Source organism: Uloborus diversus, unplaced genomic scaffold (assembly GCF_026930045.1).
Source record: "Uloborus diversus isolate 005 unplaced genomic scaffold, Udiv.v.3.1 scaffold_14, whole genome shotgun sequence".
Classification (NCBI taxonomy): Eukaryota; Metazoa; Arthropoda; class Arachnida; order Araneae; family Uloboridae; genus Uloborus; species Uloborus diversus.
The window spans coordinates 7919356-7991444 of NW_026558098.1; the positions used below are offsets into that span (position 1 = coordinate 7919356).

General features: G+C 34.2%; 3 protein-coding genes across 3 annotated transcripts; 2 read left to right on the forward strand and 1 right to left on the reverse strand.

Moving 5' to 3' along the window:
* Positions 1–20043: 20043 nt before the first annotated feature.
* LOC129232901 (zinc finger protein 468-like) lies at positions 20044–20818 on the forward strand. The gene is made up of 2 exons (XM_054867003.1): positions 20044–20700; positions 20756–20818. Exons 1-2 carry the CDS (start codon positions 20044–20046, stop codon positions 20816–20818), a joined length of 720 nt encoding a protein of 239 aa, XP_054722978.1.
* Positions 20819–20827: 9 nt separating this feature from the next.
* Positions 20828–37459, forward strand: LOC129232902 (zinc finger protein 729-like). The gene is made up of 2 exons (XM_054867005.1): positions 20828–21205; positions 35736–37459. The coding sequence occupies exons 1-2, from the start codon at positions 20854–20856 to the stop codon at positions 37457–37459; spliced, it is 2076 nt and encodes a 691-aa protein (XP_054722980.1). The 5' UTR covers positions 20828–20853.
* Positions 37460–52263: 14804 nt separating this feature from the next.
* Positions 52264–67778, reverse strand: LOC129232903 (zinc finger protein 726-like). Its single transcript, XM_054867006.1, has 2 exons — positions 67316–67778; positions 52264–52640 (listed from the first exon to the last, which is right to left on the reverse strand). Exons 1-2 carry the CDS (start codon positions 67683–67685, stop codon positions 52264–52266), a joined length of 747 nt encoding a protein of 248 aa, XP_054722981.1. The 5' UTR covers positions 67686–67778.
* Positions 67779–72089: the final 4311 nt, after the last annotated feature.

The window sequence follows — 72089 nt, forward strand, 5'->3', positions numbered from 1 at the left end:
TTAATCACCAGGGCAGCCAGAAATACCTTTTGGAGGGGTATTTTTTGATCAAAAATTCCTTCTGGAGGGGGTTTTTGATGAAAAATACGTTCTGAAGGGTTTTTTGATCAAAACAGTCCTTTCAAATGCATAAACTACTGTAATAGAATTTGCATTTATGTTAAAACCAATGGCTGTGGGGGCTGTTTTCATCCTCAATCCCACTGCCTTGTATATACCAACTCATAGCGTGCGCAGGGCTTCAGAAATGGGGGTACCACTGTACCAGGGGTTTGAAATCACGCTTAGAAACTTGAAATGCCAAATTTGCTTGCTTAAGGAAAATTTTCAAATATTGTAAGTAAAAAAGCATTTTCAAAACGTATGAAATATGAACATGAATAGATATAGAAAATAATGAACATGAAAATGTAAAATTTTAGCCACTTTCGTATTAACGTGCACATGCCTATGTACCAACTGGCTCATAAAATTCATGCTGATAACACTAGATGGTTGCTCCGTATGTGGTCACTGTTCATGTAATAGCTACCCTCCATGCTACATGTTGAATGCGAAGTTAGCAATGATTACTTTGTTTATTTAAAATACCTTCTTGTTACGCATTTGGTTGTACCAACGCATACCGAAAAACCGAATGCAGGAGTAAAACTTTGTTTTTCATTATCCATTGAAAATCCAGCATTGGTGAGACAATGGTTAATCCAAATAAAATGCCAGGGATTTAAGCCTACACCCTCGTCTGTGGTTTGTTCCGATCATTTCGATGAACACTGTTTTACATATGAGCCTGTCACTCGTCGGCGACAGCTAGAATCAAATTCTTCGCTTAACAAATTCATATTTTCAAAGGAAAAGAAGGCCGAAAGGAAATAAATAAACACTGGTCACCATCAACATTGACTCAAGAAGATGAACCAGATGTCAGTATTGACATGGAAATTATTACCCCAAAGGTAAGTACCCAAATTTGATTATTTTGCTGCACCTTGTTAATTATTTAAAATTACAATCTTATAATATATGTAAAAATTATGGATTGTTTTTATTAATCAACTTTTACTATGAACTTAAAAAAAAATAAATAAATAAACATGTAGTCACCGATCATTTTTGTCATTATTTTCTTTTAACTTTTTAAATGTTCATGAAATCTCAATAAATTATTTAATCCCAATATTTAACAAAAATACATCATTATGAAAAGCTTTAATCAATTGAATAGGCAATTAAAAAGTGAAAAGAAAAAGTAATAATAAATAAATAAATAGAATAATAATAATAAATATAAAACAAAGGATGATTAGGTTTTAATTTCCTTTAACAAACTGAGTTTGAAAGGGAAAAATATCTTTTAACTTTTTATTGGCATTATTAGTAAAAATTTTGGCAAATTATTTAAAAATGTATGACTCAAAGTTTTTTGTTATTAATTGCATCCTATTTTTTTAAAAAGCTTTTTTTCTCGGTAGGACTAGATTTTTATGTCTTTAGGTGAGCACAAGAATGTTTTTAGGCAAGCACAATCAAATAGAAATTTAACAATGTATTTATACAAGTTTTTTTTAAAAAAATTTTAATATATTTTTTTTAATTTTGATTTTTTTTTACACATTATCCTCTATCAAAGGAGATTAATTTTTCTAAAATATATTGAATGCTAGGTTTGTTATTGGTTATTATTTACTGTAATAGTCAAATGAGTTTAACAGTCATAAAAAATTTCTATTTTCATTTTATAAAAAATCATTTTAAGCAACTAAAAATATAGCTTAAAATATAAAGTATGTACAGTCGAACCTTGATATCTCAAAACTCCTTATCTCGAAATCCTTGATGTCTCGAAAAAACATTTTTCCGCTGCGTTTTCTATAAAAACTCCTATGTATTTTCCATAGTTATCTCGAAATTTATTTTTCGAAACCCTTGATATGTCGAAATTTTTGCACAGAAGCAAATTTCAGCTGCCGTTTTTCTTTGGCAATTTTTGTAGTAAAACCAGTTCTAGGGACCAGTTTTCATCTCTCTTCTTGGAAACTTTGTGATTAGGGGATTGAAGCAAGATAATAGGGAAGTGTTGGTATGAAAGGGGTGCTGTGTTTTCCCCTGAGTTTAGAATCTTTCAGCATTTCTCTCAAACATGTTGTCCACTTTGAGGAAAGGGGGTTGATTTTTCGCCAGTCAGTTTTCAAGTGAAAGCGGAAAAGGCGTTCCTTATTTTCATCATTCTGCTTTTTTTAACTCCTACAAAATGGCTGATGAAAACTTTTTGAATGTGGGGAGCTACTAGTTGAAGATAAGAATTTTTAAATTTTTAGGTGAAGTTGAAATTGTTGTTCATTTCAAAATCTCTTCTTGTGCACTTTCGACAATTATAAAATTTCAAATCTAGTAAAATATTGAAGACTACTTTATTGATCGTAATTCAAAGTGGTCTCATAGTACATATATAAATGCAGTACGTGTGTGTAATTGTAAGAGTTTCTAGTGTAATTTTTTTAAAACCTTGATAACTCAAAAACTCGATATCTCGAACTTTTTTCTTGTCCCGAGAGATTTGACATATCGAGGTTGTACTGTATACCTCAAACTGAGTGGAACCTTGAACTTGCCTGATTCGGATTCTCAAGACTTGACTGTACTTAATTAAGTATTACTTGAGATCATACAACTAATAACTTGTAAATCTGTATTTTCAACTGATCAAGCAAGATTTATGACATTTGTTTTATATTGTATTTTTGAATTTAAATGTGATGTGGCAACCTTTATGTTGTACCTACAAATTTGTTGTACATCATCCAATTCTTCCTCTGTTCAACACTTTTTGCATAATAGCTGTACAGCATAAATCATTAGAGATGTCTCATTAACGAGGTGTAATCAAGTTAAACCTGACTGGATTTCTCCCTTTAATGCAGGTCCAGATCTATAAATTTGCTATTTCTAGTGAATGACAGAAAACTGAGCATCAAACCAGGTATTGATAGATTCGTAATTTTCCTGGCTACATGGTTAGCTTTGTGGGATAGCTAAGTTTTAATTAGCAGTGATATTATTTAAAACCCTAACATTCTCTCCTATCGGTTCTACTTTTGGGAGATTTTTCCCTTCTTTTGGAACAATTTCCCCCCTTTATGTTTCTTTCATTCTGCAAGGAGCTAAGCAGAAGTGACTCACAGGGAGAAGGTTTTTCTCAGGGCCATGTTATTCTGCATTTGTAATTTCTCCCGTTTTTTTTCTGCTTGAGGCGGAACTTATTAATACAGTGAAGCACCGTTTATACGTTTCTGAAGGGACTGTATGAAAAAGCATACAAATGAAAAAAACGTATAATAGGTATACCTTAATATGTATTAAATTCTGCAGGGACAAAATTAAAAAACATATAATTGATAAAAACATATAAAAGAGAAACATATAAACGGTGCTTCACTTTAGTTCAAAATTAAATGATTCTAGAGCTGTTCCGTGAAAAAATTAAACACTATTATTAATAAATGTACCGACATAGGCAAGGTGTTTTTGATGCATTTTTTTGTTTTTATCTTTTCCTTTGAAGGAATGTAATTTACATATTGAAAAGGGCATTTAAATTTCTTTTGCTAATGCAAGCCAAAAGCAGTACAGCCCTACTGAGGTTAGGGCCGCAGGTGGTTAGTATTCCATATTTATTGTGAAACCCACCATTTTTTCCATGTGTAAATGTAATTCTAAGGACCAAAATCTTTACTTACTTTCTAAACTTACTTAGTACATGTATATGCTTTTAAACTATCTTAAATTTTAATTTGCTTCTTTTTCTCAAGGCCATGTTATTCTGCATTTGTAATTTCTCCCGTTTTTTTCTGCTTGAGGCGGAACTTTTTAATACAGTGAAGCACCGTTTATACGTTTCTGAAAGGACTGTATGAAAAAGCATACAAATGAAAAAAACATATAATAGGTATACCTTAATATGAATTCAATTCTGCAGGGACGAAATTAAAAAACGTATAATTGATAAAGACATATAAAAGAGAAACGTATAAACGGTGCTTCACCTTAGTTCAAAATTGAATGATTCTAGAGCTGTTCCGTGAAAAAATTAAACACTATTATTAATAAATGTACGGATGTAAGCAAGGTGTTTTTGATGCAATTTTTTGTTTTTATCTTTTCCTTTGAAGGAATGTAATTTACATATTGAAAAGGGCATTTAAATTTATTTTGCTAATGCATGCCAAAAGCAGTACAGCCCTACTGAGGCTAGGGCCGCAGGTGGCTAGTATTCCATATTTATTGTGAAACCCACCATTTTTTCCATGTGTAAATGTAATTTTAAGGACCAAAAGCTTTACTTACTTTCTAAACTTACTTAGTATATGTATATGTTATTGAAATTCGCTTTCAAACTATCTTAAATTTTAATTTGCTTCTTTTTCTCAAGGCCATGTTATTCTGCATTTGTAATTTCTCCCGTTTTTTTTCTGCTTGAGGCGGAACTTATTAATACAGTGAAGCACCGTTTATAAGTTTCTGAAGGGACTGTATGAAAAAGCATACAAATGAAAAGAACATATAATAGGTATACCTTAATATGTATTAAATTCTGCAGGGACAAAATTAAGAAACATATAATTGATAAAAACATATAAAAGAGAAACATATAAACGGTGCTTCACTTTAGTTCAAAATTGAATGATTCTAGAGCTGTTCCGTGAAAAAATTAAACACTATTATTAATAAATGTACCGACATAGGCAAGGTATTTTTGATGCAATTTCTTGTTTTTATCTTTTTCTTTGAAGGAATGTAATTTACATATTGAAAAGGGCATTTAAATTTATTTTACTAATGCAAGCCAAAAGCAGTACAGCCCTACTGAGGCTAGAGCCGCAGGTGGCTAGTATTCCATATTTATTGTGAAACCCACCATTTTTTCCATGCGTAAACGTAATTTTAAGGACCAAAAGCTTTACTTACTTTCTAACTTAGTGTATGTATATGGTTTTGAAATTGGCTTTTAAACTATCTTAAATTTTATTTTGTGCCTCTTTTAGGACCAACACCATGGTTGATGCTGCTGTGCAAACAGAATCCTTCAGTGAAATCACAAACAAAATTCTTGAACAGCAGAGAGAGATTGAATCATTGAAGCAACAACTACAGGGAACTAAATTTGTTCCTGAAGACATACCCCAAGATGTGAAGATGAGGGCTGTGACGCAAGAGAAAGCTTTTTCAAGCTTTTTTTTTTTAATATTGAAAAAGACTTGACAAAACATAGTTCTTTAAGTTTTGTTCATCTCTTCTTTTAATTTTTAGTTAAGTTGTGAACTGGTATACCAAATGAATCTCTGTTGATTCTATTCAATATCTTAGATTCCACTGTATCGACAGTATATTGCAGTTCTGTGTAAAAAACTAAGAACTCTTAATATATTTCCAGATAAAGCCATGGTGCAATTTATATACAGTCGAACCTCCTTATATCGAACTTCCACATATCACAATTTTCTATATATCGAAATCCCTACAAATTTCTATGTTCATTACATAGAAAAATTGTTTCTATGTATGGAAAAAATCTGTATATATCTATTTTTTTCCGAGACATTCATAGATTTTTTTTTCCACTTTAGACTGTTTGTCTCTTAAAAACTGAAGGTTAGGGGAGAAAATAATGTTCACTAAAGGATGCTACGAAACTCATAAAGAATCTGGGGTTGAGGGGTGTGTAGATAGGTCGTTGTTTCGTTCTGGAGTTCTTAAATTCCCTCAAGTTTATTTCAAATCTTAGTTGTAACCAGTAAAGTTGATGTAAAATCAGTTTCAAGTTATCCCTTTTGTCTGTTGATTATCATGCCTAGTCTTTTTAGCTGCAGTAAAAATCATTCAATTTAAGTAGATTGATTTTTACTTTCTTCTATATCTAATATATAGAAGAAAGTATTGGATTCGTGCAAATTTTCGAATTTCGAATTTTGACGGATTCGAACGTTTTGAGGTGTGCTGAGTCCATTTCGACTATTTTTGGAAAATGTCTGTCTGTCCGTGTGTGTGTATGTATGTATGTGTGTGTGTGTGTGTGTATGTATGTGTGTGTGTGTGTCACGTCTGTGTGTGACCAGTTTTTTGTGGCCGCTCTACAGCAAAAACTATCGCATGAAATTGAACGAAATTTGGTACACATATGTGACCCTATGTGAACTTGTGCCCATTGGTTTTTGGCGCGAATTCCTCCAAGGGGGGTGGAGCAATGGGACGTTTTTTGAGTTATGCGTGATTGCTATTCCTCAGGAAGTAACTGGCGGAATCAAACAAAATTTGGTCCATATGTTGCCCCTAACTGGAGCAGGTGCTGATTCAATTTTGGTGTCAATAGCTCAAACGGGGGTTGAGTTATAGAACGTTTTTTGCCGTGAATTGTGACTGCTGTATCTCAAGAAATAACGTACGGAATCAAACAAAAATTTTTTGACAAGTAACCCTTAGTGGGTATAAGAGCTGATTTTATTTTGGGGTAAACAGCTAAAAAGGGGGTAGCGCAATCGCCCGTTCTTTATTTCCATTGTGAGTGCCCTATCTCAAGAAGTAATGCTACGTTCTGTTTGAAATTTGGAATATGTGTGAATCCATGCGTAAACAGGCTTTGGTTCAATTTTGACTCCAATCGCTCCAAGAGGTGTTGATTTTTTTTTTTTTTTTTTTGCGAATAAAAATAGTTTTATTAATGCAACAATAAGAAAGATAAATCGTAATAGATTGTCGTCTGCGCATTTCTCGTGATTTTAATTGTATGGAAATGATCGGAAATATTATCTCAATGAATTAAAATTTTTAACTGTTGCCATCTTATGTTTTTTAATAAATAAAATATTTGTAATTAATTCAAGTAAGGCTTTTAAAGTAACTTTCAATTTTCGCTCTTTGCTTTGCTTTTACAATAATTCAGACATTGGGATGGTCGTCAAGTTTTTGCATGTGTCATTTTGTTTTTGTTAGGAATATTGCTTCCTCGTCAAGCATGGGGAGGGATCAGAAAAAGGAAAAATATAGAAGAAAGTTTCGTGATGGCCACAACATACTAGTTTACTTTTCTCTTGATTACATTGTTAAAACGAAAATCCCCTAAGGTTACGGATCAAGTTGAATTGTTAAAAGAATGAAGATGTATGAAGGCGCAAAAATGTAACTTCTGTTATTTTTTTAATTATTAACTGTCATTTAATCTGATGCTCATGTAAATTAGAAATTGGGTTTCATACACGAAAATTAGCTTTAATTTTAATTTTTAGGAGATTTTTAGGATAAAATAAGAGCGTTTCTATATATCGAAATTTCTATTTATCGAATTTGTTTCCAGCAATTTGCTACTTCCATATATGGAGGTCTGACTGTACTTCAATTTTGCAAAGTAGTACATTAATATGCAAAAATTATAAAAATGAAGCAAATGCATGCATTTTTAGATTTGTGCAGAAAAGTGGCTTGAGCTAGGTTTTCATTATTTATAACCACTAATTACGAGAAGTTCAACTTTATAAATGTATTTACATCGCATCTTTTAGTTTTATGTATTTCAGAGTTTTGTAAATAAATGTTGTTCCTTAATTATAAACTAATTAATGTTCAAGACATGATCGGCAAAATGGGTTCACCAATAATAAAAGCCAGGTTATGTGAAATATAACCTGCATATGCATTCACTTAAGATTTTTATGGTGATTTTTTAATTCTTTGATCTTGTAAAGTACTGAATAATTAATTCGTATGTATTAGTTTAAAGAAATTAAGCAAATATATGCATGCTGAAATATAAACTCAAGTGCTTGCCTTCAATTTAGGGAAGAGAAACTGATTTGAATCTGGTATTCATTAACTATGTTAAGATTATTCAGTAAGTTACCGCCCTATAGGCTAAGGCAGAAATACATGAAATACACCGCCAGCTCAGTCAATTCCAGCTGAGGACTGCAGCGTCGTTCTTATTAACACTCATCAGATCATCCAGCTCAGTCACTTCTATGCCGGACTGATTGTTTGGCACTCTTGACTTCCTTAAGAGGTTTTCCACCTCCAGCTCAGTCGCTCCTATGCCGGGCTGATTGTTTGGCACTCTTGACTTCCTTAAGAGGTTTTCCACCTCCAGCTCAGTCACTCCTATGCCGGGCTGATTGTTTGGCACTCTTGACTTCCTTAAGAGGTTTTCCACCTCCAGCTCAGTCACTCCTATGCCGGGCTGATTGTTTGGCACTCTTGACTTCCTTAAGAGGTTTTCCACCTCCAGCTCAGTCGCTCCTATGCCGGGCTGATTGTTTGGCACTCTTGACTTCCTTAAGAGGTTTTCCACCTCCAGCTCAATCACTCCTATGCCGGGCTGATTGTTTGGCACTCTTGACTTCCTTAAGAGGTTTTCCACCTCCAGCTCAGTCGCTCCTATGCCGGGCTGATTGTTTGGCACTCTTGACTTCCTTAAGAGGTTTTCCACCTCCAGCTCAGTCGCTCCTATGCCGGGCTGATTGTTTGGCACTCTTGACTTCCTTAAGAGGTTTTCCACCTCCAGCTCAGTCACTCCTATGCCGGGCTGATTGTTTGGCACTCTTGACTTCCTTAAGAGGTTTTCCACCTCCAGCTCAGTCGCTCCTATGCCGGGCTGATTGTTTGGCACTCTTGACTTCCTTAAGAGGTTTTCCACCTCCAGCTCAGTCGCTCCTATGCCGGGCTGATTGTTTGGCACTCTTGACTTCCTTAAGAGGTTTTCCACCTCCAGCTCAGTCGCTCCTATGCCGGGCTGATTGTTTGGCACTCTTGACTTCCTTAAGAGGTTTTCCACCTCCAGCTCAATCCCTCCTATGCCGGGCTGATTGTTTGGCACTCTTGACTTCCTTAAGAGGTTTTCCACCTCCAGCTCAATCACTCCTATGCCGGGCTGATTGTTTGGCACTCTTGACTTCCTTAAGAGGTTTTCCACCTCCAGCTCAGTCGCTCCTATGCCGGGCTGATTGTTTGGCACTCTTGACTTCCTTAAGAGGTTTTCCACCTCCAGCTCAGTCGCTCCTATGCGGGGCTGATTGTTTGGCACTCTTGACTTCCTTAAGAGGTTTTCCACCTCCAGCTCAGTCGCTCCTATGCCGGGCTGATTGTTTGGCACTCTTGACTTCCTTAAGAGGTTTTCCACCTCCAGCTCAGTCGCTCCTATGCCGGGCTGATTGTTTGGCACTCTTGACTTCCTTAAGAGGTTTTCCACCTCCAGCTCAGTCACTCCTATGCCGGGCTGATTGTTTGGCACTCTTGACTTCCTTAAGAGGTTTTCCACCTCCAGCTCAGTCGCTCCTATGCCGGGCTGATTGTTTGGCACTCTTGACTTCCTTAAGAGGTTTTCCACCTCCAGCTCAGTCGCTCCTATGCCGGGCTGATTGTTTGGCACTCTTGCCTTTCTTAAGAGGTTTTCCACCTCCAGCTCAGTCGCTCCTATGCCGGGCTGATTGTTTGGCACTCTTGACTTCCTTAAGAGGTTTTCCACCTCCAGCTCAGTCACTCCTATGCCGGGCTGATTGTTTGGCACTCTTGACTTCCTTAAGAGGTTTTCCACCTCCAGCTCAGTCACTCCTATGCCGGGCTGATTGTTTGGCACTCTTGACTTCCTTAAGAGGTTTTCCACCTCCAGCTCAGTCACTCCTATGCGAGGCTGATGCATGCTAATACGCACAAAACTGCCGTCCTTGGCTGGAATTGACTGAGCTGGCGGTATATTTCATGTATGTTAAGATTGTTATTTATAAATCTTTACAAACATTCAACTGTTCTGTAATTTATGTTATATCAAAGTGAAGTAAATAACTTCTACTGATGCAGAACACTATTTCTGAAAATGAATAGAATTCAATGTTTGTAATTGGCGAGCTATCCCCTGGATTTTTTTTTCTCAACCATGTAATCACACACACAATGCATATTTAGTCAAGAAATGTTTGATAGCTATTTGTTCATTGCATGCAAAGTGTTATTTAATGTTAATTTTCAATAGTTCTGTTTGTCAAATATGCTTCATTGAAAACTGTAACATGACGAGATGCATAAGCCAGGAGAATTAAACAAAATAAGTAAACATAAACTGTAGTGAAGATTTTAACAAATTGTTGAATCATTAAGGAAGATATTTTTTGAAATTAAATGCAAATAAGGCTGGATTATAGTCATAAATGAATTTAGAGATTTAATGATAAAACAAATATTATATAGCTTTCACACACAGAAAAAGGGTGAGTCAGACCTTAAAAAACTTACAACCGATTTCAAATTATGAGCTGTTTTTAAGCATTTAAAATTTATGAACTCAAATTAAGGTTTAGTATCTGTAAGAAGCCTCAGCATATAATTTCTAAATGAATAGAGAAAAACAATTGAAAAAATATAAAAATTCCTTATGTCCACAATTGCAGTTAACATACTTGATATATTTTTGAGTTATTTTAACATGCATAATACTTTCCAAAACATTAGAACATAGAAACTTCAGTTGCCAATTTATTTACATTTGTGAGTACAAGTTAACATAAAATGGATATCTTAAAGATTTACAAAAATATTACATTTCAAGTATTACATCACTAAAAAAGTAAAAATGTGATATAAAACTAATTTTAGTTCAAATTCATATGATTCAAACCAAACTCCTAATGCATATTACATGTTAGTACATGATAAAGTATAGAAAAATGAACAAATTGAGTAGTTAAATGAATAATGATAAATAAGCTTTGTAGAGATAAGAATGTGGTGGCTGATAGTCATAAAATATATTTAGCTAAAAACTACATATGCACTGAACTTAATATTTTGCCGAATGCCAATTATACTTGTTTTTTTTTGCTTGTTAAATGAATAATGATAAATAAGCTTTGTAGAGATAAGAATGGTAGGTTGGTAGTCATAAAAAATATTTAGCTAAAAACTAGAGATGCACTGAACATAATATTTTGTCAAATGCCAATTATACTTATATTTTTACTTGTTAAATGAATAATGATAAATAAGCTTTGTAGAGATAAGAATGTGGTGGCTAGTAGTCATAAAAAATATTTAGCTAAACACTAGAGACGCACCGAACATAATATTTTGTCAAATGCCAATTATACTTGTTTTTGAGCAATCACGATTGCTTATTGCTTTCATTTGACTGTTTTGATGTGCTATCATTTTATTTTCCCGCCAGCACCCTCTGCAGCATCACCGTCGACCGACTCCTCACGATACTGCTCCTATAGAGAAAGCCATCTCCAGGTTGCATCAATATCCTACACTTACACGCATACATACATACAAACACGTACATAAACACATACAGAATCACAAACACATACACACGTATACTACATACACCTGCACATACAAACACATATGCACACGCATACATACAGACACCTACACATACACACACCACACAGACGCATACACATAACTACCCACATATTAATGCATGCACACAGACACGAACACATATGCCTACACACACATATACCCCGCCCCCACGCACACAAACACTCATACACACAATTACCCACACACTCATGCCTGCACACAGACACAAACACATATGCCTACATACACATACCCCCTACACACAAACACACATATCCCCCCCACACAAGCACACACACCTACATTCACACACACACACTTGTGATTGCGAAAAACATAATTTGAATTCAAGATGTCAAAATTCAAATTATTTATTTTTTTTTTTTAGGTCTAATATTTGAACTTTGCACCAATTTAAAATAGAAAATATTAATCTGTAAGAAATATCAATGCATTTTCCACTTTACATCATAATTTTATCTACATTATATATATTTATTTATTAATTAAAAGTAAATCCTTCCAAAAGCAAAAATAAATTACTATAGTAAATATATTAATTTGTTTGAAATTCTGCATATATAGATAAATAATTTCTTTCCTAAGATATGATTTGATAACTGATAAGACTGGTAAAACATGCTATATCATAAATAACCTTGCATTTACCTTTCATACTAATGCAAACCAAGTTGCTCAAAATAACAGTACAGATGATTCAAGTGGTTTTTTGATACGTTAATCTCTTCAATAACTGATAAATAATCCTATCATTTAAAGAAATGAGGAATGAAGTTGCAAGCATTGCAAAGGATGGTCTTAAACTTTGATTGAATTTTAATTAGGTTGTTTTTAAACAGAATTTAATATTTCCTATGGTGTAAAATTTTAGAAATTAAATAAGTGCAAAATTTAATATCCAAGTGTTTTACTTTTTTCTTAGCTGTGAATTTTTATTAAAAAAATAAACAGTTAATGTTAAGTAGTAATAAATTGACTTTATATATTTATTACTACTGAGGTTGTTTTTCTGATTAATGTGTCATAAAATCTAAGATTCAAAGGCAACAAAATTTAAGCATCTCAGTGTCATCTTTTACATTAAAATTACTTTTAATGTGATAAAATTAATGAGTAACAATTTGAACTCAATTTGTACTGTGGTAGTAGAGTTATTGCACCAGTAACAGATATGCTTAAGACATAGCTCTTAGGTTAACTCAATGTTTTGAGTGTTTTAATGTATTAGGACTTAAAACTAATTTTTCTGTCATGTAACTACATCTCATCTATCAACTGGCTGCTTCTGGATCCTCTGAATGAGTTAATTCTATTTTTATTTGCTCGATTTTGAAACAAGGTCCAAGCCCTAAAAACAGACAACAGAACATCTGATGATACCCAGTAACAGATAAGATGAGGAAGGGATGAGTAATGGACAAAATTCACTTTTTCTCCTCAAAATGTGCAAAAGTTCTTTATTTTTAGAACTAAAGCCTTATTAAATTCAAATGTATATGGAACACCAGCTGACCATGTGGTAGCTGTTCATAACCTTCCACCACTGCCTTGTAAATACCAACTGGGTCATAAAATTCACTCTGATAACACTAGACTTTACACTGCATTCATGAGCCACAGCAACATCAGTTTTATCCACCTAAAGTTCTTATTATTTAAATCCAAACTTATAACTGTCTGTTACTGGTGCTGTTACCCTATGCCTATTTGTAACATTCACGCAATGTATAAAAAAAATGTTCATTCACCAATTAATGAACAATTAAATTTGTTTACTATTCGGTTTCCGAATACTGATGTATTTGGCTAAACCAAATTTTTGGTTTGCCTGCAAAATATGCAATATATACCGAATACCAAGCAAATGTTCTCTGCATCTCTATTAAAAACCATTAATGCCTTGAATTTTGTGTCAACAAATGTTGGGGGGAAAATGCTTTACCTTTGCAAAGCACTCCTCACAACGATTACTACAGTCAAAATTTGTGTTTTCCACAAAGAATCCTCATCCTTTTTACGGTCATCATCATCATAAGAAAGGACAAAAATGCAAGCAGTTAGATTCATAACTGCCAGCTGGCACTGAATTTTTACAGAAGAATTTATGATATCTGTGTAACGACATTTCACCATCTGAGTTTATTCTCAAGCAAAACTCTGTCTTTCAGCGAATAATTCTGTGAGTATTAAGTGCTTTGGCACTTAACACTCACACATTTCAAGTCTAGGAGCATGTACTGATATCCCCTTTGATGAGTCCATCTGGAGAAGCTGCCAGATATTGGGGGGGGACAAAGGGTGGAGGGGGGACCAGTCCCTCTGCTTGTTTCACTCGTCAACCCCTTCCGCTACCTTCGGTGGTTCAATGCCACCTACAGTGAGTGATAATCAATGATTTTAATGTTTTGCAAGGTTCTAGGAAATCCTCAAGACTGGATGAAAGTCTAGAGGGGTGAGAAAGGGCAGAAATGCTTCCCCTGGATGTCCTGTATAAAAGATACCGCAAATGACCTGATTGACATTGGCAGTCCCGAGGAAACAGGGTTACAGACCCAGACAGACCCGCACAGTTTGTAATATTGCATACAAGGATCTCTGCCCCCTGCTCGGGCCCCTTGCCAACCACCACTCGCAACCTGCGTTGGATTAGTGTCATTTGCGGCAGGTAATAATTGAGGAATTCAATGTTTTTTACTCCTGGAAGTTCAACTTCTTATCTCGGCCTCTTATGGTTTAGAGGAGTGAGAAAAGGGGGAATGGCTTCCTCTGGATGTCCCGAATCCAGCTGTACTAGTATTGTCCTAGCAGGCATTGCCAGTCCGAAGGAGATAGAGTTGCAGGCACACAAATTAATAGCATAGAATATTGTTTTATATACAATACGGACACACTTAGAAAAAGATCCTTCAGTGATAACAGTATTATGTGCCTCCAAATGCACCACGTTCTACTAAATGGTGAGTACCTAGTTTCCCCAAAGGATCTGTTCTGGGGGTACCCATTGTAGACTATTCTTTCATGTTAAAAAATAAATAAATTAAATAAAATAAATTGAAATTGATATAAAGTTAGATTAAGTATTTCTTAATATAAATTAATTTTTCAGTATCTTAACTGTAGCCAACATGTGATTGGTCCATTGATATTTAAATTAGCTTCTGGCTGTTGACCAATCAGGTGTTGGCACACATGTAACTGCATGCACACATGTAACTGCATTTCCAACTGTTGTTTTTCAGCAACATGTTTTGATTTTCACCATGTATTCAGTTGCCTTTTATCTTGCAAGAAGCAAGTGGTGTTCATGTCAAATAAAAGATTTTTATAGAAAGGTTTTTACTCTGATTTGAAACAGATAAGTAACTTTGAAGTTTTTGTAACACCCATCCCTCCAAGGGCGATGGCGCACCAAATCAAACAGTACAGAGCATTCTCCTGAAAGAGAAACTCCTAAAATGAGATCAAAACAAGTCTTGAAATTCCAACCACCTCTAAAATTTTCAATGGCGCAGTCTAACCCCCCTCCCTCCCTCTCGTGGGCATCTCTGGTATAATCAACATTGCAGTTCCATGTTAATTGAATTTTTAAACATTCTTTCAAGAGTAATGAAAATAGTTAGAAAATAACAATTAAAAGAGCTCTCTGCTCAATGTAAAATCCGGAGTAACAACAACTGTTGATCAGTAAAACCAGTATCCTGAAAAAGAGTTAACAGCCCACTTTTCGCACAATACTTCATTACTGACAATCGCATAACTTCATACAGTTCCAAAGTAAGTGTAGAGTTGTTGGCTGAATTACATTTTGAAGCTTATCAAAGAAATTTTTCCATGTCATTGCTTAAGTCATATTATTTTCTGAAGCTTACATACAATCTTTCAAATAAAATGTTAACAGTTAAATCATTGTTCTTCAACAGTACGGTGGTTTCCTAATCGTTCTCATTTTTAAGACTGAGTGAGTATTAGTCAATTCCGTGACCACTCAGTTTTGGAAAAACTTTTAGGGAGTCATAACGACTTTTTGATGACTTTTGTTCTATTTTGAGGTTAGGGATAATCAGGTCTGTCTCTTAAAGATGTATCAACTTCCATATTATATTTTATTATTTTATTTTCACTTCCCATTGCAATTGGTGCCTATTGCCTGTTTCCTACCACAGCCAGGGCTAAGGCAGAAATACATAAAATACACCGCCAGCTCAGTCATTCCATCCGAGGGCTGCAGTTTCTTGCTTATTAGCACTCATCAGCCCAGGAAGTGCCTGAGCTGGAGGTGGAAAACAACTTAAGGAAGCCAAGAATGCCTAATTTACTGAATATACCATGCCTTGCCTTCAATATTTGAGTTGAACCGAACCATTGTTTTGGTCACTCGTCTGGTCAGTGCTAATTCTGTATTAGCTACCAGGCACTCAGGCTTCCTTAAGAGGTTTTTCCACCTCCAGCTCAGTCACTCCTATGCCGGGCTGATGAGTGCTAATAAGCATGAAACTGCAATCCTCGGCTGGAATTGACTGAGCTGGCGGTGTATTTCATGTATTTCTGCCTTAGCCCTTGCTATAGGGCAGTAACTTACTAAATAGATAAACCGTATTTTCCTCCGTATTATCCGCGGGTGGCCTATAATCCGCAGGTCCTAAAATCGGCCTGAAGAAAAAAAAGCTTCGTATAATCCGCGGCGGCGTATAATCCGCAGATAATGCAATGTAAAAAAGATAAAGTTTGAATTTAACATACCATTTGAGCAACTAAACTAAAAACGTAAAAAAGTAATTACTTTGAAGGCATAATCAAAATTAATCTGAAATATAATCTAAAATATAATGATTTCTTCTTCAAATCTTGATTATAGTACGCTAATTACTTGAAAAACAAAGAGTCAAGATAAAGGAGCAAACGGTCTTAATCTTGTACAAATGGCTGCCTATTTCACTGCAATCTTGCTTATTTTACATGACCTGAATCGCCAAGAGGAACTTTCGAGCAACGTAAAATAACCAACATACAGGCAGGCAGCGAAGAAGAACATGCATGCTTCGTAAAATAAACAACATTCAGTCGGCGTACGATCTCGATCGGTGAATCCTACTGTAAAAATATTGAGGTTCAATGTGTTGGTGTTGAGGGGGAAAAAATCGCAGATAATCCGCGGCTGCGTATAATTCGCACCTCATAAATTTTGCCTTTTTTAGCAGATAATCCACGGATTATACGCAGGAAAATACGGTATTAATTTCGCAAAAAATTTGAAGACAGTTTAAGCAAAAATTTTCATGTCTTTTGAGCGTAGAGTTCGTAACATGCTATACATCTTCCTATATTTTTAGAAATTCAAAACAAATCTAAACATTTTTCAATGCTATGACATAAATACACACAGGATTCCTATAAATTTACAAAAAGTTTAACTTTAATATTTGCAATGATCATGAGTAGGAGGCTAAAGCATCCTTATGAAGTGTAGAGTCCGTAACAGCTTAAATACTGTGATATGCCCCTTCAAGTATCTCACGATCTACCTCTTCGAACCCAGAAGATAGCTTTTTGCTCTTGTCAAAATAATCTCATTAAAATATCAGACCCCCTCCCCCCATCTATTTAATTTCTTTTATCTCATCAGTTATGTCAAATTATTTTGAATATTTTTTCGATCTTTTTGACATTTTTTTTTTCATTTCTCTAGTTTTGTGTTTTCTTCTTCAAAAATTTTGCAATGCTTATTTTATCCTTTTTATGACCCTGAACTGTTCGGCATGTTTCTTTACAGCTATCGGCGTTGTTGGCCAGCGCCCTCTCTCTGAGTTAACTTACCCCGCCATCTATTAGGAATTCATAGAACTAAACAATTATTTAAACAATTAATTTGCAAATACAAATATTTCAATCAATCAGATTTAAATAGCCTATAGCCTTCCTGAATAAATGGACTATTCAACACAAAACTAATTTTTCAATTAGATCCATTAGTTCCTGAGATTAGCGCATTCAAACAAACTCCTCAGCCTTATATTATTAGTATAGATAAACCCATGGAAAAAGTTTGCCACATACAAAATAGAAACCAAATCTTAACAGATTAAAAAAACTCAACAAGTCTGATACATATCTTTGCATCTGCGATCTGCCACTCACTAAAGCTTTAAACAGGATCGTTCTGTGCATGGTTATGAGCCCTCTGGAATTAAAGTGAAAGTTCCCAACAAAATATACAAATAAACAATGAAACTAAATCTAATGACTTGAGACCAATTAAAATATGAATTGGAGTATCTGTAATAGTTTATGCTTGATGTCAGCTCTCGCATCACTTACTGAAATAAGAAATTACTGAGAAAACACACTACCTAAGAAACTTGTGCATGTGTCGCAAAATTGAAAGTTGCTACCATCATAATTTTGTTATAATTTTCCACCACCAATATATCTATATATACCGTAAAATCCCGAAAGTAACCCCCTTATCGATTATAGCCCCCCTCCCTTTTTTGTGGAAAGTGAAATCATTTTAAAATCCTGAATATCCCCCCCCCCCCCATTTGAATCATCTTCATTTTCCACTCCTTCCAAAAAAAAAAAGATAACATTTTCTGCTCTACTTGAAAAGCATTTACAGAGGTTTAGTTCCACCCCCCCCCCCACCCCCATATGCAATATGCAGGTTTTCTTTTCTAAAAAAAAAGAAAGAAAAGAAAACAATGATTTGAACAAAAAAGAAAAAAAAAGGTCTTTACGGTTTATTCCTTCCAAAATGTCTAGACTCCTTGTGATGCAATGGAACTTAAAAATAACCTTTTTTTAAAGGAGAAATAAAGTAATTGAACGAGTTAACGATCATCAGAAATGTATATTTCACAAAATCAAATAAGAGATTTGTCTCTGTTTGCGTTTGCGAACATTGCAAAGCTCCAGTTTTCGAAACTATGATCTTCGTAACGAATTGGCGGCCGTGATTGCGAGTTTTGCTTTTATTCTGAAACAAGAACATTAAGATTTTGCTTCTTTTACTGTAACCTTATTACATTCAGTACATGATGAATTTTCAAGCGATAAATTATAGGGATTTCGCCAACTAAGGTACAAAATCCTTTCTTTCGAAAAAATGGCGCCCACATGCAATTTATTAATACTAGAAAATTATGACAGGTTTTTATTAATTAATTTCTCACTCTTCATTAATATTAACTCTTATTTACTTATTTCTTTTCTATACTCTAAAATTAATACTACTAAAAACAAATATTTTGGCTCATTTTTCAAAAAAATCTCGATTATAATCCCCCCCCCCCTTTTGAAATCAACAAGTTTTGTTTTGAAAATAGGGGGGGTTACTTTCGGGATTTTACGGTATGTTCTTTTTTTGAGTACGTCTTCCCTATTTCTGTTCTGTGATTAAATTTCTTGTTTTTCAATAGTAATATAATAGTTTTTAATCTTTTTCAGAAGTAATCTGATTTGTGTGACACCGGACTTTAACAAGTGTGATATGAATTTTTGTCAATACAATCCTTCTGAACGTACATCTAAAGAAGTCTGTCGAAGTAAAGATGCGAAGAATTGCAGCTTAAGTACAATTTTCTTAAATCTTTTGTTGCACTGTGATTTCTCAGCTGAACCAGTCAAGTAAAGAGAGCTCTGGCTGATATACTTTTTCGTAATGCCGCCCATAGTTATATTCAGTAGTACTGCATAAGCTCAAAGCTGAAATAGTGGCATGTTCTGCTGATTGTCATTGAAATATCATTCAAAAAAAAAAGCTTTTTTGCTGATTTTAATGAACTTTTAAATATATTAAATCTTATTACTACTTAATGCTTTTTACAAAAGTCAGTTTTTTCGCCTTTCTATACCTTTAAATTACATCCTCGTTATCGAATAGAGTTGACCAATAATATCTAAGTAATCGCAGGTATAGTCAAGTGAGCCAATAAAAGTTTAGAGTACTTATATTTCATACTGAAACTTAGTTACATACATCTTTTTAGCAAAAGGGGACATTGCTAGTGAGCAGAGCCATACGCTTTTCACTTGTTGCTGTTGCTTATTGAAAGGAGATCAAGAGACATAGCTTATAAGCTTTTTTAAAAAATATTTTTAAAGTTCAGAGCTATCATCCATACCAGGATTATATCTTTCTTCTATAGTGTGCAACATAATACTTACAGAATATTATCTCATACCATAGATTTCATAATCATTCATCATTCATCCTCCACACACAGAATGAAGTGGGTTTTAAGGAATTTGAAATAGACCCTCGATTACGTTGGAAAATATACCCAACCACTCATCTAAGAACAGTCTTCTTAATTTTTAAAAATGGTACCTTACCTTTCTACAATTGATTTTGAAGACTTGTTTAGGCTTTAAGGGTGTTTTTTCTGTAACTACAAATATAAGAAGTTAGATTTGAAACATACTGCACTTTGATAGTTTCTGATTAAAGACATTTTTCAAGTACTTTATCACTGATCACAAAAAGTAAGTCTGAAAATACATCTTTAGAAAAATCCATTCTAGCAAATTTTGTGGGTACTTTTACATTGTTCAGCAATGGCTCATCATTCAAAGATCCGTGTCGGTGAGAAACAACATTTATGTGAACCTGACGAAAAACACTTTTCTTGCCAAGATTGTTCCCAGACATTTTCTTGCGCTTCAGGGTTAGAGAATCATATGAGGGTTCATAGTGGTGAGAAGGTGGAAAAACCCTATAAGTGTGAATGTTGTCCAAAGACATTTACTGATTCTTCAAGTTTAAAGAAGCAAATGAGAGTCCTTAAAGAAGAGAAGGTGGAAAAACCTCATAAGTGTCGATGTTGTCCGAAGGCATATACTGATTCTTCAAGTTTAAAGAAACATATGCGAGTCCATACAGCTGGAAAGGTGGAAAAACCCCATAAGTGTGAATGTTGTCCAAAGGCATTTAGTGATTCTTCAAGTTTAAAGAAACATATGCGGGTCCATACTGGTGAACAGGTGGAAAAACCCTACCAGTGCGAATGTTGTTCTAGGAAATTTGTTCACCTTTCGATGCTCAAAATACATGGAAGATCCCATACCGGTGAAAAGCCCTATTCGTGTGAGCTTTGTTCGAAGGCATTCGCTCAATCTTATCATTTAAAGAGACACATGGGAGTCCACTCGGGTGAAAATGTGGAAAAGCCCTATAAGTGTGAATATTGTCCCAAGGCATTCACTGAAGTTTCAAATTTAAGGAGACATCTAGTAGTCCACACTGGGGAAAAGCCCTACTCGTGTGACTTATGTTCAAAGACATTTGCTGATTCTTCAAATTTAAGAAAACATATGAGAGTTCATACAGCTGAACAGGTAGAAAAGCCATTGAATTGTGAATGTTGTCCAAAGACATTTTCCCGTGTTTCAGAGCTCAAAATGCATGAAAGGATCCACAGTGGGGAAAAGCCGTATTCGTGTGAATACTGTATGAAGGCATTCACTCAATTTGTGCATTTGAAGAAACACATGAGGGTCCATACTGGTGAAAAGGTGGAAAAACGCCATAAGTGTGAACATTGTTCGAGGGCATTCGCTGAAGCTTCACATTTAAGGATACATATGAGAGTCCATACCGGTGAAAAACCCCATAAGTGTGAATATTGTTCGGAGGGATTCACTCATTCATCAGGTTTAAGGAAACATATAAGAGTACATACTGGTGAAAAGGTGGAAAAACCCTATAAGTGTGAATACTGTTTGAAGGCATTCGCTAAAGTTGCAGATTTAAGGAGACATATAAGAGTCCACACCGGTGAAAAGCCCTATTCTTGCGACCAATGTTCAAAGACATTCACTGTTTCTTCAAGTTTAAGGAAACATATGAGAGTCCATGTTGAAAAGCTCTACCCTTGTGACTACTGTTCAAAGGCGTATAGTACTGATGAAGCCTTGAAAAGACATTTGCGTGTCCACACTGGGGAAGAGCGATTTCCACACTGGGGAAGAAAAATTAATCTTCTGCTCAGTGGCGTACCTATAGGGTCTATCAACCATGATGAACAATAATGATGATCCTCCCTCCCCACACACACAGTCGGGGGGGGGGGGAATTAATCTTCTGCGCAGTGGCGTTCCTATAGGGTCTATCAACCTTGATGAACAATAATGATGATCCTCCCCCCCCACACACACAGTCGGGGGGGGGGGGATTAATCTTCTGCTCAGTGGTGTACCTACAGGGTCTATCAACCTTGATGAACAATAATGATGATCCTCTCTCCCCACACACACAGTCGGGAGGGGGGATTAATCTTCTGCTCAGTGGCGTACCTACAGGGTCTATCAACCTTGATGAACAATAATGATGATCCTCCCTCTCCCTGCATACACAGTCGGAGGGTGGGGGAATTAATCTTCTGTTCAGTGGTGTACCTATAGGGTCTATCAACCATGATAAACAATAATGATGATCCTCCCCCCCCCCACACACAGTCGGGGGGGGGACTAATCTTTTGCTCAGTGGCGTTCCTATAGGGTCTATCAACCTTGATGAACAATAATGATGATCCTCCCTCCCCCCCTTCCACACACAGTCGCGCAACTAGAGGGGAGCTTACAAGGCTCAGGCGCCCCAGAAAGCTGAGTAGCATATTTTTCAGTAGCGTTCCTTACTATTAAAAAAAAAAAGAATGCGCCATAGGAAAACATAGTAATTTTAATAAAAAAAAAGAATTTAAGGAAAAAAGCTGAATATCTTTTACAAAAACCTTAAAAGATTTTTTTTTCAATTGTTGTAGAATATTGATTAGTTAATAAAATCTTCAACAAGCTATGCTTCGGAAGCCCCCTAATCGGAAAGCCAAAGCCATTAAAGAATGTCTCAAATTGTGTTTCCAGGGCTTCAATTTTGCAAAATATTCGCCCCAAACCACATTTCAAAAGGGGAAAAATTTAAGATGTGCCCCCTCCCTCTAAAACTTTTTTTGGTTGTGCCAATGCCCTCACACCATTTATTAGACATTCAATAACACTTAATAGTTCTGAGACTCATAGTTTTCATTCTTAAACCACATACATGGTATATTTTTCAGTTCCGTTATTAGAATGCACAAAAGGGCATAAATTTTGAACTATTTGTTTAAAACACTAGAAGAATACGTACAATAAATAGCTGACCCGTTGAAAGCATTTCGGCTCTACGTGTCCAAGTCAACTGCTACCATTTGAACAATTGTAATAATTTCAGCTTTAGTTCAGGGTCCTCAAAATAAAACCAAATATTAATGTAAAGCAGAAACGGCACAACTTTCCTCGAGCCCTTATCTCTGTAGTGTCGAACTGAGCCGCTCTAAAGTCCCTATATAGGGACTCTAGCCCACTCCCCCTTGGATTCCTCAAGTTCGCTCCGAGAGAGAATGAAAAGCCAAGGGCTAAGATTCAAGTGAAACACCATTTGTGATCAAGCCAAAACAATCGCAAAGGACCAGATTTTCACTCGCGATCGGAAGTGGAATTCAACTGGCAGATTTTCAGAGAATTGCAAGTGAGAAGTTGTGATAAGAGATACTGGTCGATGACCAGTACTTGAAGCGATCAATTGATATCAACCAATGACCCAATGAGCATATTGTGTTGGAGAGAGGAGTGAAAAACGCGATGAAAAATGTTTTTGATGGTTAATTAAACTTTTCCCTCACTATAGCTATCTTCTAGGATTTTTTTATTTCTTTTATTTTTTAGCTCTACTAGTTGAATAAAAGTAATGTCAAATAAAATATTTTGCCGTTTAAAAATATTGCATTTTGTTCTTCATGCATGCTCTATTTGTTTGTAGTTGTTTATGAATGAAACGCATGAATATTAAAGAAAAATAAAAGTTTGTTAATAATATGATGGCAATGAAAGTCTGACCCGAGCCATAGATTTTACAGAAGTTTTCACACAACATCAGCTGAATTCTACTTAGAAAATTTTGCATTTAAGTTGCATTTTGTAATACCTGTTTGTTTTTAATATGTTTGTTCCCAAGTTGGTAAGTTATACATTTCCACTCAGGGCCCAGTACAGGCTGATTTTACTACCGTTTTTCGGTACCTTCACAAAAATCTTTTTTTGAAATAGGTACTTTCACAAAAATCAAGTAATAAAATCAGTAGCTTCACAAAAACATCGAGAATTTCAAAAAATTCGCATTTTAAAATAGAAAATTTGTTTCTCTTTAAAACAAAATTTTCTCATAAAATAAAATTCTAAACAGGTTTATATGAATAATCGCTTAAATAGCAACCTTTTTGAGGTATTTTAACTAATTTTTAGCTGTTTCTCATCGCCAAAGTGTATTTATGCAAGATCATGGCAATCTTTTTACCTGTTTTGGGGAACCCTTTTTCTCATAATTTCCTATATTGTACACAGTACATAGCCCATTAAGCTGAAATTACGATGGTATTTTTGGTACTTCTTAAGTTTTTAGCTCCCTCCTTCTCCTCAAAAAACGAAACCTGTTAAAAATAATACTAGATGACATTACACTTTTCGAACTAAAATTTCACTTGTTCTACTTCTCTTTTACAAAAATTAGGATGCCTCTAAAAGTTCACAAAAACAATGCTGATAAAAAAGAACTTTCACAAAAATAGAATGATGCAATACTTTCACAAAAATAGGTAGTGAGAAAAAAATCCTGGATTGGGCCCGACCACTACTAGTAAGTTAATACTACGTTTACTTACTAGGAAAAATGAGACATTTTGTTTTCAGTTTGGGTTATGTTCAGTTTTAAATGCAAATGTTAAAATATTTATAAGATCATCCTGTTTTGAAAGTGAAAAATAGGCATTCATATACATTTTGAAGAAATAAGCACATTTCTACTGTTATGTGAATTATAAATTAAAACCAAAGGACTTTTTTTAATATTTCAGTTGATCTAGATCATGAAAAAAAAAAAATTGTGTCACAAATTATGTAAAACTTTTTATATATGCATAAACATATGTAAAAAAAATTTGACACTGCAATATTTATAAAAGGACATCTAGGTGTGTTTGTTGTCCATATGCCTATCTGAGATTCAGAATCAGTTAATCTCATGCTTTCAACGATGGTTTTTCTTTATTTTTTAGCAGCTTCCACTCTATAAGACAAAATGTATTGGGACACTTTCAAAAATTCATATTTTTATGGATTTCTCGAGAAATAAGAGACCCACTGCTATGTAATTTTTGTCAAATAAAAGGTATACTTCAGCTGTCATTTTGCAATAAAAATTGAATCTACTTTTCATGTAGGGGACCAGCAATGAATTGAGAAAACAAAAAAAAAAGTTTTTTTTATCCTTTATTGTAAATAGCTGTGAATAAGCTATAAATTTCAGAAATAAGTTAACATACCATGTAGAATTTTAAAGTCAGACCAAACAACGTAAGTAGAAGCACAAATTTGTAAATTACAGCAGACACGTGTTTCGGCGTTACAGGGAACGCCTTTTTCAATGCAAAAAATAAGGAGCTTATGGATGAAAAGACATCATTATTTTTTGCATTGAAAAAGGCGTTCCCTGTAACGCCGAAACACGTGTCTGCTGTAATTTACAAATTTGTGCTTCTACTTACGTTGTTTGGTCTGACTTTACTATTCAGCACAAAGGTATTTATTTATCTTATGTAGAATTTGTTTTTATATTTTCGTGAAAGTATTTTTTATACCCACGAAGATATAAGCATATTTTTCAAAAATACAAATTTAATGTGAAGGTTTTCAGCTCATAGCACACAGAGTTTTCCGTCAAATATTACTAAACTTTCAACTAACTAAAAAAACTACTTCAACTACTAAACTAAAAACAAAAAACTATTTGACAGTATACAAGAAAAACATACAATAAAAAAATGTGAAGTTAAAAGATTTAAAATTTGTTGAAATGTGAAAGCAATTGAATTTCCATTGCGCATGCGCGATAGATAGCATCTTCTAACCTTCATAATCCAAAGCACAAGTAGATCCTGCAACTCACAATAAAATCCCAGCTTCATATTTTTAAAAGTTAAAAAGTTATCAGCAGTGTCATAAGCCAAATTTCAATGGACAGGCAACGAATCGTAAGGGGTATCAATCTCTAACTGGCAACCTTTTCCTGTTGTCGTGCAGAGCGATTCATGATGAAAATGGATTTTTTTGTGAACGATCCTTCACAGTTCATCGCCTATCCAAGAATTATTGAAATTCCGCTCATTAGATTGCTGAGAACTTTTTAAAATTTGAAAATATTTAGCTGAAATTTTATTATGAGTTGCAGGATCTATCTGGACTTTGGATTATGAAGGTTATAAATTGCTATCTTTCGTGCATGTGCAGTAAAAATTAAGTGCTTAAAACATTCATACTTCATTAAATTTTCAATATTTAAATTTCAAATATTATTATGTTTCTCTTGTACGCTGCTGTCAAATATTCTGAAAGTTTAGTAACGTTTGATGGAAAGCTTGTGTATCATGAGCCAAAAACCTGCAAATAAAATTTGTATTTTTGGAAGAAATGCTTATATCTCCGTGGGTATGGGTCATTCTTCAAAAACTTTTCTGTCACATGCCCTTTACTGTAAAAACTTGAAGAAAAAATTCATTTAACAATGCTTTCTAATTTCATCAAAAATATATCTATTTAAACTTGCCAAAAATTTTTTAATAATAAATTTTATTTTAATGTATTTTTGGTTCACAACATGTGAATTCTCACCTCCGTGCTTGTCATACACATGGTGTGACTTTTAATGTTGCTTAATAACTTGTTTAATTAAAAGTATATATTTTTTTATTACTAGTGGCACCCGCTCGGCTTTGCTCGTAGTAGAAAATCAGAAAGTCATTTGGTTCGCTTATATATTAACAAATAATGGATGATGACTTTCTCGCTAATTGACTATGATAAACGGCTCGCCCATGTTACGGTTCCACTTTATGATGATTTCATAATTTACTACTCCACGTTCTGATAATTTGCTCGGAAAAAGTTTCTTAAAATTGGTACAGGAAAAGAACAAAATCGAATTTTTGAAGAATCGCTTCAGGTGCACACCCCCATGCTACAAACTAACTTTGTGCCAAATTTCATGAAAATCGGCCAAACAGTCTAGACGCTATGCGCGTCACAGAGATCCCTGACAGACAGAGAGAGATCCGGACAGACTTTCAGCTTTATTATTATTAGTAAAGATATCTTTCGCAAGTGTCTCAAATACTAATTGTTTAATATGTTTACTTGTTTAATATTGTGTTTTAATAGACTAATAGGTCACATAACAAATTCTCACCTACGGTTACCAAAACACAAAATGCCATTTCTCAGTAACATTTGGCAGTAATTGACGTCACATTTTTTTTCCATTAAAAAAGAGATCCCCCTTGTTTATTTTAGGCCATGAAGAAGTTGTAAGAGTTTTGTGAAAAAAACAAGGAGATAGATTTTGTTTTGAAAAACTAAGTGTGGTTATTAGGGATAAGTGTGGTAAGGGGGTGGATTGCTTTAAGAGGGCCAATGATCTTCATTGGGGACTTATAAACTAGTGATGTTCCGGGTATCCGTATCCACGGATATCTGAGGAAAAATAAAGATCCGTATCCGTTAATTTTTTGACGGATCTTAAACGGATCTTTTCTGTTCTGAAATTCTTAAATAATTGAATAAAAGACTCTTAACTTCCGTTTAAATTAGGTTTTATTCCCTATTTAAATTATAAGGTATCATTTCAGAAGCCAACAACCCTCTGAGACATGTTTTTATTTTTTATCTTTAGTTTAATATTAGTTTTTGTTATTGCTTTGGGGATTCTGTTCTTCTTCATTTTGATTTTTCCCGGCATCCTTCAAAAAAGGTGAGACAAAATTCTCTATTTATTGTTTGTAAAAGTGCTCCCGCCTTTGTTATTCCGTCGGTCAGAGTAATTTGGGTGGAATGGGTCAGCGCTGCATTTTTGCTGAAATAAAATGCGAAAAATTATTTCTAGCCTATCCAGTAGCAGCTTTACACTCTTGTATCCTGCATCTACATCTACCGAGCAAGCTAGAAATAATTTTCACATTCTGCTTAAGCATTAATGCAGCGCTGACCCGTTCCTCCCAACTCTCCCTCAGTTTCAACGGAGATTTCTTTAAAGAGTAAATCATAGTCTTTATTATATTTTCACCGTACATGACATTTTTTGAAGAAACAGTGTTATTATCATGACAGGAATACCTTCCGTAGTAAATTTTACACTTGGATAGTTGAACTGGGGAAAAAAATTGAGATCCGTATCCCTATCCGCGGATCTTGACACTAATGATCCAGATCCGCGGATCTACTTTTTTAACGATCTGGCACATCACTATTGTAAACTGACTAGAACCAGCCTAGATGTGTCCAAAGCCTGTTGCTGGTCGTCACATTTGTATTTTTATTTGTATTGTGAATTCTCACCTCCGTGAACCTGAATTTCAGGGATGTAAATTAATGTCAAATGAGAAATGAACATGTTTTCATACATTTAACATGTACAGATTGTAGCAACGAAGAAAAAAAATATTTCCCTGGAAAACGTAATCATTAGCCTATAATTATAGAAAATTCCTGGTAAATTCCATAAAAATGCGACATCGACATCATTTTTTAAATTTAAACTAAATCAACTGTTTTTGTTCTAGTTGACAGAAAATAAGTCCAATTTTAAGAAAATAACAAAATATGATAAAATAATTGTATAAATAATTATTTAGAACTAATTATTTCAAGACTTACTTAGAAACTGAAAATCTGTTATTTTAACCTCTATTTTCATGTACCTTGATGCACATAAATACAATACAGGTTTTTTTTAACAAGCATATTTATTTGCAAGATTGGTTCATTTTATTCTTATAAATGCCTAAATTTTAACAGAAAACCATTTAATTAATATGCTATCCCACTCAAACTTGGTATCTGTCTTCATGTCATGTCTGTCACAGTAAATGTAGATTTTTTTTTTCGCTTTAAACAGAACCTACTGGATAAAAATAAATAACACTTTATTTTCTCTTTCTAAATGCCAAAAGAAACAATTCATAAAAAGATTGAAAAATAAATTTGAGATTGGAGTGAAATATAGAACATTAAACTTTATTATGTCTGTCACGCCAGTAATGTCTGTCACATTTGTCATGTCTGTCACACCAGTAATGTCTGTTACAATAAGTTTTTCAAGCAACTTTGCCTTAATGCTTTGCTTTTAAAGTTACTTTTATTATTATTTAGCTTTGTATTGGTTGTAGCTGTATTTTTTACTAGTAAACTGAATAAAAAAGCTTTTGAGAATACATGGGCTAGACAGCAGATCCTATGTGTGACTACAGCCAAGGAACAGTACCTTAACTGGGCCATTTTGACCAAGTTTGTTTTTACTGCTTGTACACCTGCTTTACTAATAAGAAGGTAGATGATGTTGCACCATTAATGAATGGTTGCATTTTTAATCTATGTGAGTTAAACTTTGCTTTAGCAGTTATATGGCCAAAGTTGAATTAGTTTTCAAACTTCGACAAAATATGATTTTTACGTATGGAAATAATTTTGATTACTTACGTTGACTGAGCAGCATTTTGAATTGAATTTTTGTTACACTTCTTCGCTATTTACTAGTGCATTAATTGTGCACATTCATCTTCACTTAACTTTACTAATTCAGTTTCACTTATTTATTTATGTAGTTAAAAAATTGGCAAATGCACTCCAATTTTGGGATGCAATTCTAATTTTGGGTATGGTTATACATACTTCAGAGTCTAAAAAGTCTACTCTCTTTAATTTCAATGCTTGTGGTGGTCACAAAAACTCTCTTGGAAAAAGCAACATATCACAACATGCAATATAGCAAATGTACTATACGATGATATTTTTCGTGGAACAATAATCATAATTTGAGCAGAACCGGTAAATAAAATGAATGCTTAGTACCAACTAAAATAAATGACGTGTTTAAATGAAAACCTGAAGATCATGTTATCTGGTATGAGAGGCAACAAATATTGGCAATTGTTACTACTCCCACACTAGTCAATTCCAAGTTATTGTTTTTTTTCCAAGTTTTAATTTTTTTTTCATTTATTTTGCCTCTTATATGACATAATACATCGCTATTTGAACATATATAACCCCTAGGCTGTAGTAAAAAATAAAGAGAGTGATATTTAAAGAATAAATAGTTAAGTTTATATAAAAATGCACACATGTCTGTTACAAAACCTTGTCGTGACTCATGCTCATAAATATTTAATATTATTTTACTGATTACAAATTTCTTAATATTTTTCTTTCTGCTTCATACATCCAAGTCTAACCCTGATTCCCAAAAAAATTTAGACTTGACAAGCATACCAATTAAGAACAAATGGTAATAACATATGGTCACTCAAAATCTATGTCATAATTTTGTCATCTCTGTCACAGCAGGTTTTAACCCAATAAATTTCAAATACTTTTTATTAGGTCAAAATTTTAGTTTATTACAACTGAGATCAATATTCACATCACCCCATTCGGGCAAGTTTTTCTTAATCAATTAATATTTACTACTTGAAAATCAACAAACAAGTTGTCTCATGTCATGTCTGTCACAAATGGAATTTACCTCCTCACCTCGCTGACAGACCTTATCAATGTCATTACTTCTGAGGCGAAAATGAATAATGGATTGAAAATGCATCAATATTAGGCATTCTATGAAAATTATAAATTCCCAGTATATTCTCAAATTTACTAAATACTATTTTTAATACACATTTGAACTAAAAGGCTAACTAAAAATTAAGCCTTACTTTAATTAAGAGAGCTTAATATTAGATTCCCACTAATCATTAAAATAGCTCATTGCTTGCACAATTAACAAAATTACTACTTTGATATTGAATTGTCCTCGATTTTTAAGCATTAAAAGTTTTTTCTTCTCTTTTTTTTCCCATGAACAAGGCATTTTTTATTTTTTATTATTTATGAGTAAAATAATAGGAACTTAGCTGGGCCATTGTTTATGATTACTTCTATGTAAGAATGAAAAAAAAAAGAAAGCAAAAGGTTTCAAAATTGAAAAATATTTGTGGTCAAAAGTTACATTTTGTGGAGAATGACCCGTATAAGACATACTTATGTGAAAGTCTCACGTATCAGGAGTATCCTTGTATCAAATGCAAAGATAAAAAAAAAATTGCTTACTACTGTTTAATTAAAATGTTAAGGTATATGGCAAAATGTTAATAAAATGTAAGCGTCTTTTTGTCATGCACATGACGGTAGATTGCCCCAAAATTTGGTTAGAACCTGCGCATAGTCGCACCTCAAAGGAAAGGTGAAGCAGTTTCAGGTCGATAGTCTACCTGTATCCAGAAGCATACCTTGGGGGTCTGGTGCTTCTGGCAAACTTAAGAAATTGCGCCCCCCCCCCCTTCCACAGCATCCTGTTGATCGAAAGTCATCGGAGGTCACTGAGACCTTCACAATTTTTGGGGGGAGGGGGGGGGGAGATTTGGCTAATTGATATTTATAAAAGCATTTTTCTACTCATATGATCATTTTTTTTTTTTTTCAAAATTTAATTTTTTTAAACCCCCGGCACGCAAAGGCAGGGAGTTATAAGTTTGACGTGTCTGTGTATCTGTCTGTGGCACTCTTAACGCCTAAACAGATGGACGGATTTTGAAAGAAAAAAATTCTTTGAAAGGAGAGTTGATCGAGTATTCTTAGCTGGGGGGGGGGGGTTGCGTCTTTAGATGACATTAACTGATAAAGATATTAATAAAAAACATCTAAAAGGTTTTTCGTGATTTTTGCAGCGAAAACATGTATAAAAAATTTAAAATTTAATACCAAAATAAAGAGATTTTTTTTTCCCCGCCTCTGATAAAATGTGTTTGAAATTTCCATGTTACATAGAATTGGAATTATAACATTTTTATAAAGCAGATTTTAGTAATGGCTAAGCCTTTATTCATGAGATTGATCACCGAATTCATTGTTGGCCGACAAGGAAATTAAACGCAATGATTTAAAATTTTTATCTGATGCCAGTTTTTATTTGTTAGCAAGTAAAATAATTGAAACTGATTTTTAATAGCATAACGATTTTAAAAGAATTTACAATTTTCCTTCTTCAGTCTACAGTTGCGACTCAGTCGGTTTTTTTTAATTTTATATAGCTTGTTAATCAGTCAAATGCCGCCCCCCTGGCTGCTGCGCCCCTGGTGAGAGCCACTCTTGCCAACCCCTTGTTACACTACTGCCTCTACCTAATGGCTAGATTGGTACCTGCTAAGTCAAACAACATGCCATCGCTTTATTGACCACCGAGATCCATAAATCTAACAACCTCTTTCTGATTTTTTCCAATGGAGGCAACTCTCTTGAGCAGTGGATAGCTGCAGCAGGGTTGCGGAGTCAAAGGGAAAACGACCAATTCTGAGAGTTTTTGTGCCTCCGACTCCTTTACCCCAAAATCAGTCCGACCCCGACTCCACAAGTACTGACTTTTCACTCCAGAGTCCCCCGTACCTACCACTATTTGTGGTGTAACCAGTTGGATGGGACAAGTACTGACTGAGTTACGGATTTTGAGCAAAAATGACAGACTCCGACTCATGGATTTTTAAACCTTTGACACCGACTCATTCACCCCAAAATCAATTCAACTCCCACTCCCCATTACATTACTAGTGCTCCAATCATTAACAATGTGTACTCTAGGGTGGTTCAAAAAAATTTTTCAGCTACAGTCCAGGACATCCCGTATTTTTTTAGACTTACTAATAGCATTATGGTGTAAAAGTTTTAGCTTCCTGCTCAAATTTTAAGACAGTGCTCAATGACCCCTCAATTTAACATTAGCCGTAGCATAGAAAATGTCAAAAATTTAGGAATATTGAATTTCCCCAGCTGTTTTTTTTTTTTTTTTTTTTTGTAAATTTATTTTATTGCAATGTATGTGCATATTATTAGTATATATTGCAAATATGTAGCATTGTTTTTTCAGTTCAATGTATTTTTTAACCTCCCTCCCCATACGTTAGAAGTTTGGGGGAGGGGGTTGAGCACCCTCTTTCAGTTGAAATAGGAAGCTAAAACTCTTCCAATATATTGCTATCCACAAGTCTAAAAATATTGAGGGGTGTCCTGTTATATAGTTTAACTTTTTTTACATGTATTTGTGAACCACCCTAGTTAAACTATTTCCTGCGTATTATCCGCGGGCGACCTATAATCCGCAGGTCCTAAGATCGGCCTGAAGAAAAAAAAGCTTCGTATAATCCGCGGCGGCGTATAATCCGCGGATAATACAATGTAAAAAAATAAAGTTTTAATTTAACATACTATTTGAGCAACTAAACTAAAAACGTGAAAAAGTAATTACTTTGAAGGCATAATCAAAATTAATCTGAAAGATAATCTAAAATATAGAGATTTCTTTTTTGAAATCTTGATTATAGTTCGCTAATTGCTTGAAAAACAAAGAATCAAGTCAAAGGAGCAAACGGTCTAATCTTGTGCTACCTATTTCACTGTAATGTTGCTTATTTTACATGACCTGAATCGCAAGAGGAACATTCCAGCAACGTAAAATAACCAACATACAGGCAGGCAGCGATGAAGAACATGCATGCTTCGTAAAATAAACAACATTCAGTCGGCGTACGATCTCGATCGGTGAATCCTACTGTAAAAATATTGAGGTTCAATGCGTGGTGTTAAGCGAAAAAAAAAAAAATCACAGATAATCCGCGGCTGCAAATAATCCGCACCTCATAACCTTTGCCTTTTTTAGCAGATAATCCGCGGATTATACGCAGAAAAATACGGTATTTACTTATATTCACTAAAAAATAAACATACAATTTTCCTCAACTTACAGTAAGTACAGTGGAAAAAAATATGCATGCGTTTTATAAGATAAGAATTCTAAAAAAGTCTTCTTTTCAGTCCTTGATGAGTTTTATTAAAATATTTAAAATACAAGAAGCATATGGTTTCCTTTTTTTCTTCGTGCATTTTATTTCAGGTGTTATTTTTCCAAAAAAAAAAAAGGGGGGGGGGAATAATTTAATGTTCTACGCTATTTCTATTCTTTCTCAGTTTATGTAATTCCATATTATTATCTTTTTTTTTCCTTAGAAAAAAGAAAGATGTTATTTATTTTGATTGTTAAAAAATGTCTGAGAAATACACCCATATGGATATGGGACTTTATATTGTAGCAAGATTTTATTAAGCTCTGATGTGTAATTATTTTTTACTGATTTCTGAATTACTCAAACTTAGTTTTTATGAATTTTTAACCATATATAGAAAAAGAATTATCTAATTTAACATATAACTTGGGCATTTTAACCTGTTAATATCAAATACTGTTTTTCAATAAATTTAAATTTCAAAAATTCTATTTAAATCAAAAAAATCTGATGGGTCTCAATGTTCAAGGGATCATCAAACCACCGTAGTGTACTCTGGGAAAATGTGGCAGAAACTAGAACATTGCACCGGTGTCATCGGAGGAACACATGTAAAACATCTATAGAAATCTATAGTTTCTTTCGTAAATTTGATTTATTTAAAAAAAAAGCAGCAAAGTTCGTAAGATTGCTTTCTTTTAGTTTGATTCAATATGAAGCACCCTTTACATATATGTTTTCATTCCTATTGTTAAATTGATTGAGTCATATAATTTTTAAACACCCCCTAAAGCTTTTCCCTCCTCCCTTCTAAATACAGGGTGGTTATAAAATAATGAGGTGCCCTTCTCAATTAATAATATTACCATGTAATGATAATTTCAATTCTCTAGTAATATAAGGAAACACCTCATCCATATTTGTAATGCCTTTCAATTGTTAACTTTTTTTATTTATTTCACTTTAACACAAACTGCCGAATGTCAACACCTCATTGTTGAAATGTAAAACATGCACAAGATCGTGTTCGATATAGGTTTATAATTAAAACTTTAGTGACGACTTCTTGAGGTTATGTGTGATGTTAATAAAGCTTGAATGATGTTTATAACATGATGGAGTCAAATTTATATACCAAATTAGGCAGTACTTTTATACCTTCCCGACTCCCTCAATAAGGTGAGGTGTTCAGAGCCCTGAAGTATTGGACGAAACACTGCCAAATTTCATGGGCGTACAGACCATGGGATTTCGATTTCTACAACAGGTGGGAGAAATTAGTGGAAGTGTGGAAAATATTGTGCATTGTATGCAGTACCTGGAACGTACCTCGATGTTTGTCATATTGACCTCAATTGTTAGTAAACATCATATTTTGTGAATAAAATTGATGAATATTTTGCCATTTAGCATTTAATCCTTCAATATTCATAGTAATACACCTTTTTAACACTCTGAAATCTCACGTTATTTTATAACCACCCTGTACTTTATTTGACTACAGGACGTCAACACTCTTTATCTATTATGGTTCCATGCAGTCTAATTCTTTTCATTATTTTCAGCTGGATTATGTGCCAACAGATATTAACAAGTGCGATATCAAGTTTTTGCTTTAAAATTACAACATTTCCTTCTATACGAGTTTACAAAGAGAAAGATTTCAAGAAATGTGGCTGAAAATCAATTTTTCTAAATTTCTAAACTTAGAATAAAGTGCTGTGTTTCCTCAACTGGGCAATCCAAGAACAGCAGAGCACTTTGAAGAATATGCAGAAGTATGTGTTGCTATAAGAGCCTAGACTTTTTTTTTCATGTAGCCAATAATTATGCAAAATAATGGGTGCATTCAAATCCGACATACATGTAGTGGTCATTTTTGCTGATACTTATCTAAATTTCATTTTATAAAATTTTGCTGTTTGTCACCTATGTACAAAAGAACTGCACCAAAATTCATTAACAGTCACGGTTGCAAAAGTTAAAATTAATGACTTTCCCGTGTCCTTTGAATTATTCTTCGTTTTTTGAGCAAAGCGATACTCTAATAAACAGGTATTTAAAATACTCCGGTTTGAAATTGAAAGTGCGGTTTTGTTATTCTTGTTATCGAAAATACGTACATTGGAAAATCTTTCTGTCTAAAGTGACTGCTAAAAACAAGTACTAGTGCAAAGGTTTTTCTGAAACTAATTTTGAAGTTTGTTTGCTGATAAACCGTTACTCTCCAAAACCTCGCTAGTCAAAAATCTACGTAGTATAATTTTGTGTCCAAACTAGTGTGAGAAGTTATACTTGAAAAGCATTTGATTTAATTTTTGATTAAAAGCATATTTAAGTATTTGATCACCGATTGAAAATTAGATGTAATGGCGCATTATCCACAGGTCACTGTTGGTGAGAAACCGCATTCATGTGAATATTGTTCAAAGGCATTTTCTTGCGATTCGGACCTTCAGAGACATAAAAGAGTCCATACTGGCGAAAAGCCATATTCATGCGAACATTGTACTAAGGCATTCACTCAATCTGCAGATTTAATGAAGCATATGAATATCCAAACTGGTGAAAAGCCCTATTCATGTGACTATTGTTCTAAGGCATTTTCTTGCGATTCGGACCTTCAGAGACATAAAAGAGTCCATACTGGCGAAAAGCCATATTCATGCGAACATTGTTCTAAGGCATTCACTCAATCTGCAAATTTAATGCAGCATATGAATATCCACACTGGTGAAAAGCCCTATTCGTGTGACTATTGTTCAAAGGCATTTTCTCATGTTTCGAACCTTCAGAGACATAAAAGAGTCCATACTGGCGAAAAGCCATATTCATGCGAACATTGTACAAAGGCATTCACTCAATCTGCAAGTTTAATGCAGCATATGAATATCCACACTGGTGAAAAGCCCTATTCGTGTGACTATTGTTCAAAGGCATTTTCTTGCGTTTCGGACCTTCAGAGACATAAAAGAGTCCATACTGGCGAAAAGCCATATTCATGCGAACATTGTACAAAGGCATTCACTCAATCTGCAAGTTTAATGAAGCATATGAATATCCACACTGGTGAAAAGCCCTATTCGTGTGACTATTGTCCAAAGGCATTTTCTTGCGTTTCGGACCTTCAGAGACATAAAAGAGTCCATACTGGCGAAAAGCCATATTCATGCGAACATTGTTCTAAGGCATTCACTCAATCTGCAAATTTAATGAAGCATATGAATATCCACACCGGTGAAAAGCCCTATTCGTGTGGCTATTGTTCAAAGTCATTTTCTCATGTTTCGAACCTTCAGAGACATGAAAGAGTTCATACTGGCGAAAAGCCATATTCGTGCGAACAATGTGCTAAGGCATTCACTCAATTCTCAAGTTTAGAGACACATAGGAGAGTGCACACTGGTGAAAAGCCCTATTCGTGCGAACATTGTTCAAAGACATTTGCTACGAGTTCACGTCGTAACGTGCATAAAAGAATTCATTCAGGGGACAAGCCCTATTCATGTGACTATTGTTCAAAGACATTCATTCAATCTTCAGGCTTAACAAAACATATGCGAGTCCATTCTGGCGAAAAGCCTTATATTTGTGAGCATTGTTCAAGAGCATTTTCTGCTGTTTCGGACCTTAAGAGACATGACAGAATCCATACTGGCGAAAAGCCATATTCATGCGAACAGTGTGGTAAGGCATTCGCTCATGCCTCAAGTTTAGCGAAACATTTGAGATTCCACTCTGGTGAAAAGCCCTATTCGTGCAAATATTGTTCAAAGACATTTGCCACTGGTTCAGATCTTAAGATACATGAAAGAGTTCATACAGGTGACAAGCCATATTCGTGTGACTATTGTTCAAAGACATTCACTCAATCTTCAGATTTGACGAAACATATGCGATTCCATTCTGGAGAAAAACCTTACACTTGTGAGTATTGTTCCAAGACATTTCAAGATAGTTCAAACTTTAAGACACATTTGAGAGTACACACTGGTGAAAAGCCCTATTCGTGTGAATATTGTTCAAAGACATTCACTCAACGTTCAAGTTTAACGAGACATATGAGAACCCATACTGGTGAAAAACCGTATTCTTGCAAATACTGTTTGAATTCTTTTTCTCAGGCTTCAAACTTAAAGCAGCACATGAGAGTTCACACTGACGAGCAGTCATATTTGTGTGAATGATGTTTAAAAGTGCTTTCTGATAACTCGAGTAATCAATTCGTCGAAGGCTTTAAGCTAAGGCCCCTATAGTGGAGGAGCCGACGCATCCGCCATTTTGGAGCAAACTTGATCCAGTGCTTCGTAGCGATAGCATTGCTGCTGATGTTTACATTTCTTTAGCATGTGTTAAATTGAGGCAAATGGGTGGTTGTTTGGCTGTAAATTGTGCAAACAGCTCCAAAAAGGGATTTCAGCTCTTCAGATTTCCAGCAGATTCAGAAAGAAAAAAAGAAATGGATAATTAATCGCCCGCAAAGTGACTAGCAGCTTGGAAACGACGCCAACTATTTCCAAAATGTCGCCAATGTTCACCCCCGCTTCCCTGTTTGGCGAATGATTGCCAATAAAGGTAGCTTTCCTTGTTATACGCTTGCTCCAATATGGCGAATGCGTCGGCCTCACCAGTTATAGGGGCTCTAGCTTTAGCCATTCCCTTTGTAACCCCAAAACCTCATATGAGGCAGTGAGAAGCAAAGAGATGTAAGTGGCAAAATTAAAAATTTGGGGAAAACCAGTACAAATGGTAAGTGAACCTCTCCTCTGTCTTAAGGTAAGAGATAGAGTTCCCCTGGTAGGTACTGGTATACAGCACATTTTAGAGAAAAAATTCAAATGAAATCCTTCCTAGGACCTTATCTTTAAACGCGTTCTGCCCAAGAAAATGTCTACTGACATCTCTTCGCTTCTCACTGCCTCTTATGCAATGAGTTTTGAGCTTCAATGCAGACCGTTTGCTTTTTTTTCATTACCATGTTTTAAATTTGAAAGAAATTTAAAAATATCTAATTGCTGAGTAATTAATAAAAGTCGAAGAAATATCAAGTACTTGTATTGTTATTCTATTTAAAGTTTTATAACAGTAACAAATACAATGGATGCCGGTTAAATGAATCAGTGGTTTATTGAATCATTTGGCAAAAACAGAATAAAATCTAGCTCTATTGAACCTGCTGCTTTATTGGATTAGCAGCTTTATTGAATCAGTCGCTCTATGGAATCAAAACTGCTTAAAACAAACGTGATTCATATAAGCGGCAGCCACTGTGCCCATTTTTAAATCTAGTTTTATATATATATATATATATATATATATATATATATATATATAAATCCTTTTCAGTTGAACAACACAAAAATGGTGACTATAAATTAGAGAAAAAAATTTGCTTTTTCTAATTTATTGAAAGCTACAGTTGACAAGCAAACATTTCTCAAATATTTTTAATGCAATTTTGCAGATTAAAATTTAAAAAATGATTATCAAAAATACATGCTCTCTGTCAACAAATATCTAAAAACTATTTACTGAAAGCAAAATTTTAGTGGACAAAACAATTCTAAAATACTACCCAGTTTATTACCCCACTAGACAATAATACTACCCAGTTTATTACCCCACTAGACAATATTGTGGGGTAAAAACAAGAACTACATAACTACAGTTTTAATTCTGCTTCGAGGACAATTCAGCAAATCAATGCTTTTTACGAAATTTTGGAGAATTTGAAGATTTTAAATTATGTTAAACTACCTTATTAAATATATCTTAATTAGAAGTATTTACATCTTTCGAACACAAATTTCCTACAAAAGTAAAACACTATATTTTGCCAAATGTGTAATAACCTTGTTGAAGTACTAAGTACTCAAACAGGAATAAAGTAACTACAAATTTATGCATTTATTAGTTTATAAACATTTTTTAAAATCCTGTCAGGTTATGCTGGATGGCATAAAAAAAAATCTGAAATTGTTACATGCATGAACATTAACAAGTTATAGATATATTTTTTCAAGTTTTACTGTAATGTCACTACAGGAATAGTTTGCTAGAATTTAAATTTTAAACTGGATATTTGTTTACTACGCAAAAGATCAAAATGTCCCATACCTAATGATTATTTAATGCGATTAGAAACAGAGTTGTACTTTACTTTTTGTCGAGTACATTAGTTTTAAAATGATATAAAATCAGCAACTTTTATGGTTTTTTTTTTTTTTTTTTTTGCTCCCAAGTATTGAAGTCTAATTCTACGGGATGATCCAATCTTATAATAACAGTTCGTTTCATTCTACAAATATTTTTTTTAGCCCAATAATGAATAACATAAAACTACAAATTGAAAATCATTTATTACAGTTATTAAAACATTTTCTGTTCTTCCCTCACTTCAATAATGTTGGCATCATTATCTAAAAACTCATCAAAGTCAACATTTCTTTGGAATTGCTGTTGTACGACTGCATTAGATTGAACTGCTGCAACAGTTTACCGAAAATTCTGGTTTTACCCCTCTTTAGAGGTAACCTTCCTCTTCTTTGGCCTCTGAAAGAGAAAAACAAATCAAATCAGGGAAACTAGTTACCTATATTATTGTCTGTAAGTAAAGATAGAACTAGAAATAACTGAACATTCAGAACAATTTTAGCAATTGAAACTTTACAAATTTCAGACAACATAAACACGAGCCTTTTTTACTTCTTTTTACAAAGAAAAAGAAATATTATCTTCACAAAAAAATTATCACTCAAATTTCTGCATAAACTTTCATTATAATTACCACTAATGGAGCTTAGAATATTTTTGTCATGATGTAAAAATATTAATGAGTAAACTTGCAGGCAACAATTAAGTTGCACAATTAAGCACATTTCCATCCATTCCAGCACAATTAAGTGCATTTCCATTGTTCTCATAACCCATAGGCGGCACTTACGGGAGTAGGGGGGGGGGGGCAACTGCCCCTTACTTCCAAAAGTACAAGGGCATTACCCTTTCACTTTTCAAAGTGCAAAAAATTATAGTGTTAGATTTTTTAACGTATTTAAAGAAGGAAATATTGACTGTTGTATAATTTTTTCGTGTAAAAAACTATATTCAAATCATACCAAGGGCGCCCATATAGGGGAGCAAGGATCCCCCCCCCCTAATAAATGACAACTTCCTTACTTTTAGTGCTTTTTTCTTTGCAAAAAGGTATAAAAATTTCTTTTCCAGCCATTAATGAATAAGTTATTAAAAATGTCAAACTTTAATATCTCTAATCTGTACTGAAATCGGTTTCTATGGGTAAAATATTCTGCTAAACCATGGGGAAAATTTTTGAGCCCCCCCCCCTTTAAAATTTTGCATATGGGCGACCTTGAATCATACCTTTTACAATAGCGAAAGATTCTGATTTTCAGATTTTAATGCTAATCTTACTTTTAACTATATGCCTAAAAATGTCAAAAAGACACCTCAAATTAATCGGCACCTCAGGCCAGGGTCTGATTAATGCATGGTCCAGCGGGTCCATGTACCTGGGCACCACAATTTTAGGGGCACCAAAATAGGGTAAATTTCTTTCTTTCTGCACTTTTTTTTTGTAACTACAACTTCGAAAATGTACGGATTATCTTGCAGGAGGGGCAACCAATTTTTCCTGGACCTGGGCACCACTTTGGCTTGATCGGGCGCTGTCTCAGGCTTTGGAGAATTAAACTTTTTTCGGAATGAACTTATAAGCAAATTGGCAACTGATCCATTATGATGGGAAGTGACTCAGTGACCTACCCCAGTGACTCAGTAGAAGCGCTTCGCGCTCCCATGCCACAGGCGCGGGTTCTATTCCCAGGTTGGGCACGGTTGACTCAGCTGTTCATACCTTCGTTGGGTCGATAAAATGAGTACCAAGCGCACTTGGGAACCAAACACTGGAGGTTCTGCGTTAAGCTGACCACCTAATCGGAACATCTGCCTTGCACCCTAGCGCCCCTGGTCAGGGAAACTGAGTTGGGCACAGTAAATGATAATGATTTTTAACACTACAATATCTACAGTTCTCCACCTTTCTTTTTTTTCTTTTTCGTACTTTCTGCTTTTCAGAAGCAATTTAGTTGTGTTTTTTCTGTCACTCATGGTTTGTTTTTCTTCATTTTCATACAATTTTTTAAAATCTTTATTCTCTAAATATATTTTTTTCCTTAATCCTCCCAGTCCTATTTCATTTTGTAAGTCTGCATAAAATTACATTCTGTCGATCAGACATAAGATTTTTTAATTTAGTTAGTAGCTTATGATCTGTAGGCACTTTTAATTTAGTAGCCACTTAATCCAAGACTTTTAATTCCTTTTCAAAAGTATAAAGCAATATTCGGTGGGGAGGTAAAGTATAGTATTTGAAAATTTTTCTTTTTCTTTTCTATCTTTTCTTTCTTTCTTTTTTTTTTTTTTTTTTTTTGCTTTTTTGTCATCTATTTTACTTTGGTTTTACCGTACGAGCTTGCTTATTTTGTTTCTGCTGAAAATAAATAATTTTAATGATCCAATTCCAACATTTACCTATTTTATTGTGGAATACAAAAGGATTCTTTTCAAAATATCTCAATAATCAATAACTCATTTCTGCGGCGGATATGCTTTTTGTGACTAATTGTCATCCTTAGGCTACGGTTGAGGAACATTTTATTCTACTGAAAGCCTTAAATTTTGGGAGCTTAAAATACTTTTGGCTGTTAAAACATTTAAGTACAGTAGAATACCTTTATAACGCCGACCTATATAACGCAATTCTCTATAAACCGCACAACTTTTCAGAAGTAAACAATAGGTTTTTAAATTTTAAAAATCTTTTTGTTTTGCCTTGCTAACATAAAAATTGTTAGGAAAATTAAATTTTGAGTTTTTCATCTTTCCAGCTTAATTCAAAGCTTTTAAATGAAAATTAATATTCACAGTAAAGAGAAAATATCAGATGGCTCTTGAAAATGCAGTTGTTATGCAAACTGTGAAGCTGGCAGAAATGCAGGATAATTCACTTTCTTTTAATTGTAAAGCATATTTATTTGTCAATGATTAGTTGTATAATTAATGCTTTAATACTCATTGCAGATAGAACTCATTCTGAAGTGCTAATATATATATATATATATAAAATATATATTCTGAATATTAGTTTCAAAATTTGTGAAGTGACCTATATAACGCCAAAACCTGTATAACGCAAAAGCTCTGGCCCCAAGGTGTGCGTTATAACGTTCTTCTACTGTATTTTTGTGAATTTAGCTCATTAGATTTTGTGTAGCACGCATGTACACTCGTGAAAAGGCACAGTGGTGAAATTATTTTCCTGTAGTTTAAGTTGTTATAAAATCTGAACAAAAATAATTCAAGGGCTCTTTCTCCGTGATTCTATTGTACAAATACTTTTTTTTTTATGGGTTAGGGTTGCAGATCTTAAGTATCTATTTTTAAAAGATATCGCCATCCAAATTGGTAATCAAAGTCGAAATTCGTTCAAGTGAAAATTAGCCTTTTCAAAGCTCTGTAGCTCTAAGTCGTTTGTCACCTTGCATCTTTTCATTGAGACCATTTGAAAGAAAACTTTTTCCTATCAAAATAAGTTTTTTTTCCGATGGTGCTTTATCAAAGAACAATGAAAAACTGGGCCATAAATCTTGCATGTCGAAACAGATTTTCATGTTTTCGCTACGGTTGCTGAAAATTTTATCACAGGAACACTGAAATTTGGAACTTTAAGTACGTTTGGTTGTCAATAATTTAATATTTTTGTGGGTTTGAATTCATTCACTTTTGTGTAGCACGCATGCCAAGTCTTGACAAAACGCAGTGGAGAAATTTGTTCCTGGATTTTGAATTGTCATAAATTCTAAACAAAATAATGCAAAAGCTCGTACTTTGTAATCCCTTTGTTAATATACATGTTTTTAACGGGTTACAGTTGCAGAGCGTAAATATTGATTTCCTAAAACATATGATTATTCAAAGTGGCTGTCAAAAATCGTTCGCATATAAAAATAGATTTATAGATAAATGATAATGATTTTTAACACTACACAGTTCTCCACCTTTTTTTTCTTTTTCGTACTCTCTGCTTTTCAGAAGCTGATTAGTTGTGTTATTTTTGTCACTCATGGTTTGTTTTTCTTCATTTTCATACAATTTTTAAAAATCTTAATTCTCTAAATAGGCTTTTTTCCCTTAATCCTCCCAGTCCTATTTCATTTTGTAAGTCTGAATAAATTTACTCTGTCGATAAGACATAAGATTTTTTAATTTTTGTCAAAAATCGTTCGCTTATAAAAATAGATTATTTTCAAACGCTGCAGCTCAATTTGCAACTTTTTTTCGTTGGTACCATTAGAAAGAACAGATTTTCTCATATTAAAATAAGATTTTTTTTTGGCGGTGTTCTTCGGAAAGACATGAAAAAATCAGCTTGAAATGCTATCTGTCGTTGACGAGAAAATCTTGCTTTACAAAGAATAACGAATGATGATAGCCATGAAAACCGCTTTGTATAGTGATTTTGCAATTGTTTTTAGTCAGAAATAGTTTTTTATTTCTAAAAATTCGTTTGCAAATGAAATATGACAAAAAACAGCAAAATACCTTGATCTGGAAGTAGACCGATCCATCAGGCAGAACAAGATATTTTTCTGTTTCTGTCAAATTTACTTTTTTAATTCAATTTTTAAAAAAGAATTAAACTGTTTCTGACTAATAATAGTTGTAAAATTTCTATAAAGCGGTTTCCATGACAATCACCATCCGTTATACATTATAGAACAAGCATTTCTCATGAACAGTAGGCAATATTTCTGGCTAATTTTTTTCATGCTTATCTCATACAACACCGTCGAAATAAAAACCTTTCTTTAAATAAAAAAATCTGTTATTTCTAGTGGTACTAACTATAAAGAAAATAAGAGATGCAAGGAGACAAGCATAGTTTGGACTAACTATATGTTTTGGAAATCCACTTTCCCCACTTTACGTGTTTGTGAGATATCAGGGAACTAATGTTGCATTTTTTGGGGGGTTACAGTAAGCTCCCGATCATCCGCGAGCGGTTTATCAGCGGGGTGGATTATCCGCGAGTCAATCGACGATCAGGAACATGTATTTGCGCAGCAAAAAGCAGACATAAATTGCTGTTTTTTTGTCTAAAATTGTAAATTTAAACTCAGTTATTTTTGTTTTATTTATTTATTGTGTTTTCTTCATCGTACGTACTTTTTCTATATTGATGTTCAGTTCAGTTGTGCAAAAATACGGAACTTTTTACTGTTCTGTATATCTTTTCACTGTTTGAAGCAAGTATTATGCATCGATACAGCTAAGTTTTTTAAGAAGGACAATTTTTGCCTTAGTTGTCCCTCATTTAACCTTTTCGCGGTTTATCCGCGATTTTTATTATCCGCGGCACTTGTGCCATCCAATTCGCGGGTAGTCGGGAGTTTACTGTATATGCCAGCAACATTCACGAAGCACCTTATATTTCCCTGCCTTAGGGGAGACCCCCTGATGAGGCACCGGGATTTTCTGGGATTATTCTTTCAATTCACCCAATTTTTTAATCTTTCATTGTATTATATTGTAACGGATTCGGTGAGACTTCCAACTTTCTTGAAAGGACGACACAGTTCTTGATTAAGAATACAGGAAATTTATTTACACTATGTACAGGGAAGATCATCAACAACTGCTAAATTAATCATCAGCAATTAAACAAGTATCACTCAACACCGTAAACTCAACGGTTACACACGTATTTACTTCCAAATACGAAAACAACACAGCGAAATGCCTCGCAATAAACACAGCTAATACACTCTCAGTACAAATTCTCAATCGAAACTAACTTTTTATCACGCGGGACGCTTTTATAAACATCGAAAGAAATCTCTCAAATATTCCACAAGATTCCAAACGCTTCTCGAAAATAGTAGACCGTTATCAAATTTTATCAATGAACAAAAAAGAAATAGGGGGTACGTATACTTCAGCCGAATGTATAGGGGCTGTATATTCATTACGGGAAACTATTTACAGGTTACGTTACTACAATAATTACTATTTACAGAATTTGTAACAATATTTTGTTTTACTATGTCAACTACCAGCTTCTAAGTGCTGCTTCTGGCATCTTTTGAGCTGTGTTGTGATGACTTGTTGATTGTTTTCTGTCCTGGCTTGCTGCAGTTTAAAAATTTGTGTTCAAAAAGAAAAGTTGCCGTTTTCTAATAAATTTTCTGCATTTATACTTTAATACTTCGTATCTGTATATAAATATATATATATATATATATATATATATATATATATATATATATATATATATATATATATATATATATATATATATATATATATATACAGGGTGTTCCGTTTTAACCTGCAAGGTCTCTATTTTCGCAACCGTTAGCCCTAGATGCTTACTTCCAATTGCAAAAATGTTCAAAATCAGATGCAGGGTTAAGATATTGAAAGTTTGAAGCAAAAATTAAAATGAGTGAAAAATACAAAATTTAACTTTTTATACGGACCCTAGTCCCCTAGCTTATATTTAGGGAAATAATCTCCACTGAAAAATATTACTAACACAAAAAACTTGACATATGTGCGACCAAAACTCAAGGAGATATTCGAGTTCAAAGTTTAAGGAGACCATACAGAAGATGAAATTCGAACTTATCGCCCTTTCAGAGGAATAACAAGTTGTCGAAGTAAAAAACAAAATTATTTATAATTTTCATTGTTATTCAAAAACTCATGCAAATGTTATGCCGTGATACGCAAAAGCACACTGCCTCAAACAATTTGAAAAACCACACTATGCACACATATAGTTTTAATCACTTGTTAACCGCTATATTTTCCCCCAAAAGGTGTTATTGACGGCGAATATAAAGTGTTGTAAGTTACAAAACGCTGCGTTTCATATCTCGGTGAATATTGATCATGTTAATTTCAAACATTTTGTGTTGGAATTGGTTTTCAATGGAGATTGTTTCCCGAAACATAAGTTATGAACCTCTGGGGCCCATATAAAAAGTTAAATCTCGTATTTTTGACTCATTTTTATTTTTACCTCAAACTTTCAATATTTAACTATGCATCTGATTTTGAACATTTTAGCAGTTGAAAGTATGCATTTAAGACTAACGGTTGCGAAAATAGTGGTTTTTCAGGTTAAAAGTACACCATGTATCTAATACATGTAGGGGAGACTGGGGATACTTGATCCCAAGGGACGGGGGCTGATTATTGAATAGGCCAATTAGGCCGTGGCCTAGGGACCCCGATATCTAGGGGCCTCCAAATGGCTGAAATTGCTTTAGTCTAGGGCTAAAATTGTTTCAGTCAACGGCTAAAGTTATTAAGTTTAAATACAGGGAGCCCCAAAAAACGTATTTGGCCTAGTGCTCCGCGATATCTTAATCAGGCCCTACCTAGGGATAAATGATCCAATAGCCAAAAATGTACCAAAATCATTAAGTAGAAATTTTAAACCTGACAATTATATTAAAAATATACTTGTACATGAAAACTGGCAACATTTTGTTTTTTTCAGCCTTTTGTTTTAGCTCAAGAAACGATCGTCTGAATGTGACTAGGGAAACTTTTTTAGGAAAGCGTTTCAAAGTTTACATTATCCGTTAAATACAACTTTAAAAAAAAATCCGAAGTGTAATGTTAAAGTATCGACAGTCATTAATACTTGAGACATATTTTTAGTAAATTGCCACTGATTGTTAATAATAGAGCAAGTATGATTGTAAAGGTCGCATATTAGGGATACTTGATCCCTTCGTTTAGAAGGATACATGATCCCAGGGATCAAGTATCCATATGACAATATAAACGCAATGAAACAATATAAATGTTGTTCACTTAGTTGACATTAACTTTAAACACTCAAAACCATAATAACATAATAAAATTAATCATAGTTTGAGTGCTTGATTTAAACAATCACTACTGTAAATATGCCAAACAATTGAAATATCAGTTCGCACTTGTAACCCACATAACACCTCAAACATAAACTAACCCTACTAATAAATTATGTTCTGATCAGCCAAATGAGCTTGAACAAGTTGAAATAGATGTCAAATCTTTGTTTGAAAGAAACAATAAATGATTTTACTATAGTTAGATTTACAACAAAAAAGTGAGTTGCCCATTATGTTGACCCATTAAAGGATAGAATGCAAAGTTAGATTTCTAGAGTTTGAAATAAGTTTTCTCTGAAGCGAAAAGGTAATATGTTTAATCAATCAATTTTTCCTGAAAAAATGACAAAATGTGTTAAGCTGCACACATCTAGTTGGTTTGTGTGGAAGTTAAAGAACTACAACAAACGAATTGTTTGCATTTGTCTTTTCAGGTTTTGAAAACATATAAACTAGGCTTTCTTTTTTATGAGTACACTGATACTTACATTTTTCTACCCTCTTTTAAAAATTACTTCAAATGATGAAACTCTTAATTTATTATTGCAAGACAAGAAGCAAATAAAATGATTTTCGTACTTGTCATCCTATTTTTTTTTAATTTGTTGTAATTTTAGCTTCATTACGCTACTTTAAAAAAATTGTTAGTTTTAGTAATAAAATATAGTATTGTTCACAAGTGTATTGGATAATAAGTAACTGATCATAAGTTCATGAAAGTTGTGCACATTTTTTTTTTTTTTTACAAATGTCTAGTAAAATTTGAAACTATGTTATTTTGTGTTCACATTATTATAATCTAATAAAGAAAATTAGAAATTGTGTGTTTTTTTTAGAAACATTGTGTAAAAAACTAAAATACATAAATAAATTGTCTTTCTAATGAAAAGTCTATGTATTTTCTCAGTGGGATCAAGTATCCCCCATGAAGGGATCATGTATTCCTAGATGTGGAAATACATCAACCCCCCCTATAAAGTTATTGAACAAGCAGAACTGAATCTATCTGCAGTTGTTCTTAATTACAGCAGTCTCTACGTCGACGTCACACTCGTACGTGGCAACTATCACTCGAAAAACAGAAACATGGCTGATCTGAGAACACGAAGCTCCACCATTTTGTCTTTCAAGTCGCTCTAGCACGACGCCATTCCAAGTGTTGACGTTTGTGCTGCGTGATTAATGACAGCTTTCTTAACGGGCGCCATGAGTGCAGGCTGCTTGCAACCAATCGACCGGAAATGTTCCTGGTCGATTGAGTGCAGGCTGCTTGCAACCAACCGACCGGAAATGTTCCTGGTCAATATGGGAACATCCATAGCACATGCATCAGAATGGAGGTACATATCACTTGCGGAGGTGCCACCGCTTGTCGGCGCATGCGTCGATCCACGTGTGCTGACTTCACTCTTGCTGTAGTTGCACCCCTCAAACTTGCCACATTTCCTAGCTTGAACCATCTCCGCCACACCCGATGCACTGTGGATGCATTCTCATGTTGGTATCAGCTGCGATTTGACGTAAGGAACAAACTGCCGTTCTCAGCCCGATCACCATACCCCTTGTTAAATCGTCTGTTGTTTCAAGTGCCTCCATTGACGGCAGCCTGGCATTCTCTCTAAACATATTAATAATAGGCAATAACATAAAGTAAAGGAAAACAAAATTGCATTTGCTTACAACAAGAGACTTTTTGATAAAAGATCTAATGTGTCGAAAGTTTTTATAAAAACGTCTGAAAAGCTTGGTCATAAATAGGAGCAGATCCATTGAGGTTTAGTTATGCTATCTTGTACTCGCGCAGCCAGAAATGCCTTCTGGGTTTTTTTTGAAACGAAAAATACCTTCTGGAGGGGTTTTTTTGATGAAAAAAATCTTCTAGAGCGTTTTTTTTTTTTTGATCAAAAACGCTCTTTGACTAAAACAGCCCTTTCATTAGCATAAACTACTGTATCAGAATTTGCATTTTGTTAAAACCGATGGCTCTGGGAAGTGTCTTCAACCACCTCTTGCTGTGCCGCTGCGATTATCACATTCAAAGTAGTATATTTTTTAGAATCGGTAAGATATATTTAAAAAACAAACCTTCCATGAGTACTTTTAACTTTTATGAGAAGAAACAAAAATAACTAAGTTCAGTAGCATAGCCAGAGAGGAGGTTTTGAAGTCAACCCCCCTTGTTTTCAACATTTATTTCAAATATTAATATGGTAGTTTATACACATATAAGGGCGGTTATGACCAAGAACATTACCCAGAAGATTATTTCTGGTTGCACCATTAAGTTCCTAAATATTAGAAGTTCGCAAATCAATTACTCGTATGTATGTATTAATCAGCCAACAAGGCATTTCAACTGTTCTCAAGTAAATTTTAAAATTAGTAAGAAAGAAAACATTTCATGAAAGTACCCAGTCCCGTCTCCACACCTCAAAATTTGCCAAAGCTGCTTAAGAAGTGATAAATACTCTGAATGTAAACTTGAGCCTGTTTTTCTTGAATAACTTGACGTATTCAAAAAAAAGGGCAAGTTCAGATTAATTGAGACATATTTCTAAATTGAAGATTAACAAGAAATTGACAGACATTATGATAAAAGTAGTTGTATTTTGGAAAGAAATAGGTTATTATTCAAATTAGAGTATTGTTGAAATTAGAAAAAACATTTGATTAGCCAATTAAATATTTGCAGGATTCAAAAAGATTGTGATTTCAAACACAAGCGTAATTTTCCGCAAAATCCCAATAAGTTCAATATTGTCATGGTTTCCAAAATAATTCCTCAGTTAATTATTAAAATTTAACAAAAAATAAGCCAATCTAAGGTAATATACGTCAAAATAGCCTTCAATTGTAAAAAACATCAAAATATTTACAAGATGCATAAAGGATTGAAATCTCCAACACGGAAGCTATTTTCCGCGATGTTGCATATCGAACACATGTTCAAAAATTACATTGATGAAATATTTTTAAAAGATAATTAAGCACAATCCGATGATTTTTAAAAAAATTATTCAAGCACCAAGAAACTTTTTCATGCTTTTCAAGCACTTAAAAATGAACCTTTCTTTTTTTTTTTTAAAGCACTTTTCTAGATTTTTCAAGGACATACGAAACTTGATACACAAATTATCCATTCAAATAATTGAGGCCAAAACCTAAGCTGTCAGCATTGTGAAAGCTACGCAGATCCTAATCACAGCATTTAGACGCTGCCAGGTTAAGTTTGCTCCAACTCTACTCACTTTTAAATAAATAATTTTTATAATAAACATCATGACAACTTCCTGCTTTATCTGAGAGTGATTCAAAGAGAAAACACGCTTTTCACGAGCTGGGTTTCTCATACTGTTTGACCGCGGGTTGTATGTAATTTGGCAATCTGCCAAGTTAAGACGATTCCATCTGAATGAATCTAGCAGGGGAGAAGGGAAAATAAAGGTGGGATTTTGGGATCCACGCGTTTTATGTCACTGGTGCCTTATACATTTATTGCATTCTCTAAAATAGAATAAGGGAAAACAAAAATAGTTACCATGGAAACAACAAAAAGAAAAGAAAATATTTTCATTTCGTTCAGGAACGTAAAAGCATAATGTTAAGCTCAAAACTTTGTTGTGAATAAATAAATAAATTAATTTTTGCCGTGAGAATATAGATCAAACATATTTTAGATTAAAAAAATGAAAATTTTCATTTTTACAAAACTAGGACTAAACAATAGAGACAAAAGTGCACATCTGTAACAAACCAACTAACACCCCTATAAACTAATAGATACGTTCATTTTCGCCTATAAACCGGATATTAACCTTACCATGTAATCGATGGTCGGACAATACATCTCATTATGCTTCATTTCTCAGAAAACGCTTTGAATAATTATTCACAAGAATTGGGTTTCCCCTCAGCGTGAACTCTCATGTGAATCGTTAAATATGAAATCCGAGTGAATGCCTTTGAACAATGTTCACAAGAATAAGGTTTCTCACCAGAGTGAACTCTAAAGTGTCTCTTTAAGCATGAGCTAGTATAATATGCCTTAGTACAATGTTCGCACGAATAAGGTTTCTTTCCAGCATGGACCGGCAAATGTCTGTTTAAGTGGTATCTCGTAGAAAATGCCTTTGAACAAACTTCACACGAATGGGGCTTGTTGCTGGCGTGTGCACTTATCAAGTGTTGCTTTAATTTTCCAGACTGGGTAAATGACTTAGAACAATGTTCACACATGTAAGGTTTCTCACCAGTATGGACTCTCAAATGGGTCTTTAAGTTTGAACTCGTAGAAAATGCCTTTAAACAAACTTCACACGAAAAGGGCTTCTCGTCGGTGTGAACTCTCATGTGTTGCTTTAATCTTCCAGGCAGAGTGAATGCCTTAGAACAATGTTCACATGAATAAGGTTTCACACCAGTATGGATTATAAAATGTGCCTTTAAGTGTGCATTCGTGTCAAATGCCTTTGAACAAAGTTCACACACATAAGGCTTGTCGTCAGTGTGAGCTCTCATGTGTTGCTGGAAATTTTCAGATTCAGCAAATGACTTAGAACAATGTTCACACCAATAAGGTTTCTCTACAGTATGGAGTCTCAAATGTCTCTTTAGGTGTGAACTCGTAGAAAATGCCTTTGAACAAACTTCACATGAAAAGGGCTTCTCGTCGGCGTGAACTCTCATGTGCTGCTTTAATAATATAGACCGAGTGAATGCCTTAGAACAATATTTACATGAATAGGATTTCCCACCAGTATGGATAATAAAATGTCGCTTTAAGTTCGCACTCGAAGAAAATGCCTTTGGACAAACTTCACACGAAAAGGGCTTCTCATCGGCGTGAACACTCATGTGCTGCTTTAATAATATAGACAGAGTGAATGCCTTAGAACAATGTTCACACGAATAAGGTTTTACACCAGCATGTACAATCAAATGCGTCTTTAAGTGTGAACTCGTAGAAAAGGCCTTCGAACATACTTCACACAAATAAGGCTTCTCGTCAGTGTGATTGCTCATGTTTAGCTTAAATTTTCCAGATTCAGCAAATAAGGTTTTTTACCAGAGAACGAATAAGGTTTTTCACCAGAATGGATTCTCAAATGTGTCTTTAAGCAGGAACTCGTAGAAAACGCCTTTGAACAAACTTCACACGAGAAAGGCTTCTCGTCAGAGTGAACTCTCATGTGTTGCTTTAATTTTCCAGACCAAGTGAATGCCTTAGAACAATGTTCACACGAATAAGGTTTCTCACTAGTATGTACAATCAAATGTGTCTTTAAGTATGAACTCGTAGAAAAGGCCTTCGAACATACTTCACACAAATAAGGTTTCTCACTAGTATGTACAATCAAATGTGTCTTTAAGTATGAACTCGTAGAAAAGGCCTTCGAACATACTTCACACAAATAAGGTTTCTCGTCAGTGTGAGTGCTCATATGTAGCTTTTAATTTTCCAGATTCAGCAAACGGCTTCAAGCAATGTTCGAACGAATAAGGTTTCTCACTAGAGTGAACGCTCAAGTTCTTTTTAAGATGAACTAGTAGAAAATGGCTTCGAACAACATTTACAAGAATGCTTTTTCTCACTAACAAGGAACTTTGAATGATTATCCATTGCACGAAATTCGCTAAGCCTGGATTTTCAAAGATGGATATTCAAATTTTCTATAAGTGATCAATATTAGAATATGTTTTCAATCAGAAAGTAAATTAGTTGAGTATTTTCCAAGCGTAACTTCTTACGTTATCGAAAAACAGAACTGTACTAAATATTTGAGGAGCCAAGTTTTACATTGATCAAATATTTGAATATCGTTTTAATCAGAAAGTAAAAGAGTTATGTATTTTCAAAGTGTAACTTCTTACACTAGTCTTAAAACAAAACTGTGCTACAAATATTGACGAGCAAAGTTTTAGAGATCCATAATTCGTCAGTAAACTACCTTTCAAAATCAGCGTTAGAAATACATAAATCGGGAGAAAATATTTATACTAGTACTCATTCTTACATACTCATCAAACACCAAGCTTCTTCAAGTAAAGCGTTTATAAAGTTACAAAAACTTTTCAGGAATGTAATTTCGTAAAGAGACGCATAGATGAAGATCAATATGAAAAATCTCGCGAGTACAGACTTTTACACCATTCTGCTTGTTTGTTTTTTAAACATTTCCTCGTCAATATCGGAAAACGACGGATTTTTGAATATTGCCAAGCGATACTTTCGACCGATTTTCAATGTCATAAGTTCACAAAACTGCTAAATCTTAACTGTTCAATTTTCGATATCTTAAACAGACGAGCATAACCCGATCTCTATCTCATCTTCTATATCATTTGTTTCTTCAAGATTTTTTTTGTCGATTTCGAAAAATGAAGACAACTGGAATGTTGCTCAGCTATTCTTTTTAGATTATTGGAGTGTACTGAGCGTTTAAATCTTTCAACCTTGCCGTAGGTCTCTTAAATTCCTGAAAATCTACTTCATTCTATGCAAATTGATATGAGAAATATTCTGTAATTTATTTGTTGCACACGACAGTCTAAATAACTTGGAAAGAAATAAAGTCGATCTTTACCTCGTGGTACACATGATGATCTATTGTCAATTACCTATAAATAAGTGTCTTTATCTGCTTTAGATAAGCGGCAGCAAGGCACAAAATACGTATGGCTGTTCTGACTAGCAATGTGTTTCTTCTGTTGCTGACCGGAACTGTAAAACTACATCGAACTGAGTACAAAATATTATTTATTCCTTTGACTATCCCTAGGTTCTATAACGAGGAAAAGTTTGCAAGGCACCAGAAACTACATAAATTTAACTTTTATATAAAAAAAACTACTAACCAATTTCGTACTGATTTCTTTCATAGATACACCACAAACAGCATAAGTGTTTTTAATGATATTTAGATGAGCTTACATAACATTGATCACCGTGTCATATTTAAATGGACATAATCATTGGTGACTTTACGAGAAAGATTGACTTTTTGGCAACATACACATCTGCATATGAGTCGGAGCACTCTGCTACAGTTGACTGGCTCAGATGAGAAAACACAATTCTACACCATAAGTCTCAAAATGTAAACGATTGTATATGAGCTTATTTTTCTTGAAATCTTGAAGGAAGGAGTTGGTGTTGTCTGAGATAAAAACCTGATGTTAGACTTTGAAGTACGCTGTCACGCAATAAGGCTGAAAATAATGAAAATAATTATTAGTTAGGGGGGAAAAATCACTGTAATTACAACATGTAAAAAAAAAAAATTAAATGCCGCTGCCAAATAAAATATTTTGATGGCGAACAAATAATATGCGTTTAAAACTTAACACGGATTATTCATTTTAACAACAGATAGCAAAATATTAAAACAATTTAAACAGTAAAGACTGCACAAAAATACGTATTGCAATCAGGGCCGGATAAACATCTATTTACGCCTTAGGCCAAACTTTGAGATTACGCCCCACCTCACATATCCGAACTCTATTGAAATTGTATCCCCCCCCCCAGCCATTACCAGAGGCGTAGTAGCCTCCAGTGACAGTTGAATATTTCGTGCTCCCTCCACCCCCTGTTTGATGAAATGAGGGAGGGATTTCCTTTCTTGTTTACCTTCGATGATGTTCAAAAAGAGGGGGGAGTTGGAGGTGCTCCAGCGGGAGTTTTTTGAAATTGAAGCGTTAGAAATGCATTTTTAGGCAGTTTAAGGCTATTTTACGGGAAGTAATGGCATCTGGAATTCGCCCAGGAAAGTTTTCGTAACTGAAGTCCTACACGCGTGATTGTATGTTATCTTTGATGATGTTAAGGAAAGGGATGAGTTCGGGAACTCTCCTTTTCCTCCTCCCGTAAAAATTAGTTTTTAAAACGAAATTTTCGACGACCTTTTACTAATGAATGCTGGGGAACGATGGGACTCCGGAGAGCCCTCCTGAATTTCTTTTGTAAACGAGGTCCTATAGCGCAACTTTTAACGATTTCTTTTTTTATGCAGGGCATTTGGTGATTTTAGCGAGGAAACTTTTCGATACTGAAACCCAAAAACTTGTAGGACATCTTTTATGACGTCCGGACATAGATGGGATTTAAAGGAAAAAAAGGTTTCGAAATTGGAAACTTCAATACAAAATTGGAAACTATTTCTGATGACATTACGAGAAGGAATAGTGTTCGGTAAGTCTCCTCTGTAGTTGTTTCGAAACTGAAGTCGTAAAAACAAAATTTTGGACGATTTAAATATGTAGGCTCTTGAATTTCTTGATGCACTTTTGTTTTCCATTCATTTTTTTAACCTTAGAAAACTTTAGAACTGCTGGTGTCTCTACCTTACAATGTTCTGAATCACTCTCTCTATATATACAGTGCTGGACATAATTTAAAAACCTATCTAATTTGGCGAATGGTGAAAAAAAAAAAAAAATTCAGAGCTTAAAAATGTTTATTCAAATTAGTCAAAAACATAAATTTATTCTGTTATCACACACAATTGTTTTGCAGAAATGATATTTTAATAAAGTTCAATAAAAAATAAATAGAAATACCATGGACAAAATTATAAGACACCCTAACATTTTAATTAAAACACCTGCTTTTTTTTCGAAAATAATGTGCAATATTCTAATTTTCTGCGCGCTGTTATGGCGTCAGCAGTTAACTAAAGCAGACGATAACCAATTTACAATTATGCCACGAGGTATGGAGTTAAAAGAAAGTGAAATTGGTGAAAGCCGGAGATCAAATGGAACCGTGCTTCAAATTAGTAATATTTCAAAAGTTATTAAACGCTATGGATGTGCAATTAGAAATGTTTTGAATAAAGGAGTTAATGGATCGATGATTAAAAGATGCTGGATCCTTGCTTGTCTTAAGCATAGGTTTCTTAGGAGGGAATCGCCGACCTTCAGCGTCGCTTCTCGCCGAGAGGAAAACGTGATTCTTCTGCGCATGCGCGCCCGAGCAAAATCGGCGTTGTGAGTGGTACGCCGGAATCACTTGACTTTGATTTCAACGTCACGCCGAGCAGCGACGTCGAAGCTCGGTGATTTCGCTTCTAGGAAACCAGTGCTTTAGGGAACAAACATCAAGTGCTTTCGCTCGCTACACAGAATACGCTACACAGGCATTAAAAATACTTTGAACCTGAACTGTTCAAGGAGAATTATTTTCAGGATGTTGCACAATGCTTCCAATGTAAAATATAAAAGATTGAAGGAAAAAACCACTGCTTCTAAGCTGGCACAAAATGAACTTTCTAAACTGCGCTAAGGAAACTATGACCTAGACCTCCAAATGGTACTTAGTGTGATTTTCTGCTGAAAAAAAAGTTTAAACTAGATGGTATTGATTTGTTTCAATATTATTGGCATGATTTACGAAAATCTCCGCATGTACTAATGACCCGTCAAATGGGTGAAGGCTCTGTAATGATTTGGGGTGGTTTTTCGGCTGAAGGGAAAACGGATCTTGTTTTTGTGCATTCAAGAATGACTTCCAAAAATATTTAAATATTCTTAAAGACTAGTCATATAAGGTGAACGTTTTTGTGGCGAAAACTATTTACACTAACACGATAAGGCGCCGATTTATGCATCACACGAAACAAAAAAAAAAAAGCTTCCAGCACGAAGCATCAATACTATCCCGTGGCCTTCTTGCTCCCCAGACTTAAGTCCCATTCAAATCTCGTGGGGGATCTTAGCTCGTGTGGTTTACCGAAATGGGAGGCAGTTTATCTCTGTCGAAGACCTAAAGAATGCGCCTGGGAAGAACTATCTTACAATGTTTTGTTAAAATTTATAGATATGATGCCAATTCGCATCTTTCATGCTATAAAAAACAACGGCAGCTCTTACTAAATATTTATATTTACCACTGTATTTGGAAAAAAGTTTGGTGTCTTATAAATTTGTTTATTATGTTTTCAAGTTTTTTTTTAAAAATTTAATTGTATGAAGATATCATTAATTTAAAACAAATATGTATGACAACAGAATAAATTGATGTTTTTGACGTATTTGATAACACATTTTAAAACTCTGAATCTTTTCTTTCAGTATCTGTCAAATTAGATAGGTGTCTTATAATTATATCTACCAGTGAGAGAGAGTGATGCAGAACATTGTAAGGAAGACACAACCAGCTCTAAAGTTTTCTAAGGTTAAAAAAAAAATTTATTATCTTTTTAAAGGTCTTCTATTTAAAGCATACTTCGGGGCATCCCATGTATTTTTATTCACTTTTCTGTGCTTTTCGTGGTGAAGTTTTGAATAAAAATATACATAAAAAAATATGTTGGAAGCAAACCCATATAACTTACATCATTACACATTTTTTTTTTTTTTTTTTTTTTGCGCCCTCGAACCTGTGTGCACTTTTTGGGAGTTAAGGTTGACGCCCTCTTGGAAGACCCAGTCCGCTCCTGGGCAGAGCTATGTTTTTAAGAAAGTACTGTTCAAGTGAAAGACGTTGAAAATTATCTGCTTTGACCAGAAAAGTTAACTTGACTCAATCATTACGCCCCTTTCCTATCCTCTAATTACTTTTTTCCCTGCCTAACGGGCTGGTTGCAATCTATTCTAGTTGAACTTTGCTTCTGTATTTTTACTAGCGCGCTACATTTTTTTTTTCAACAAGCTGTTTATTAATTTTCTTTTTCACTGTGACACCCTTTCTGGCTTGGCCAAGGCTTAGGGTGGCCTATTGGGTAATCCGGGCCTGAATGAAATACAATAATACTAAAAAAATAAAATATTGAAATTCAAGTATTTCCTGTTTGACGACATTGTTATTGCGATAACCATGCAATCACTCAGCAAAAAAAGAAACAGTGCAAAGGATTTGATTATTTCGTCATTGTCGTCAATGTGTTTTTGGCAGTATAATTGACTCCATGAAATTAGTATTCCTAACTTTAACTTTATATTAAGATGAAAATAAATGTTTGAATAAGCTTTCATGGGAAAATTTTTCATGGGAAATTCTTCAAATCCCACCTCTTGCAAACATCGTAGAAGATTATCTTAAAATAGTCTAACACTGCCCCCGGACCCCCCATATTCTGCACGAATATTGCACTTCTTACTGGTGTTCGTATTATTTTTGCTTTTTCTCCAAAGTTATAAATGCAAATTCTCCTAACTTCAATCCTCAAATTTTCGTGAGGACTCTCGCCTGAAACCAGCGGCTGGATCTGCTCTCCCTTTTACATTACAGTGGACCCTCGTTTTATGCGGGGTTTACGTTCCACAATAAGACTATGAAAAATTTTATTGATATTAACGCAGAGTAAAATTTGTAAATGGGTGAATTTAATATCATACATTAAATGTGAAAAAATTTACTTTGAATTTTTGGCATCTTGAATTCAAATTATGTTTTTCGCAATCACGAGCGTGTGTGTTTGTGTAGGCGCATGTGTGGGTGCGTAAGTGTATGTATGTATGCATGTGTGTGATAAAGTGTTGTGTACGTGCGTGTAGGTGTTCGTGTGTGTGTGTAGGCGTTCGTGGGTGTGTCTGTGTAGGCGTTCGTGTGTGTGTGTGTAGGCGTTCGTGTGAGTGTAGGCGTTCGTGGGTGTGCCTGTGTAGGCGTTCGTGGGTGTGCCTGTGTAGGCGTTCGTGTGTATGTGTAGGCGTTCGTGTGTATGTGTAGGCGTTCGTGTGTGTGTGTAGGCGTTCGTGTGTGTGTGTGTAGGCGTTCGTGTGTGTGTGTGTGTAGGCGTTCATGTGTGTGGGACATGGACGCCACCGCCCAGCAAAAGTGGATTTCGGGGGACAGTGCTCAGGACCAGCAGCGCCGCCGCCGGTGGACGGTGGTGCTGCAGGCATGGTCCAAGCTGAAAAAGGCACGGACGCCAAAAACGGTCAAGTGAGAACAATAAGCAATCGTGATTGCTCAAAAATAGTTTATATTACAAAACAGCAACTAAGATATAATGAGTAGAATACAATTTGCATTATGATGATTTCTTGGGCGAAAACAAATGTGATTTTTTAAGACAACTTCGAGGCTCCATATTTCTAAAATGATTGGGGGATCAAATATAAAATTTTTGCCACATATTCACTGCTATATGAAGGGTATACAGTTAAATTTTCATAGATTTTCGTTCAGTCCCTTTTTGGATATTGAATCTTAAATTTAGCATTTTGTCTCAAAGATGGTAAGTTTGACTAATTATATAAAAAAATCGCCTTGCTTTAGACGTTTCATACTGCTTCTGAGAATAGTTCTATAAGGTATCTATTCAAGGAGAAAAAAGTAAGAGTGAGTCTTACTTCCTTCTACTAATATTTTTAGACTAAAAATGTGAAATTTCATACGGAAAATCTTATTTTTAAGGCAATGTTACACAAGTTTTTTAAAACTTATCAAAAGAATAACTACTATATAATTTTAGGTTACTTTCTGCTCAATCTAATGGTTTTTAAATTATTTTGATACATTCATAAATAAAAAAAGTTCTAAGAGTTTTTGTAAAGTATTATTTTCATGAAAAGTCGACTCCGCAGCTACCAAAAAGTGGCTGCCAAATAAAATTCTGAAAGTTTAAAAATTTTTAAACAACTGTTTCACTCTCAATATAATAGTTAATTAACAGGCAAACAATATTTTGAATCAAAAATAGTGAGCAACATGGCCTGTATGATTTGAAATGGATTGACCCTTCCACAATTTAGTCATCAATTCATCGAACTTTAACATTTTAAGAAGCCTTTTTTACGCTTGGGCAAAAAAATAACAGAAAAAATACAACAAATGCATTGGTTTTGCGAAAAAATAAGTATCTGTTTTTTATGAAGCATTTTTTTAACGTACAGTGCTTCTCCACGTCGGGACCTGCAGCTCATGTGGCTAGAGTATTGAGCTAAAATCAAGAATATCATGAGTTTGATTCCACTGTGGGTTTTGCCGTTATGAATGATCTTTTTCACGGGATGAGATTGACCCAAATTTCTCAAAAATATAATCCAAACTTACTGCTTTAAAATCGGAAAAACAAACGCTTATTTTAGCGTGGTGAATGGCAGTACTGTACATAAAATTTTTTAAGTTTTTTTTTTCTGGTGCTTTCTTAATACTTATATGAACTTCTAAAAGTAAGGCAACATCTTATATAATTAAAAACTGAGCGTATGTATCTATGTATGCACCTATGTATCTGTGTAGTCATTTATGTATCCATGTCGAAGTTTCTTCTTCCGAACGACAGTGAACTGACCATCGAACCACGTATTGATGGATTCGTAATCTTTGCGTCTTTATGTTTGGCTATTTAACAGAATCCTTCAATAATAATTAGTGAAGATATCAATTAAAAACATACTTACGACAGTTAGATTTTGACATAAAATCCCTATTTTTCGAAGGCTTTCCTTCCATTCAAATTATTATTCAGTGCTTCAACTCAACTTTACGTAACAAAGCTTTTAATAAAATCTGTAGCAGTGAAGAAAATCATTAAGAAGAAAGATATGTTCCCATTTTGTTTTATCGAATTTGAACAAATAAAATTCTGTATTTTGTTTTGCGGCTTTTCATGTAATCGGGGGATTTAAAATGTTTTCTTTTTGGTTATTTTTTCGCAATCTGTTGCAAAATTTTACTGATTTTTTTTTTGGTTCAAGCTTGGTTGAACATGCGTCATTTGAAGTAACTTTTATTTTAGAGGTAGACCGTGCAAAGCCGGGCGACGCAGCAAGTGCTTTTATTAAAATTTGTAGCGTGAAGAAAATCATTGAGAAAAACATGTTGCTTTTTTTCTCGAATATGAACGAATAAAGTTTCGACTTTTGTTTGGAGGCTTTTTCCTGAAATCGAGGAATTGAAAATTTCCTTTTGGTCATTTTTCGGCAATCTATCGCAAAATTTTACTGTTTTTTTTCTTTTTGTTCAAGTGTGATTGTGGAACACACGTCACTTGAGATAACTTTTATTTTCGCGGTTGACTGTGCAAAGCCAGGCGATGCAGCTAGTTTTATTTTATTTTTCATCGCTACCTGCAAAAAATTAACAACTTTCATTGTGAATGTTTTTCCTAAAAGTATCATTACAAAAAATTGATTTTTTGAAGTACCATTGTCAAGTATGAGAGCTTTGTACAGACCAGTTAGTTTAACATAATTTTTTCCCGCTTTATATCAAAGGGAAAAAAGAAAAATACCAGTTTGATAGTCAATTTTCTCCCGTTTGTGGTTTGTTTTATTATATGAACTGAGTGGGAAATTGTTTCCTTTTCTGCAAAATAAACTCTTAATTAGATAGCATACAAGAAAATTCGAGCTTCCCAGCATGTTATGCAACCTTACTTAATTCTGGTATACTGGCTGATGCGGGGTAAAAAAATCACAAAGTGCACAAAAACTCCGACACCATCAACAAAAATATGACAGGACTGAAGGATCACTCATTCCGGTAAATAAAAGAGAAAAATTGAATTAAATATCATACTTGATCGAATCAGGGTCAAAAATGTGACAGGATTAAAGGATCACTCGTTCCGGTAAATAAAAGAGAAAAATTGATTTAAATATCATACTTAATCCAATCAGGGTCAAAAATGTGACAGGATTAAAGGATCACTCATTCCGGTAAATAAAAGAGAAAAATTGATTTAAATATCATACTTTATAGAATCAGGGTCAAAAATGTGACAGGATTAAAGGATCACTCATTCCGGTAAATAAAAGAGAAAAATTGATTTAAATATCATACTTGATCCAATCAAGGTCAAAAATGTGACAGGATTAAAGGATCACTCATTCCGGTAAATAAAAGGGAAAAATTGATTTAAATATCATACTTGATCCAATCAAGGTCAAAAATGTGACAGGATTAAAGGATCACTCATTCCGGTAAATAAAAGAGAAAAATTGATTTAAATATCATACTTAATCCAATCAGGGTCAAAAATGTGACAGGATTAAAGGATCACTCATTCCGGTAAATAAAAGAGAAAAATTGATTTAAATATCATACTTGATCGAATCAGGGTCAAAAATGTGACAGGATTAAAGGATCACTCATTCCGGTAAATAAAAGAGAAAAATTGATTTAAATATCTTACTTAATCCAATCAGGGTCAAAAATGTGACAGGATTAAAGGATCACTCATTCCGGTAAATAAAAGAGAAAAATTGAATTAAATATCATACTTGATCGAATCAGGGTCAAAAATGTGACAGGATTAAAGGATCACTCGTTCCGGTAAATAAAAGAGAAAAATTGATTTAAATATCATACTTAATCCAATCAGGGTCAAAAATGTGACAGGATTAAAGGATCACTCATTCCGGTAAATAAAAGAGAAAAATTGATTTAAATATCATACTTAATCCAATCAGGGTCAAAAATGTGACAGGATTAAAGGATCACTCATTCCGGTAAATAAAAGAGAAAAATTGATTTAAATATCATACTTGATCGAATCAGGGTCAAAAATGTGACAGGATTAAAGGATCACTCATTCCGGTAAATAAAAGAGAAAAATTGATTTAAATATCATACTTAATCCAATCAGGGTCAAAAATGTGACAGGATTAAAGGATCACTCATTCCGGTAAATAAAAGAGAAAAATTGAATTAAATATCATACTTGATCGAATCAGGGTCAAAAATGTGACAGGATTAAAGGATCACTCATTCCGGTAAATAAAAGAGAAAAATTGATTTAAATATCATACTTAATCCAATCAGGGTCAAAAATGTGACAGGATTAAAGGATCACTCATTCCGGTAAATAAAAGAGAAAAATTGATTTAAATATCATACTTGATAGAATCAGGGTCAAAAATGTGACAGGATTAAAGGATCACTCATTCCGGTAAATAAAAGAGAAAAATTGATTTAAATATCATACTTGATCCAATCAAGGTCAAAAATGTGACAGGATTAAAGGATCACTCATTCCGGTAAATAAAAGGGAAAAATTGATTTAAATATCATACTTGATCCAATCAAGGTCAAAAATGTGACAGGATTAAAGGATCACTCATTCCGGTAAATAAAAGAGAAAAATTGATTTAAATATCATACTTAATCCAATCAGGGTCAAAAATGTGACAGGATTAAAGGATCACTCATTCCGGTAAATAAAAGAGAAAAATTGATTTAAATATCATACTTGATCGAATCAGGGTCAAAAATGTGACAGGATTAAAGGATCACTCATTCCGGTAAATAAAAGAGAAAAATTGATTTAAATATCATACTTAATCCAATCAGGGTCAAAAATGTGACAGGATTAAAGGATCACTCATTCCGGTAAATAAAAGAGAAAAATTGAATTAAATATCATACTTGATCGAATCAGGGTCGGGATTTGAACAGGTCAGATGGTTTTTATCATCGTAAAATGTCTACTGTTATCAACTTGAGTTTTCCAACAGGAGAAGTGAAATTTACTTTTTGTAAAAGAAAATGAGATTGCCCCATGCGGTTATCAACATTCTATATTTTTTACTTAAAAATATAGATTTGGTTACCAAAACAGTTCACACACAAGAGGGCTTGGGCTATTTTTTAAAAACAGTATTTGGTTTTGATTTTTAAAAACTTCACTCCCTCTCATACTTGTACTGCAAACATAAACATTAAAGATAAAAAAACAAATTTCTGCGTACAGCGCTACATAAACTGCATTTATGAAGTTTTAAAAATTATCTGCATAATAAACGTAATTACTCTGAAAAAACGTTACGAGAAAATTAACACTCACTTGCTTTGATGAATGTGTATAGAAGTCGAACAAAGGAAAAGTTCACTTTCAACACACATTTGATTCCGGCGAAGTGTCAAACAAATATGATTCCAATGCAGAATTTCGGTCTGCGAATATCTTTCATTCCAGATTACGGGAAGGTTGTTACGAAATTTTCACGCCGCATTTTTTCAACGATAACATTAAAAGTATTATACAATTTAATTTTAATTCTCAATTTCGAAATATACACATTTTACAGAAGAGAACAACGCTTTCTTTTTTCTGACGGTTGCAGGTAAACAGTTTAGATATCTGAAAGAGTGAGAGGGGAGGATGTATGGAGAGAGCGCACTGAGTAGTTTTATCTAGAGTCCCTATATGAAAACACGTTTTCATATAGGGACTCTAGTTTTATCTGGGTGGGCAAACGAGGATGCAACGCTGACGTTGCTCGGGGATCATGTACACGTATTTTCTGTCCGATTTTTAAATTTTTAGGGCTCATGAAAAAAAAAGCCGATTTCTGTCAATAGATAGCGCACTTACAGGCCGCGTACACTGACAGAGGTGGGTAAGAGAAGGGGGAAGGGGAAAAGTCTATCAAAGAGAGCAATGTTATTCAAAGTCGAGCACTAGGGAAAACGGTCAGAAAGAGAAAGAAATGTGTCGCACTTCCATAATTATTTTAGGAGCGTAAAATAAGCTTTACTTATCACTTAGAACACTAAAAAACTACATATTTGAGGGGAGCGGGGGTTCTTATTTTATTCGTTTTTGTTGCTAGTGAATGCATTTTTATTAATGTAGCGAGTAGCTATTCATTTCCTCTCATTTCAGAATACTACACGATTTCAGAAGCTTAAATGAACTTTATTTATGAAAACGTACAGGGTCTGTATAATAAGTAATGAGACTCATTTTTCCCTGATGCGACTATGCCTCTCAACTGCGCAAAAACTGGATAGGTCGGTGGTGGGGGTTACTGGTGGGACTCACTCCGGTCTGCAGCCGCCTGGGAATCTTTGTTCGGGCAGCATCGTCGTCATAGTGTACCTTTGTTGCAAACGTCGGTTCCAGCTGCAAAATGCAGAGAACATTTGAGGAGCGTTACGCGATTAAATTTTGTGTGGAACTAGGTAAATCGACCTCAGAGGATTTAGAGATGTGTAAGCAAGCGTTTGGAGATAATTGTCTGTTAAAGGCGCATGTGTTTCGGTGGCACAAATGTTTCAAAAATGGCCGGTAGATCATCGAGGATGAATCTCAAACAGGGTGTCAGTCAACCAGCAGAACGTGTGCATGTTGTGCTAGATTCGGTCCGCCGGTTAAGTACGAAAATGATTGCATATGAAATCGGAATTGATAAAATGACAGTCCACTGCATTATTGCTGAAAACTTGAAAAATGCTGGAAACACCCGCTTCATCTTCCAAGACTTTCTGGTCAATAATGGTATCTTTACGCTTCCCGAACACGCCAACAACCACATTTTAGATCCAGCCGACTTCTTTCTGTTCCCGAAGATGAAAGCTTCACTAAAAAGGCCTCCCCATTTAACTCTGGAGGCCGTGAAAGCGCTGGTACAAGACTTTGAAAGGACATCTGGAAGCAGACTGAAAAGCAGCCTTCGAAGCTTAGAAGACTCGCTGGGATAAGTGTGTGCAAGGACAAGGGTCTTCTTTTAAATAATTTCAGGTTCAGTGTTAATATCTGCAGAACACAGCTCAGTCTCGTTACTTTTTAAACAGATCCTGTATGTCTAAAACAGTGTTTAGTTAGAATTAGGCGCAGCCTTTAAATAATGTATAAACATTTAACATATAAATTATGCTTTAAAATGTGGGTTCTTTTAATCTTAAATTTTGAACATTGTTTGAAAGAACTACAGAATTCACAAAGAACAGAAAATATCTTTATTATGTACAATACATGTTGACATATTGAAAGTAAAATAAATGTATGATAAAATTTTTGACCTAAAAAAACTGAAAAATTGCCAGTAATAAAACTTACAGAAAAACAATAAAAGTTTGTACGTAATTTTATTGAAACTTGTGTGAATGAAAGCTGACAATTGAGACTTAACTAGGTTTTTCATTAATATAAATTTATAATTTTGAATTTGAATGCGCTCGAACTATTTCATGAGTAATTTTCAACAATAAAAAGATAATTTAATATGAGTTATACATTTTTTTCATATTTATGTTTCACACTAGATATAATCATAGTTTACCTCTTCTGTTTTTGTACTCTGATGTCAGTGCGTAAAATTCGCACTACTCCCTGCCAAAAATTTACTAAAAGATGAGAATTTCTTATTGAATAGTTTGGAAAGTTTACTAGTTTCAACCAGGGGTCTCCAACCTTTTCTGCTCAAGGGCCACATTGTAGTACATTTTTGGAGGCAAGGCAAGCCAACAATCCAAAAACATTTAAATTTAAATGAATTAGTTAACACTAGATCCCCACTGCTGAACAGCTGCCCTATTTTAAAATGAGGTTTTTCGAATGTTTTTAACTTTGAAATGTTGAAAACGAATAATGAACAAATCATTTGGTACGAAATACTCGCTTTGCAATTGTGTTTTTCCTGATTTTAAGCGTCTTGGCTCCTCATCAGAAATATTGTGAAAATTTATTCTCTTTTTATAATTTCCCTTTTATCAACATTTTTCATCTAGTCTTAAGTCTGTTTTATCTCTATGCATGTTCATGATGTACATAAAGTCGAGTGATTAATAAATAAAACGAGTTTCTTCAGCACAACTAACACTGAATATTGGATGGTTTACCAGCAAAAGAAAATTTAAAGGAACCGTTGCCAAACCGTGTATAGAGTCCTTGGAAAACCACACAGGGGGAACTTAGTTTAGTTTTCCTGTTTTGGGTTCAGTATTTTGAATACATTACAAATAAAAAATTTTAGCTAGAAATTTAACTGTTTCTTGAAAATAATTATAAGCCAGGAAATTTGGGAAATACTGACAGTTCACAGACGTGATTAGTCACTATCTGCAGAAAAGTTTTCCGTAACATTTTCACCCTCAATTTGCAATCTCAATGTATTTCTTCAATTTTATTACGATTGTTATCCGTTCCCATAGCTGAGGTAAACCTAATCTGTCAGCATTGTGAAGACTACGCAGATTCTAATCACAGCATTACGAAGCTGCCAGGTTAGGTTTGCCTCATTTATAGTCCTTTTTAAATTATTAATTATGTTACAAACATCATGACACAAATTTCTGCTTTTTCTGAGATCGATCCGAATAGAAAATACGCTTTTCACTTGCGGGGTTTCTTATATATCTCATTATGCTTCAGTTCTCAGAAAGCGCTTTGGACCATTATTCACGCGAATTAGGCTTCTTGTCAGCGTGAACTCTCATGTGCTGCTTTAATTTTCCAGACTGAGTAAATAACTTTGAACAATGCTCGCACGAATAAGGTTTCTCACCAGTATGGACTCTTAAATGTCTCTTAAAGTTCGAACTCGAAGAAAATGCTTTTGAACAAACCTCACACGAATAAGGCTTCTCGTCAGTGTGAATTCTCATATGTTGCTTTAATTTTCCAGACAGAGTAAATGCCTTAGAGCAATGTTCACATGAATAAGGTTTCTCACCAGTGTGGACTATAAAATGTGTCTTTAGGTGTGAACTCGTAAAAAATGCCTTTGAACAAACTTCACACGAATACGGCTTCTCGTCAGCGTGAAGTCTCATGTGTTGCTTTACTTTTCCAGCCTGAGTAAATAACTTAGAACAATGTTCGCACGAATAAGGTTTCTCACCAGAATGGACTCTCAAATGTGTCTTTAAGCAGGAACTCGTAGAAAACGCCTTTGAACAAACTTCACACGAGAAAGGCTTCTCGTCAGAGTGAACTCTCATGTGTTGCTTTAATTTACCAGACCGAGTGAATGCCTTAGAACAATGTTCACAGGAGTAAGGTTTCTCACTAGTATGTACAATCAAATGTGTCTTTAAGTGTGAACTCGTAGAAAAGGCCTTGGAACAATGTTCACAGGAGTAAGGTTTCTCACTAGTATGTACAATCAAATGTGTCTTTAAGTGTGAACTCGTAGAAAATGCCTTGGGACAAACTTTACACAAATAAGGCTTCTCGTCAGTGTGAGTGCTCATGTGTTGCTTTAATTTTCCAGATTCAGCAAACGAGTTCAAGCAATGTTCGCACGAATAAGGTTTCTCACTAGAGTGAACGCGCAAGTGTCTTTTTAAGATGAACTAGTAAAAAATGCCTTGGAACAACATTTACAAGAATGCTTTTTCTCACCAACACGGCTCTTTGAATGATTATCCATTGCATGAAATTCGCTAAGACTGGATTTTCGCAAAGATGGATATTCAAATTTTCTATCGGTGATCAATATTAGAATATGATTTCAATCAGAAAGTAAAATAGTTAAGTATTTTCCAAGAGAAACTTCTTACATTATCAAAAAACAGAACTGTATTACAAATATTTGACGAGCCAAGTTTTACAACGATCAAATATTTGAATATGGTTTTAATCAGAAAGTAAAAGAGTTCTCTATTTTCAAAGTGTAACTTCTTACATTAGTCTTAAAACAAAACTATACTATAAATATTTGACGAGCAAAGTTTTAGAGAGATATAATTTGCCAGTAAACGAAGTTTCAAAATGAATGCCAAAAAAATATAAAACGAGACAAATTACTTAGAATTGTACTTATACTTACATACTTTAACAAACACAAAGCTTCTTCAAGCTAAGCGCTTACAAAACTACAAAATTTTTTTCAGGAATGTAATTTCGTAAAGAGACGCATAGAACAAGTTCAATATGAAAAATCTCCCAAGTACAGACTTTTATATAATTCTGCTCTGTTTTTAAAGATATCCTCGTCAATATTGGAAAATGAAGGGCACTTGAATATTTCCAAGTGATACTTTCGACCGAAGTGGAATTTCCTGAATTCACAAAACAGGAAAAACTCTACTTCTCAAGAACGCGATTTTCGATTTCTTAAACGGACGCTCATAGCCCGATCTATTTACAGAGAATTATTTATTTATTTATTTTTGTTAAGACTTGATTTTTTGCAACAAAGTATGAAGAGTGCTCTGTAAATTATTTGTTGCACATGATAGTCTAAAAAACTTGTGAAGAATTAAAAACGATCTTTTACTCGTGGTACCGCTGATAAATGAACATTATTGTCAATAACTTATAAAAAAAAGGGCCTTTAGATAAGAGGTAGCAAGCCACGAAATACGTATGACTGTTCTGACTAGCAATGTCTTATGTCTTTTGCTGACCGGAAGTGTTAAATTGCATCGAACTGAGTTCTAAATATTATTTGTTCCTTCGACTATCCCTTGGTTCTATAACGAGAAAAAATTTCAAAGACACCAGACACCACGTACATTTAACTTTTGCAAAAAAAAAAAAAAAAAACTAACTACTAACGAATTTTGTAATGATTTCTTTAGACGAAAAACAGCAAAACTTTACAGATATTTAGATGAGTATACTCAGCACTGATCAGTGTGTCAGATTTGAACGCATGCTGCACTGGAAATAATCACTGGTGACATTATAAAAAAGACCGAAGTTTTGTTAACATACACTTCTGCATAAGAGGCAGACACTCTGCTCCAGTTGACAGGTTCAGCTTGGGAAACACAGCGCTATACCATAAGTCTCAAAGTGTTAAAAAAATGTATTTGAGCCTAATTTTTTGAAATCCTGAAGAGAAAAAAAGGTTGGTGTTGTCTGAGATAAGAACTGATGTTAAACTTTGAAGTAAGCTGTCAGGCAATCCAGATTAATGCTGAAAATAATGAAAATAATAATTAGTTAGGGGGAAAAATGACTGTAATTACACAACAAGTAAAAAAATAATGAAATGCTGCTGCCAAATAAAATAGAGTAGAACCTCCCTTAAGGGACACCTCCGAATATGGAACACCTCTATTTAAGGGAATTTTTTTCTGATCCCAGTCCTTTTGAATAGGCACCTCTATGTATTTGCCTCTAACTAAGGGACACTCTATTTAAAGGACAGTCACAGAGAAAAGTAATTATGTATAAGTGCATAAGAAAGAGTGAATTCACTGGAATTCAAGTTTCACTTTTCCTCTTAAAATTAATTGAGGAGAGTTTAACATTAACATATGTTAAAGAAACAAGTATATATTGTAAAAGTCTTGTTGAAAGTTGCATACACGATTTTCCCATCAAGATATTTATTCAAGTAGGCTCAGGGCCAAAGGGGAGAGCACAAACTGACTAGCTTTTTATATAATAACTAGCTGACCCAGCCACGCGTTGCAGTGGCGAAGTAGTTGGATTGAAATATGCTTTAACTTAATAGTTTGATAAAATCTAATTAATATTTTTAGTGAAGCTTAAAATAGTCTATCCAATTTTATAACATATGAGATTGAAAACGGGCGTTAGGCTGAATTAGGTACTTATTGAATTTAGTAAGTACTATCTAAATTTTCAATGGTAAAAACATTAGACTTACATTTAGTAAATTTTGCAAGTATGACTTCGACCAAAAATAAAAGCAAAATAACTTGGAAGTGATAGTGAATATCGAAACTGATTGTAAAATATCGGAACGTATAAATTAAGCATAAACCAACATTCATCTCAGATTTCTCTATAATTTGTAATAAATAATTTCTTTATAAAATACATTAACGAAATTAAAAACACATAAAAATTAAATTTTATAAATGAGGTAGACAACATTGACTTTGATCTATTGTTTCTATTATTTGAAAACTGAAAACTATCTAAGCACTAAGTTGTACACAATATTCTTGCTTAACAAGTCTTTTGCTAACACGAATAGGTATAACTTTCCCAGTTGTGAGTAGGCGTTAGATAGTTCCCATAAGAGAAACATGTATGTTTCAAGTCCAAATCGAAAGTAGACATTATTTGGTCTTGAGATCTATTTATGGTCTTTTCAAAAGGTAAACAAATTGGAAATTGAAGCCTTCCAAATATGTTTGAAAACTATGACGCAATAAATGGATTACGTGACAACACAAAAAATTTTTCTTTAATCTTTTCCGTCAAAATTCTTGAAATTTTGATGAAGAAACGGGTTTCGCTACATAATCTAGGTGGCGTTGTAAAAAACAATAATTGGCAAACCAATTTTCAACCGGAAACCGTCTAGTGTCATTCCTGGTAAATGCAGAGAATTTAAAAATTAAGTTGAAATGTTTACGGCTTTGTTTTTATCGACAACTGTGTAGCCTTATTCAGCATCAACGGACAGCACAATCTGATTTTGATTTTTTTTCAGCTGTCAGTAATGGCTCATTATTCACAATAATTGTAACTAACACAGCGTCATTGTACTGTTTTCCCCGTGGTAAATCAGTGTTAACTAAGTCGGTGATCAATCGATCATGTAATATCACACCATAATAACTAAACAACAAATTTGAAATTGAAATGCATAAATCTTCAATCAACACTAAAGCTTCATTATACATATCTGATCTAAAATCTCGATTGATTTAACATCGGTGTGCTTGTTTAACTCTATGGAATACATCCCCAAGCATAAAAGTTATATAGTTTCCCTCCAGAAATGATGATTGTGTTGGATATTATGTCGTCAAAATTATCTTAAACAGTTGACAAATACTGTTTCTCGTTATGCAAAACCTGCATTAGAAAATGCAACTACGAATGATTGTGTGCTAACAATAATTACAATTCGCGAAAAGCATCGTGATAGGTATTAAACACTCGACAGTTAACGATCCGCAAAGTTTCCCGTCTGTGCGGGAATGTTTAACGAAAAAAAATGAAAAAAAAAAAAAACATTCACTTTGTTTTGGATGGAGTTTTGGTTCCAATCTCTTGGCTTTAATTTTAATTATGCCCGAGATTGATGAATGTTGTGTTCTTTGTTTCGTGACTTCCGTGATTTTTTTTTTATTTCATTCAACACTGTAAAAACAATTAAGAAACGGCCTGAAAAATAATGGGCAGCGAATACGCTAAATTTCTGCCAGTAACATATCTTGCAAAAAAATAGGAACGTATCCCACTAAAAGTCAGAAACTATCCTAAAATTATCCTGAAGTCTTTCTGAAGAATTCCAAAACCTC

Excerpts from the sequence above, each read along its gene's own strand:
- LOC129232902 (XM_054867005.1), top strand. The coding sequence starts at position 20,854 with ATGAGGGTCCATACTGGTGAAAAGGTGGAAAAACGCCATAAGTGTGAA. Across the intron at positions 21,206-35,735 it reads TTCTTCAAGTTTAAGGAAAC|ATAAAAGAGTCCATACTGGC; the intron begins ATATGAGAGTCC and ends ACCTTCAGAGAC.
- LOC129232901 (XM_054867003.1), top strand. The coding sequence starts at position 20,044 with ATGAGGGTTCATAGTGGTGAGAAGGTGGAAAAACCCTATAAGTGTGAA. Across the intron at positions 20,701-20,755 it reads GAGTTCATACAGCTGAACAG|AGCTCAAAATGCATGAAAGG; the intron begins GTAGAAAAGCCA and ends CCCGTGTTTCAG.
- LOC129232903 (XM_054867006.1), bottom strand. The coding sequence starts at position 67,685 with ATGAGACTTCACGCTGACGAGAAGCCGTATTCGTGTGAAGTTTGTTCA. Across the intron at positions 52,641-67,315 it reads TGACAAGAAGCCTAATTCGC|TATGTTCGAAGGCCTTTTCT; the intron begins GTGAATAATGGT and ends ATTTGTGTGAAG.